We start from the raw sequence: 72,089 nt of genomic DNA, 5'->3' as shown, positions 1-72,089 counted from the left end.
GAGCGCTATTTCACCCCAATTACAGAATCAAGGCCTATTGGAATTACTTATGTAATAAACAATGTGGACACCCCAAAATCAGTAGTATCAGAGCGCTATTTCACCCCAATTACAGAATCAAGGCCTAATGGAATTCCTTATCTATAACGCAAGGTGTAAAACCAAATATGTGAAAAAATATTTAGAGCGCCATTTCACTGCAATTACAGAATGAAGGCGTTATAGAATTATGTCTGTATAGAACAATGTGGCCGCCACAATAGCAGTAGTATTACACCAACTTGTCTCCCCAATTAGTGCAGCAAGGTGCGATAGCATTGCTCATCTATTAACCAAGGGGGACACTGTTCTATTGGCCCTGCACTCTCCCTATAGTGTGGATAAAGTCACCCTATGATCTCCCTACACTGTCCCTGTGCTGTCCCTGGACTGTTCCAAACTACAATTTTACAAATAAAGGCTTTCTTACGCTGCGTTCACACCTGAGCGTACGGGATGGAGCGCTCTGTATGCACGTTTACAATCGCGGCTCCGGAACAAGCAAACGCCCATTGTCGCATGTTCCCGGAAGTCTATGTACAGGAACGCGCAACAAGATGCCCCAAAGAAGCTCCTGTACTTCTTGGGGCGTCGGGCGTTTCACAGCGCAATTGTACGCGCTGTAAAACGCCCAGGTGTGAACCATTCCCATAGGGAATCATTGGTTCTTGCCTGTTGAGCGTTTTACAGCGTGTAGGAACGCGCTCTAAAACGCTCAGGCGTGAACCCAGCCTTAATCACTGTCCCTAATGCCTGTCACATCTCTCCCTGCACTAGGTTCACAGGGGCCGGCTGCACGGCATTATGGGCGATCCCTCATTCCCGAGCTTCTTATTTTCACTTTGTAACATGTGCAGCAGCTTGTTTAGAAAAAAATCTGATTCTTTACCACGAATTTGTGGTAAATCAAATTTTTCGTAAAATTCGGATCGAATTCCACTTCGTCAACTTCAATTTGCTCAACACTAGTTATAATGTATGAGGCTATATACACCTGTTACAATGTATAGGACACACTGTTGTCTGTCAGGTCAATATTTACCATGTGAAGCAGAATTAACCTCAGATGGCGGTATGTAAGTAGGTTTACACGACAGACGTGTGATCCAGATTACCCAACAGTCAGGCGGTTTTAATTTTAATGCAAATTTGTGGGAAAACATATAAATTGGACAAACAATCTTATGTAACTTGTTTTCCTTCTAAAATCATGTCCTGGAATGGACTTATTTATTCCCTACGTTACACCAACAGTACAGATACAGTATCATAGAAGCAGCCTAATGTGGCCCCTTTAGGGCCCCTGGAGAGATGGAGCCAATTGATGGTTGGTTTTAAAGGAAACCTGTTGCCTGGTTTGGGGCTACTAAGCCATCATCACGACTAGTGTTGAGCAAAGCAAAGCATTCAAAACGCTATTCAGTCCAAAGTTTAGGAAAACATTGATTCACAAAAAATCCGAATTTTGCTTGTGCTTCGTGGTAACGAATCAGGTTTTCCTAAAATGGCGGCTGCAAGTGTTTCAAAGCGAAACTAAGTGTAGAGGAGGCAAGCCCGGGAACGCAAGATCACCCATAATGCCGTGTAGACAGCCAATCCGCAGATAGTCATCCCCTGTGATGTCACAGCCCTATAAAACCCTCATGCCGCGCGACCTCCGCCATTGTCCTGTGAGCTGAGCGTAGGGAGAGACGTGGCAGGAGCTCATGCACTAGGGACAGTGTTGCTGTAAATGATTAATAGAAGAATATTGGAGAAGGGAGCGTGCAGGGAGACAGTAGGGAGACTGCAGGGAGACAGTAGGGAGAAAGTAGGGAGACTGCAAGGAGACAGTAGGGAGACTGCAGAGAGACAGTAGGGAGACTGCAAGGAGACAGTAGGGAGACTGCAGAGAGATAGTAGGGAGACTGCAAGGAGACAGTAGGGAGACTGCAGAGAGATAGTAGGGAGACTGCAAGGAGACAGTAGGGAGACTGCAAGGAGACAGTAGGGAGACTGCAGAGAGACAGTAGGGAGACTGCAGAGAGATAGTAGGGAGACTGCAAGGAGACAGTAGGGAGACTGCAAGGAGACAGTAGGGAGACTGCAGGGAGACTTATTCCGTTGTAAATGTAATTCACTAACAATAAGATGGAAGCCTCTATTATTCGGTGCCAACCAATACCATCCAGTCTGCACCCCTTAGGGGGGCCAGGTCTTAATGATGACCATCCTCATATTTTGCTGGTTTTACTTCTTCCAAATCATCCTCCAAAGTCTCCATGTCGTTGAAAAGTCAGCAAGATTCAGAGAGAGAGAAGGAGCTAGATGTTCCTGATGACATATTCTCATCGATCTTTGATGATGTGGAAAAGGAGGAAAAGCAGGCAGCAGAAGAAGGGCTCCCACCTGTAGGGCAGGAGAGCGCTGGGGTTGGAGAAGTGGGTATGCCAGAGCTGATTAATATTCTGTGTTTACTGTCAAATAAGGCTACTTTCACACTTGCGTTCGGGGCTCCGCTTGTGAGTTCCGTTTGAAGGCTCTCACAAGCGGCCCCGAACGCATCCATACGGCCCCAATGCATTCTGAGTGGATGCGGATCCGCTCAGAATGCCTCAGTCTGGCACCGTTTGGCCTCCGCTCCGCCTGGCCGTGCGGAGCCAAACGGATCCGTCCAGAGTTAAAATGGAAGTCAATAGGGACGGATCCGTTTGAAGTTGACACAATATGGCTCAATTTAAAATGGATCCGTCCCCCATTGACTTTCAATGTAAAGTCTGGACGGATCCGTCTGACTAACTTTCACACTTAGAATTTTTTCTACAATATAATGCAGACGGATCCGTTCCGAACGGATCCCATCGTCTGCATTATAGGAGCGGATCCGTCTGTGCAGACACCAGACGGATCCGCCCTGAACGCAAGTGTGAAAGTAGCCTAACCTGCAGGAGATTGATAGCCAGAACAGCAATAATATGCATCTTGTGCCCCCACCTGACCAGCCGAACCCCACACCAGCAACAGCCCCTGTTTATAGGTGCTGCGCGACCATTAACAATGAAGAAGGACGATACAGTGCGGTCTTCATTATTACATGAAAGGCAGCTGCGGGCTAATTAATAAATGATGTATTCCGCCCCAGAATATTTTAGGGGTAATGTACCTAATGTGCTGTGCCAGAAATGTGGAGTGACTAGAAATGTCAGATTGCTCCAAAACTCTACATGCAGTTATGTCTTCCCCTGCCTTCCCCTTAGGGCTCATGCACACGACCAATGTTTTTGTCTGTATCCGGGATCGGATGCAGACACATTCACTTCAATGGATCCGTAAAAGATGCGTATGTACATTCCGCGGCGCCAGCCAAAAAATAGAACATGTCCTATTCTTGTCCGTATTATGGAGGAGACAAGGACAGGACAGTTCTATAGAGGGCCCGGCCTTCCATTCCACAAAATGCGTAATACACCTGGAAGCTGAAGGCATCTGTGTTAGTCCCACGCATTGCTGAGGAAAATTATGTTTTATTATATGCAAATGAGCCTCTAGGAGCAACGGGGGCGTTACCATTACACCTAGAGGCTCTGCTCTCTCTGTCACTACTGCAGTTTCATTGGCAGGACTTGGTGTGATCATGTTTACGCTGCCTAGTCCTGTCAAAGTGCAGAGAGCGCGGCAGTTGCAGAGAGAGCAGAGCCTCTAGGTGTAATGGTAACGCCCCCGTTGCTCCTAGAGGATTATTTGCATATATTAAAATATCATTTTTCTCAGCAATGCGGGCACATATGAACATGGGACCAACACAGATGTCTTCAGCTGCCAAGTGCACATGTAACAGGTCATCCAGTGTCATAGGTACAAAACTGCTGACAGATGCCCTTTAATGATGAAGAGAATTTTAATTTAAAAAAATGCGATAAAAAAAGTTTCCCATTTCGTTTAACTTCTATGTCAATTAAGTGGAAAAGGGGCTTCATAAATATGGCTGTCATTCTGAACACCACATATCTCAGGCAACTGGCTAAAATACCACAATGGCTACATATATAAAAGAAAAATCACAGAAAAAAATGCACTAACACAATAGATGTGATTTGTCTTATTCAAGGGAATGGAGCTTAGCCCCGCCCAGGCCAGTGATACTAGTCGTGACGTCACTGGGCCAGCGGTAAACAGTGAGAAGGCCGCGGTGCTGCTGGAGCGCCGCTGCCTTCTCAAACAGCTGATCGGCGGAGGTCCAGAGTGTCGGAGCCCCGGCGATCAGAAGCTTGATGATCTATCCAGAGGATAGCTCATCAGATGAAACAAAGTGCAGAACCCCTTTAAGTGGTACATATAGGTGTGCGTGCTCCTCCTCTCATCGGTTGCTGGGTACTCACAGAGGTGACTAGGAGCAGCACACTATATGCGCAGGGTCTGCTCTCCTGAATATAGATGCCCATACGGCATAGGTAGGTTTAGCGTAGGACCTGCCTGACTGAGACCACCTTGGCGCGGATAGGCGGGCACAGATGTGTTTTGATCAAAATATATTGGCTGAGAGTCTCAGATTTTATCACATCAGAGTGAGGGCTTAGTCCATATATAATGTTTTCATCTATTGTGTTAGGCTATTTTCAGCAGCCCCATAGAAATGAATGGAGGACGGCTGCGCATGCACAGTGCACCCTCCGTTCATTTCCCTGCTCCGTTCTCACCTCTGGGACCCACGCCTATCAGACAATGGGGGCATATCCTAGCGATATGCCCCCATTGTCTTTGTTGGGAATACCCCTTTAAGCATAGGCAGCAGGAGCCACAGTTCATGGGGGTACGGTAAACTATATAACAAGTAGGCAGCAGAAGGCACAGTTCATGGGGGGAGAGGTTATGGCACACTATATAATAAGCAGTAGGCAGCAGCAAGCATGGTTCACGGGCGGTATGGTACACTATGCAACAAGCAGGCAACAGCAGCCACAGTTCATGGGGGGTATGGTACACTATATAATAGGCAGCAAAAGGAACAGTTCATAGGCCATGGGAGGGGGCCCAGGGGTGGGTAATGGGAGGAGTTAGGGATTATAAAAAGGCTCTCAGAGGCTATTTTTGGATAGTGTACCTTTGCTAGACATGCCTTTATGACACTTTTGAATATACTTTGAGAGGTAGCGCATCATTATACTGAGAGAAGCAGGATGGTCATTTCAACATACTGTCCACCATTTAGGCCATTCTGACCTAGCTGTTTGTAGGTGTTTAGGAGCAGTGGTTACGTGAGGGCTCAGACACACCACCAGTAGAGAGGATTGTTTGACCCTCTATTAAGCATGAGCAGCTTCCATAGTTTTTTTGCCCACCATCCAGACACAGGTGGCACCTTCATTACACACCTCTGTCTCTACCTGGATCTTTCCAGGCGTTTAGCAGAAGAAATTTTGGTGTTATGACACCCATTACGTGGCCTGACATTTACAGCCAGGCACCGTCGCCTTAGTTTGCAGTGGTGTTGTGAACAAGAAACTTGGGCTGCTATGGACTGGACCCGTAACAACTTTAGCGTTGAATTTAGGTTCTGTTTGGGTTCAAGAATGGAGGTTTCAAGGTGAGGGCTTTAATCTTGCCTTTGCTGTTGAGCGACACACTGCCCCAATTGCTGGGGAGACATCGCATATGACAGTCAGTCACCCCTGGTAGTGATACCAGGGGCACCAACAGCTCAGTGATATGTGCAGGACATCCTGCCGCCTCATACGTTCATCTCATGGCAGGGCTTCCAACTAGGATTTTTCAACAGGATAATGCTCATCCTCACATAGCAAGGGTATCCAAGGAATGTCTCCACCAGATTACAACACTTCCTTTTCTGTTCGGTCACCAGATTTATCTAATTAATTGAGTATTTATGGGACCAGCTGTGACATCAGCTTCAGCAACCTACAAATGTGTAGGATCTACAGGCCCAGCTGTAACATCTGTGGGCAAATGTGCCACAGGATATCAGGAACCTGTATGCCTCATGCCCAACCGTATCTCATCTTGTTAGAGGCTGTATCTTTTCTTATATCCAGGCTAGAGGCCACATCTCATCTTGTATCCAGGCTAGAGGCCACATCTCATCTTGTATCCAGGCTAGAAGCCATATCTCATCTTCTATCCAGACTAGAGGCCGTATCTCATCTTGTATCCAGGCTAGAAGCAGTATCTCATCTTGTATCCAGGTTAGAGGCCACATCTCATTTTGTATCCAGGCTAGAGGCCACATCTCATTTTGTATCCAGGCTAGAGGCTGTATCTCATCTTGTATCCAGGCTAGAGGCCGTATCTCATCTTGTATCCAGGCTAGAGGCCGTATCTCATCTTGTATCCAGGCTAGAGGCCGTATCTCATCTTGTATCCAGGCTAGAGGCCGTATCTCATCTTGTATCCAGGCTAGAGGCCGTATCTCATCTTGTATCCAGGCTAGAGGCCGTATCTCATCTTGTATCCAGGCTAGAGGCCGTATCTCATCTTGTATCCAGGCTAGAGGCCGTATCTCATCTTGTATCCAGGCTAGAGGTTATCTCATCTTGTATCCAGGGTAGAGGCCACATCTCATCTTCTATCCAGGCTAGAGGCCATATCTCATCTTGTATCCAGACTAGAGACCATATCTCCTCTTGTATCCAGACTAGAGACCATATCTCATCTTGTATTTGGGGTAGAGGCCATATCTCTTCTTGTATCCAGACTAGAGGCCATATCTCATCTTGCATCCAGGACAGAGTCCGTATCTCATCTTGTATCCAGGCTAGAGGCCACATCTCATTTTGTATCCAGGCTAGAGGCCACATCTCATTTTGTATCCAGGCTAGAGGCTGTATCTCATCTTGTATCCAGGCTAGAGGCCGTATCTCATCTTGTATCCAGGCTAGAGGCCGTATCTCATCTTGTATCCAGGCTAGAGGCCGTATCTCATCTTGTATCCAGGCTAGAGGCCGTATCTCATCTTGTATCCAGGCTAGAGGCCACATTTCATTTTGTATCCAGGCTAGAGGCTGTATCTCATCTTGTATCCAGGCTAGAGGCCATATCTCATCTTGTATCCAGGCTAGAGGCCGTATCTCATCTTGTATCCAGGCTAGAGGCCGTATCTCATCTTGTATCCAGGCTAGAGGCCGTATCTCATCTTGTATCCAGGCTAGAGGCCGTATCTCATCTTGTATCCAGGCTAGAGGCCGTATCTCATCTTGTATCCAGGCTAGAGGCCGTATCTCATCTTGTATCCAGGCTAGAGGTTATCTCATCTTGTATCCAGGGTAGAGGCCACATCTCATCTTCTATCCAGGCTAGAGGCCATATCTCATCTTGTATCCAGACTAGAGACCATATCTCATCTTGTATCCAGACTAGAGACCATATCTCATCTTGTATTCGGGCTAGAGGCCATATCTCTTCTTGTATCCAGACTAGAGGCCATATCTCATCTTGCATCCAGGCCAGAGTCCGTATCTCATCTTGTATCCAGGCTAGAGATTATCTAATTTTGTATCCAGACTAGAGGCCGTATCTCATCTTGTATCAAGGCTAGAGGCCGTATCTCATCTTGCATCCAGGCCAGAGTCCGTATCTCATCTTGTATCAAGGCTAGAGGGGCTCAACAGGCTGTACACGTGTTATAATGTATGGGACATGCTGTTTTCTATCATGTCAATATTTACCATGTGAAGCAGAATTAACCTCAGATGACGGTATATAATTAGGTTAATATGTCAGACGTGTGATTCAGATTACCCAACAGTCAGGCGGTTTTCATTTCAATGCAAAACTTTTGGGAAAACATATAAATTGGACAAACAATCTTATGTAACTTGTTTTCCCCCTAAAATCGTGTCCTGGAATGGTCTTATTTATTCCCTATGTTACACCAAGAGTATAGATACAGTATCATTGAAGCAGCCTAATGTGGCTCCTAGAAGGCCCCTGGAGAGATGGGGCTAATTTCTGGTTGTTTTTAAAGGCAACATGTCGTCTGGTTTGGAGCCACTAAGCCATCATCATCAACGTTATTCAGCTGGGTCTTAGGATACCAAACCAGGCCATATCAGAAGATGTAACTTACCAGATGAGTCCAGGACTCTTCTCCAGCAGCACCAATAAAGCCGAGAATGGTACTCCTTGCTTCACTGCGCATGCGGCCGATGTGTAGGGTATGTGCAGTGAAGTGAGGTGTACTGTCCTCAGCTTCACTGACACAATGTGCATGCACTCGATGTAACTTGTCCCAAACTCATCTCCTGGTCAGTTAGATGTACATTAGACATACTTTTCAGGGAGAGACTTAGTTTGGGGCCCTAAACCCCAGATGCATAAAGACATGATGATGGCTTAGTGGCTCTAAACCAGGTGACAGGTTCCCTTTAATGAGGACCCATCACCACTCCCGGGTATATCTGTTTTAGTATATACTTGCATCCCCCTTGTAACAACAATTCTGGAGCCTCTATTCTTAACTTAGGTTATGAATTAATTACTAGCAGTTTGCAATGAAGGTCCAAATGGGTGTTACCAGTTGGGGACTGGGGAGGTGTCCCTGTGTTACACAGTGGGTGTGGAAGAGCTGTGTCAGCCAAATGGTTTGACTTTGGGCTTAACCTAAGGGCGTTTCCTGGCAGTCCTTGGTCTTCAACCTTTAACCCCTTTACAGGGATCTGGACTTCGCTGCAGGGGAACCACCAGGACACTACATCCTGGAGTTTTCTCTGTGTGGTTGACAGCTGACCCATGGGGGTCAAGAGATGCCAGTGCAGAGCACCGAGGTATCAGGCAAAACCATAGTCAGTGACAGGCCAAGGTCAGGGCAAGGATAGAACGTGTAATCAGATAAAAAGTCTGAGGTAAGGACGGGCAACTCAGGGTCAGTACGAGGTCAGGTGCTGGAGGGCAGTTTTCAGGAGAAAGTAATCTGCACAACAGAAAAGGAGAGGGAAGAGCAGGCGGGGTGTAGGAGCCTCCTTTTTCAAAGTCTTTTAAAGTAGTAAAACAAAAAAAAACCTATACAAGTTTGGTAACGTCGTATTCGTATTGAGCCGCAGAATAAGGACGTCATGTCATTTTTAGAGCACAGTGAACGCCGAGATGTAAAAACCCCAAAAACCTTGTTTTCTTTTTCAATTTAACCCCACAAGGAATTGTTAACATAATTGAATATGTTGAAAATGTATTTCTATAAAGAAAATAATTTATTGAATTGTGTCTTGGTATTTTTTTCAGTTTAACAAAAATAAGAAAATTGAAATAACAAAAAGTAAAATCGAAAAATCATCCATAATGGAGATTTTATTTTTTGGGCAAAATCGCCCAGCCCTACACGTACAATCACAAAAACAAAATGGTGTGGTGAAAAGGTACACGTCCACGCTGATCTTACATCAAGCAAATATTGTATAGGACGTTAAGACTCAAAACAAAACTAAAAAAGTTTATTGATAGTCTACATTAAAAACACAACAGGGTGTGTGACCTACAGCCGTAAAATATAAATGATTGACTAAGGGTCAGATACGTGATATGTGTGATTCACTGTGACCGCCTAGGCATAGCGTTGGCCAAGCACTAGGAGCTAATTGAATGTGTACCAGTCACGTGATATGATTCGACCAAAATTCCAAAGGTTCAGGCCAGGTATAAGGTGAATCACATAGGGCAGTCTGTGGCGTATAATGTATGTATTGCCACTGTAAAAAACCCCGATATTATGTGAATCACAATAGGCAATATGTGGTATATAATGTGTATATTACCACTGTGTCAAACAGGCCCAATAGGTGAACACCGTAATGTAATTAAACCTCAATACCAAAGGCTAACACCCAACTGATACCGAGATCGCATTGGGCAGTGTATAATATGGCCAATGAGATCAGACCTCTGGACACAGACGAGGTACCCAGTGCTAGGCACAGTAAACGCACCAAACTCGCCACTGGATAAACAATCGCCACCCAGAAGATGGCCGTGCACTTTGCCATCCACTGGGGACAATATAGATGGTGCCTCACTCAAGCCAGTAGGTAAAGCAGTTGATATGGCTCATACTCAGCCGAACATCAGCACAGACTGGCGAGAGTGTTTAGCATAAAGGGCTCGACGCGTTTCTATGCGCCTGATTAGCGCACTTCTTCAGGAGCATATGGCACCCAAAAACTAAAGCCTCCCTAAGCCGCACTTCTCTAGTTTGAGAGTCGGCGTACTGATGTGAGCCACGGCACTATGATGGCCGCGTGTCTGCTGCGGTTTAAAGGGCAGACACCCCGCCACGCAGGCGCGCCTCCGCTCGTTCAGCCAACCCGGCGGGAGACACAGCTCTAGCTACGCCGGTCAGCTGACGAGCAGGAGGAGCGAGAATGGGGGGCAGGCATACAGCCCCATAAGTCAGCAACTAGGAGCACAAACTATACATGGATTACCAAGCGTGGGCACATAAAGATGTAATAGCCCACATAATCCATGAGTTACAGATATAAAGCACAGGTTACAAAAAGAAGTAGCCCCCTGACCAGGTATAAACCCAGTCGGGGAAAAAGAAGACCCCATGTCTAAGTAGCGCTCCGAACACTACAGAGACTAAGCGGGGTTATAATAAATCCCCACGCCACCACATAAGGGGTTTAGATAAAAGGGGTGTATGAAATAGCATCATTGAGGCCATTGGGTTTCATAGTATGCAATCTAAAAATCCACTGAGCCTCTTTTTGCAACAGAATGCCATTCACATCGCCGCCTGATTTGTTCGATGCCCTGAAATTTTACGGACACTACCCTGCCCTCATGACAATCTGCCACATGACGAGCTATGGGTGTGTCGTTAGTTTAGGTGATATCCGAGATGTGTTCTCCGATACGTCGCCTAAACCCACGTATCGTTGTACCGACATATTTGAGACCGCACACACACGTCAGTAAATAAATCACCGCAGCTGATTTGCAATTGATAAATGATCTGATATAGTAGGTTTTGTTGGGTACGCTACCAGTCAAGGATTTACATTGGTTTATGTATTTGCAAAACTTACAAGACCCACATGGAAAGGTACCAGCCAGAGTGTTGTGTAGCCAAGATGGGTGTTTGGGACTTTGGTAAAAACTGCAAACCAAAAGATCCCGTATATTTTGGCTACAGCCCTACATGTACCCCAAAATAAGATGGGGCCATGAAGAATACAACACATCCTACATAAAATGGCTATATGTATTACAAAAAATAAAATGTTATGGCTCTAAGTCCAGACAGGGACGAATATATCCTACAGTGTCCGTACGGGTTTAACCGTATCAGGGCTCCAGATGGCGACCAAAATGGTCGCAAATGCGACCTAGAATTGCTAAATGGCGACAAGACTTTGTAGTCTTGTAGCCATTTGTGCCTAGACCTCTGCCGCTTTCACATTACTGACATGGCACACGCTGATCTCAGCGCATCCCATGTTCTTCTCAACAGCACAGGGGAGAAGGAGGCAGTCCTGTACTGCCGCTGCCACCAACGGGCTGATAGCAGGGAGGAGGGGGGGGGGGGGCTGTGGCCACTGCGCCACCAATGAATATCGTTTATGCTTAATACAAGCGCAGGCTGCGGGTGCCGGACATATCCCATACCCGGCACCCAGCCTCTATGACTGCGCTCTACGATCCGCCGCTATTAACCCCCCAGGTGCAGCATCTGAGGGGTTAATAGTGGCGGATCGCAGCGCGCAGTCATAGAGGCTGGGTGGCGGGTATGGGATGTGTCCGGCACCCGCAGCCTGCGCTTGTATTAAGCATAAACGATATTCATTGGTGGCGCAGTGCACCGCACCCCCCCCCCAACCCCAGTATTATAAAGTAAAATCATTGGTGGTGCAGTGCGCCCCCAACCCCCAAGTATTATCATTGGTGGCAGTGGCAGCTTCTGATCGGAGCCCCAGCTGTGTAATCCTGGGGCTCCGATCGGTTACCATGGCAGCCAGGATGCTACTGAAGCCCTGGCTGCCATAGTCGGCTCCCTGCTGCTGTGTGCACAGAGCACAGACAGTGTGAGAGATCTATCAGGGTGAATAGGACAAGGGATGAAAGATCCCAGGTTCTGGCCCCTAAGGGGGGAAATACAAACTGAAACGAATGGCGCGGTATTAACCACTTCAGCCCCGCTAGCTGAAACCCCCTTCATGACCAGAGCACTTTTTACACTTCGGCACTACACTACTTTCACCGTTTATCGCTCGGTCATGCAACTTACCACCCAAATGAATTTTACCTCCTTTTCTTCTCACTAATAGAGCTTTCATTGGGTGGTATTTTATTGCTGCTGACATTTTTACTTTTTTTGTTATTAATCGAAATGTAACGATTTTTTTGCAAAAAAATGACATTTTTCACTTTCAGCTGTAAAATCTTGCAAAAAAAACGACATCCATATATAAATTTTTTGCTAAATTTATAGTTCTACATGTCTTTGATAAAAAAAAATGTTTGGGCAAAAAAAAAATGGTTTGGGTAAAAGTTATAGCGTTTACAAACTATGGTACAAAAATGTGAATTTCCGCTTTTTGAAGCAGCTCTGACTTTCTGAGCACCTGTCATGTTTCCTGAGGTTCTACAATGCCCAAACAGTAGAAAAACCCCACAAATGACCCCATTTCGGAAAGTAGACACCCTAAGGTATTCGCTGATGGGCATAGTGAGTTCATAGAACTTTTTATTTTTTGTCACAAGTTAGCGGAAAATGATGATGATTTTTTATTTTTATTTTTTTCTTACAAAGTCTCATATTCCACTAACTTGCGACAAAAAATAAAAAATTCTAGGAACTCGCCATGCCCCTCACGGAATACCTTGGGGTGTCTTCTTTCCAAAATGGGGTCACTTGTGGCGTAGTTATACTGCCCTGGCAATTTAGGGGCCCAAATGTGTGAGAAGAACTTTGCAATCAAAATGTGTAAAAAATGACCGGTGAAATCCGAAAGGTGCACTTTGGAATATGTGCCCCTTTGCCCACCTTGGCAGCAAAAAAGTGTCACACATCTGGTATCGCCGTACTCAGGAGAAGTTGGGGAATGTGTTTTGGGGTGTCATTTTACATATACCCATGCTGGATGAGAGAAATATCTTGGCAAAAGACAACTTTTCCAATTTTTTTATACAAAGTTGGCATTTGACCAAGATATTTTTCTCACCCAGCATGGGTATATGTAAAATGACACCCCAAAACACATTCCCCAACTTCTCCTGAGTACGGCGATACCAGATGTGTGACACTTTTTTGCAGCCAAGGTGGGCAAAGGGGCACATATTCCAAAGTGCACCTTTCGGATTTCGCAGGCCATTTTTTACACATTTTGATTGCAAAGTTCTTCTCACACATTTGGGCCCCTAAATTGCCAGGGCAGTATAACTACGCCACAAGTGACCCCATTTTGGAAAGAAGACACCCCAAGGTATTCCGTGAGGGGCATGGCGAGTTCCTAGAATTTTTTATTTTTTGTCGCAAGTTAGTGGAATATGAGACTTTTAAGGAAAAAAGAAAAAAAAAGAAAAATCATCATTTTCCGCTAACTTGTGACAAAAAATAAAAAATTCTAGGAACTCGCCGTGCCCCTCACGGAATACCTTGGGGTGTCTTCTTTCCAAAATGGGGTCACTTGTGGCGTAGTTATACTGCCCTGGCAATTTAGGGGCCCAAATGTGTGAGAAGAACTTTGCAATCAAAATGTGTAAAAAATGGCCTGCGAAATCCGAAAGGTGCACTTTGGAATATGTGCCCCTTTGCCCACCTAGGCTGCAAAAAAGTGTCACACATCTGGTATCGCCGTACTCAGGAGAAGTTGGGGAATGTGTTTTGGGGGGTCATTTTACATATAACCATGCTGGGTGAGATAAATATCTTGGCAAAAGATAACTTTTCCCATTTTTTTATACAAAGTTGGCATTTGACCAAGATATTTTTCTCACCCAGCATGGGTATATGTAAAATGACACCCCAAAACACATTCCCCAACTTCTCCTGAGTACGGCGATACCAGATGTGTCACACTTTTTTGCAGCCTAGATGCGCAAAGGGGCCCAAATTCCTTTTAGGAGGGCATTTTTAGACATTTGGATCCCAGACTTCTTCTCACACTTTCGGGCCCCTAAAAAGCCAGGGCAGTATAAATACCCCACATGTGACCCCACTTTGGAAAGAAGACACCCCAAGGTATTCAATGAGGGGCCTGGCGAGTTCATAGAAATTTTTTATTTTTTTGCATAAGTTAGCGGAAATTGATTTTTTTTGTTTTTTTCTCACAAAGTCTCCCTTTCCGCTAACTTAGGACAAAAATTTCAATCTTTCATGGACTCAATATGCCCCTCACGGAATACCTTGGGGTGTCTTCTTTCCGAAATGGGGTCACATGTGGGGTATTTATACTGCCCTGGCTTTTTAGGGGCCCTAAAGCAAGAGAAGAAGTCTGGAATATAAATGTCTAAAAATGTTTACGCATTTGGATTCCGTGAGGGGTATGGTGCGTCCATGTGAGATTTTATTTTTTGACACAAGTTAGTGGAATATGAGACTTTGTAAGGAAAAACAAAAACAAAAAACAAACAAAAAATTTCCGCTAACTTGGGCCAAAAAAATGTCTGAATGGAGCCTTACAGGGGGTGATCAATGACAGGGGGGTGATCAATGACAGGGGGTGATCAGGGAGTGTATATGGGTGATCACCCCTCTGTCATTGATCACCCCCTGTAAGGCTCCATTCAGACGTCCGCATGATTTTTACGGATCCATGGATACATGGATCGGATCCGCAAAACACATGCAGATGTCTGAATGGAGCCTTACAGGGGGGTGATCAATGACAGGGGGTGATCAGGGAGTGTATATGGGTGATCACCCCTCTGTCATTGATCACCCCCCTGTAAGGCTCCATTCAGACGTCCGCATGATTTTTACGGATCCATGGATACCAAAACACATGCGGACGTCTGAATGGAGCCCTACAGGGGGGTGATCAATGACAGGGGGTGATCAGGGAGTGTATATGGGTGATCACCCCTCTGTCATTGATCACCCCCCTGTAAGGCTCCATTCAGACGTCCGCATGATTTTTACGGATCCATGGATACCAAAACACATGCGGACGTCTGAATGGAGCCCTACAGGGGGTGATCAATGACAGGGGGTGATCAGGGAGTGTATATGGGTGATCACCCCTCTGTCATTGATCACCCCCCTGTAAGGCTCCATTCAGACGTCTGCATGATTTTTACGGATCCATGGATACCAAAACACATGCGGACGTCTGAATGGAGCCTTACAGGGGGGTGATCAATGACAGAGTGGTGATCAATGCAGGGGGTGATCAGGGAATCTATATGGGTGATCACCCGCCTGTCATTGATCACCCCCCTGTAAGGCTCCATTCAGACGTCCGTATGTGTTTTGCGGATCCGATCCATGTATCAGTGGATCCGTAAAAATCATGCGGATGTCTGAATGGAGCCTTACAGGGGGGTGATCAATGACAGAGGGGTGATCAATGACAGGGAAGTGATCAGGAAGTCTATATGCGTGATCACCCACTTGTCATTGATCACCCCCCTGTAAGGCTCCATTCAGACGTCCGTATGCGTTTTGCGGATCCGATCCATGTATCCGTGGATCCGTAAAAATCATACGGACGTCTGAACGGAGCCTGACAGGGGGGTGATCAATGACAGGGGGGTGATCAATGACAGGGGGGTGATCAGGGAGTTTATATGGGGTGATCAGGGGTTCATAAAGGGTTAATAAGTGACGGGGGGGGGGGTGTAGTGTAGTGTAGTGTTTGGTGCGACTTTACTGACCTACCTGTGTCCTCTGGTGGTCGATCCTAACAAAAGGGACCACCAGAGGACCAGGTAGGAGGTATATTAGACGCTGTTATCAAAACAGCGTCTAATATACCTGTTAGGGGTTAAAAAATTCGGATCTCCAGCCTGCCAGCGAGCGATCGCCGCTGGCATGCTGGAGATCCACTCGCTTACCTTCCGTTCCTGTGAGCGCGCGCGCCTGTGTGCGCGCGTTCACAGGAAATCTCGGCTCTCGCGGGAGGACGCGTATATGTGTCCACCCAGAAGAGCAGGGCCGCTGGCAGGACGCAATCCTGCGTACGGCGGTCCTGTAGTGGTTAAACAGGCAGGAAGTGCTCAAACCCACATGCAGTCGTGCATATATATAGGGGAGCAAATCCTGCACTTGTGGCCCGTTGCTAATGGCGATCCCCAGCAAAAATGCATACAGTGGCGGATGCCCGCAGCGGACCACAAGTACCACAATAGACATCCTACACAAGATAGCAATTATGTGGATGTGATAATCAATATAACAAAATAATAGCAAAGACAGGTGCCTTCTGTGGTCTTACTAAACCCTCAAACTGATTTTAAAATTGAGAGATTAGCCAACATGTGTAGGACATGTTGGCTAATCTCTCAGTTCCCTAAGGGGGTAAATAGGTATTAAATAAAAAGTTAAAAAAAATTATAAAATTTAAACAAACACCAAAATATTAAGTTTAAAGAGAGCCTGTCACCACTATATGACCATATACAGCACTTACATGGCGCTGTAGCACACCTATACAGGATTCTAACGGTACCTTTGTTATTTTCTTTAGACTTCCAGAAGCAGGAAAAACGATGTTTATTTCATATGCAAATGAGCCCTCGCAAGTGCCCAGGGGCGGCGTTCTGTGTATAGGTGCCCAGGCTGCCCTGCCCTTTTAACCGTTACTTCTCCCCAGCCTCTTCCTTTGCCCGCCCTCCTATTCCCTTGTATCATCGCTAGGTCCGGACGAGATCCCGCCCCTGCACACTGCAATGCCCATTTTGGGTACGGCATCAATTCAACTAGTACGCATGCGCCAGCCGGCGAAGCAGTGCGCAGGCGCTGGATCTCGGCCGGACCTAGGGATGATACAAGGGAATAGGAGGGCGGGCAAAGGAAGAGGCTGGGGAGGAGTAACGGTTAAAAGGGCAGGGCAGCCTGGGCACCTACACACGGAACGCCGCCCCTGGGCACTTGCGAGGGCTCATTTGCATATGAAATAAACATCGTTTTTCCTGCTTCTGGATGTCTAAAGAAAATAACAAAGGTACCGTTAGAATCCTGTATAGGTGTGCTACAGCGCCATGTAAGTGCTGTATATGGCCATATAGTGGCGACAGACTCCCTTTAAATCACCCCCTTTGCCCATTTTTACACATGTAATTTTTTTTATTGTTTATATATTTTATATCGCCACGCCCAAAAAAGTGTGAACTATTAAAATATTAAAAAATATCTCCTATGCAGTGAACGCCATAACAGAAAAAAAAAAAAAACTTGCAATTTGACATTTTTTTAGTCACCTTGTTCCAACAAAAATGAGGTTAGGACTGTTCTATTATGGTCCAGACGTTCCATAAAATCTGGAATGCACGCGGCTTTTTTGGTGTTTTATTTTTTTCATGTGGTATCGAGTATCACAATACTTTTTTATGGTAGCGAAATCGAGTCAAAATTTGGGTATCGTGACAACCCCAGGTAAGACGTGTGTTTTTGTTTTTTTATTTAACCGTAATTATATGTATTTTAAAGGGAGTCTGTCACCACATTTGAGCATATTAGACTGATCAAATAGCGTTAGATGTGCCACCGAGAACTTTAAAACGGTACCTTTGTTGTATCTAATGGAGTTTTCTTTTAGCCAAAAATGAACTTTTAAGATTCTGTAAATGCTGCGCCCTCTCAAGTGCCCAGGGCGGCGTCTCAATCGTCCGAGCCCCAGGCAGCACCTCCTTAACGGCTCATAACCCCGCCCTCCGTGCGCCTCTGCCCGCCCGTTTACTCTCCTCCTCTCCTTTTCCACTGCGGCTGCGCGGTCAAATTCGTAGCGGGCGCAGTGGAAAAGGAGAGAGGAGGAGAGTAAACGGGTGGGCAGAGGCGCACGGAGGGCGGGGTTATGAGCCGTTAAGGAGGTGCTGCCTGGGGCTCGGACGATTGAGACGCCGCCCTGGGCACTTGAGAGGGCGCATTTACAGAATCTTAAAAGTTCATTTTTGGCTAAAAGAAAACTCCATTAGATACAACAAAGGTACCGTTTTAAAGTTCTCGGTGGCACATCTAACGCTATTTGATCAGTCTAATATGCTCAAATGTGGGGACAGACTCCCTTTAAGTTTGGCGACTAAATTTTTCAGGTTAGGAGCCAATGGCTCCTTGATATTTTTTTAGTCTGGAGCCCTGTATATATATCATGTATATAATACAGCAGCTCTTGTCAATAACAAGCACTTGTCAGGTCACATTGATTTTCCGGAGTTCCTGTAAAAGAAAATGAAAGTGGAACAAAAAGAGGAAAGGTCAAAGCAATTACTGAGCTTCCAACCATGAAATACGTCTGTTATCACGGAAGGTGAGGATTATATGTCTGTATCTATAGAGACACATTAGATACTAAACAGATCATAGACAGACAGATATAGAAGTGATATGAAAGATAGAGATAGATAATAGATAGATAGATAGATAATAGATAGATAGATAGATAGATAATAGATAGATGATAGATAGATAATAGATAGATAGATAGATAGATAATAGATAGATAGATAGATAATAGATAGATAGATAATAGACAGATAGATAGATAATAGATAGATAGATAATAGACAGATAGATAGATAATAGATAGATAGATAATAGACAGATAGATAGATAATAGATAGATAGATAATAGACAGATAGATAATAGATAGATAGATAGATATGAGATAGATAGATAGATAGATAGATAGGTAGTTGATAGATAGATAGATAATAGAAGATAGATAATAGACAGATAGGTAGTTGATAGATAGATAGATAATAGAAGATAGATAATAGACAGATAGGTAGTTGATAGATAGATAGATAATAGAAGATAGATAATAGACAGATAGGTAGTTGATAGATAGATAGATAATAGATAGATAATAGACAGATAGATAATAGAAGATAGATAGATAATAGAAGATAGATAATAGACAGATGGATATATATATTTTTTAGTATGGTTTATTGCATCTATATAAGCACTGTAGTGGATTGTAATATGTCAATGGACATTATGGATTTGAATTGTGATCCTTCCCCTTAATTATGCATGTGACGAGATATAATTTTTAGGACTTATGAATTAGCACTGATTCCGCATTTTAGTATAATATGGATATTATGGATATGAATTGTGACATTTCCCTTTCATTATGCATCTGATTCGATGTATTTTTATAATCTATAATTTATGAATTAGGTCTTTATGAACTACACCGTTGTTAGATATGAAGTGGATGTTCGGGGTCACATGATACCTCCAAATGTATTATTGTTACTGCACTACTATATATCTACTATGTATTATACTGGGGCACCCATGTAATTGGAGGTAGATCTGTAAATGCACTAAATTTTATAAATTGTTCTTTTATCATGTAGACACACATACTTAGTATGGCATAAAAGCAATCATGGTTTTAATCATGTTTAATATCATATATGTTTTCTGTATCAATATCTTGCTGCGTTTTTCCTCATTTGCGCTTTGCGCTCCACTGGGATGTATTTGCGATGTGGCTCGCGGATATGACGTCAGACGCCTCACTGCGCTTCCGTTGGTTGGAGCGCATCGTGGAGCTGGTGTCTGTTCCGGGAGCCATCTTGCGCATGCGCACCTGCGTTGTCAACACGCCGGCTTCGCTGGCGCCTGCGGACCATGCACCGGGACACATCCAGGTGACACTCATCGGCTCCCTCACCCAATGTTAGCTTTTTTAACAGGTATGACCACATCTGATTTACATTTATTTAATTAAATATTTAATGACATTGACTATATAGGACGAGATCCTAGGATTACAATGTACATGGACCTCTGAGGAAGCTGGTCTAGGAACCAGCGATACGCGTTAGGCTTGAGTGCACTCCTCCTGGATGGGTTTTGTATGCTTTGTGTGTTACCACCGTGATCATGTCTCCATCACAGGACTAAGGCCCCATGCACACGGCCGTTGTTCACGGCCGTGTGCGGGCCGTGGAACCGCGGCCTGGATCCCTTCCTGTGAGCTGGAGCGCACGGCGTCACTGGTTGCTATGACGCCGTGCGCCCCCTGCTGCCGGCACAGTACAGTAATACACTGGTATAGATCATACCAGTGTAGTACTGTATTGCGGCGGCAGCAGGGAGCGCACGGCGTCATAGCAACCAGTGACGCCGTGCGCTCCAGCTCACAGGAAGGGATCCAGGCCGCGGTTCCACGGCCCGCACACGGCCGTGAACAACGGCCGTGTGCATGGGGCCTAAGGGATATATTTGCTGTAGGGATTTTACGGTTTACCCGGTTGTGCATTGCTCTCCCTGTGGGACACTACCACACACTTGTATAATTATTGTCATACTCTTTATTGAACCATCCTGGGGGTCTGCCCCATGTACATGTTGTTGTTTTTAAACTTTGATATTTCAATACATTTTTCATTTTTTTGATGTGCGGCCATTGTATGGTATTTCTTTGTCTGGTTGTATTCATGTTATATATATATATGTACCAGGCCAGCACTCTGCTCTAATGATTATTGGTGTGCCCCCCGTGCTTTAGTATTGTAGACAGACAGATAGATAATACATAGATAGATAGATAGATAGATAATAGACAGATAGATAATAGACAGATAGATAATAGATAGATAGACAGATAGATAATAGATAGATAGACAGATAGATAATAGACAGATAGATAATAGACAGATAGATAATAGATAGATAGACAGATAGATAATAGACAGATAGATAATAGACAGATAGACAGATAGATAATAGATAGATAGACAGATAGATAATAGACAGATAGACAGATAGATAATAGATAGATAGACAGATAGATAATAGACAGATAGACAGATAGATAATAGACAGATAGATAAATAGATAATAGCATGAGAACAAATGAAAAAATATTTGCATCGTAAAAGTGAAACCTGGCCGTGACCCAATGGAGCTGGTGACGGACAGATGAGCCCCCCCCCCCCCCCTCCCAGACCGTCTGATACTTGGAAGTGTTTAGGAAGTTCAGCCTTTCACAACATTTTTCTAATCCCCTACAATCAAGACTGGAAACCCCCCAAAACTTTAGTACAGTAATATTAGACGTCCTCTCCAGTCCTGACCCTTCCGGTGGACGCACGGAGCGGGTGTCACATACTTGGAGAGACTTCCCGCGTTCCTGGAAGGGTGACACATTGTTCAGAACTTTTACTTCCCCTCCTACCATAGAAACCGCTCTCCTCTGCAGACAATGTTCTGATCCTGTCCCTAGACTCTGGCATCAGGACATTGTCTGTGACAGGCAAGGTGAGTGCTATGTGTATGTGGGGTCTGGGGGCAATATTAAAGGGGTTGTGTCGCAAACCATTTTCTACATTTTTCAAACCGGCACCAGGATCTGAATACTTTTGTAATTGCATGTCATTAAACATTTAGTATACCCAGCAAGCTATTCAATAACATGTATCTGTACAGCGCCACCTGCTGTTTGTTCTTTTCCCTATGTTTTGTCCGTCTCACTGAGCTGGTCGAATGCGCTCAGTTTAAATCTTCAACTGTCAGTAGCCATATGTTCTGTTAGAAGCTGTGGCAGTTACCGGGAGAGTTGTGCCGCAGAAAGGACACGTCCTCTGAGCTGCCAGGTTGAAGCTGCCAAGCTCACTGCATCCACAGTTCTACAGCTCTAACTGAAGTTCTAAATAAAGATGCTGCCCGCTTCCCCTAGTGGTGGCTGCCAGCAGAATTTGCAGGAGACAAAGATATAGTGGAAAACTCCCAGACAATCTGGAGGGTGTTACTAGGTGACTTGTATTCGGAAACACGACGTGTTGTCATCAGAATCTCTCAGTGGTGCAGCCTCAGGCTTTGGGCCTGTAAATATATACGATGGTATATCAGCAGAGAAGTATTACAGAACTTTTTGTATTATAGATTTTTTGGGTCGTTCACCTTTAAAGGGCTTCTGTCACCCCACCAAAGTCCTTTTTTTTTTTTTGGCTAGTTACATTCCTTATAGCGCGATATAGGAGAATATAATCTTGTCACTTACTTTCATGCGGCCGTTTCTTTAGAAAACGAAGTTTTATAATATGTAAATCCGGTCTCTACCAGCAAGTAGGGCGTCTACTTGCTGGTAGCTGCCGCAAAAAAACGCCCCCTCGCCGTGTTGATTGACAGGGCCAGCCGTGATCTCCTCCTCCAGCCGGCCCTGTCAGTATTTCAAAAATCGCGCGCCTCTGTTCATTCGGCGCAGGCGCTCTGATGGAGTTCTGAGGAGACGACCCTCCTCATCTCAGAGCGCCTGCGCCGAATGAACAGAGGCGCGCGATTTTTAAAATATTGACAGGGCCGGCCGGAGGAGGAGATCACGGCTGGCCCTGTCAATCAAAAAAAAAAAAAAGACTTTTGTGGGGTGACAGAAGCCCTTTAAGGGCGTCAGTCCACTTACCACAAGTCTTTTTTACTTCTTGGATGGCGTAACACAACCTGACGAGTATCTGGATGAAAGCTGCCGAGAAATGGAAGCAGCTGCCTCATGATGTCCTCATCTCTCTGTTACCTCATCTCCATTAATCGGGCTATTTAAAAATCAATGCAGTGAGTAAGGCATATCTGACAGCCGCATCATCCGTCTCAGAGACAAGCGACAACCCTCCTGTTTGGTACAGTTTCCCATAGGATATGGCGACATGGAAAGGACGTGCTGCGTCCACCTTGCGCCCAGGTACCGGGTGTCTGCACCCCATGGTTTTTTCGTTCTTGGAGTAGAATATTGATGGTCAATATCTGATCGGTGGGGGTCCGACTTTTGGCAACCGTGCCGAATGGCCGTATAAAGAGGCTGTTGTGGCCCAGTGAGCGCCATGATGTCACAGCGCCATGGCCAGTGACATCACGTTCATCCTATTTGAGTGAATGTTCCTTTGCTGCAATACCAAGCATGGCCACAATACAATGTACGGCGCTGTGCTTGGTATGCTGTGAGGAGGAGCACCAGGTGATCAACGGAGGTGCTGGGAGTTGGACCCCCACCGATTCTATACTGGTGACCAATCCTGAGTATAGGCCCTCGATATTGAAATCCTGGACAACCCCTTTAATGGCTGCTCCTTTTTACAGGTTAGTTTGGTCATGGACTCATCACACAGAATCGCGGCATAATACGCCCCTGAAAGGGAATACCCAATTTCCCCAAAAAGTCTACTTTACAAGCATATTCTTACGGTTTTCACGCCATTTCGAAGCCTCCACTGCTTTCTTCAGAAACGTTTTATGTATCACCTGGTGGGGCGTGCTGATAGGATCAGCATTGTGCAAACACTACAGTTACCAGCATGCCCTGGTAACACAGCACACCCCCCTCTCAATCCCTGGCTTCTGGGGCATTACAAAAAAACATCGCCCTGAAGCAGAATGTCATTGCTGATGGTGCGGATGAACCTGAGAAGCGCCTGGCCCCTCGATGTGAGGTCAGCAGGCCTGGACCCAAACAGCGCTGCGGGTGTGACACACAGAACAGGCATTTTTGGGACATGCAGTAAGTTGAAGCATATGGGACAAGGGCTGGGTGGTGGAAATGGTTGTGTTCTCATTCACTGACAGCAATCACAAATCTTGAAATTCTTGAGGCCCCATGCCGTGAATCGTGGATCCACAAAATACGCATGTGGTCCGTGTTGCATCCGCATTTTTTGGGGACCTAATGACTTTAATGGGTCAGTGGTCCACATTTTGCAGACAAGTATAGGACATTTTCTATCTTTATGCGGAACGGACATACGGATGTAGAAAGCACACGGATCATCTGTATCCGTATGTGCGTTCTGCAAAAAGATACGCTATGGACCACGGACCCTTTAAAAAATGATGGGTCCGCAAATAAAATGCAGACAGCACAACTGTATTTTGGGAACTGCAAAACGGATATGGTGGTGTGCAGGGAGCCTAATACTGAAGAGTAAGAGCTTTGCAACGTTATACGACCTCCCGCCCTCACGATGGTGGACACTCAGCTGAGCACCACTCAGAGGTCAAACACGAGGCTCTTGCTCCCCATAAGGTGGCTATGTACCTATGGCACCAAGACGTAGCAGCAGATTCTTTAAATCCCGTAAGCTGCAAAGTGTGGCCTCCATGGATCGGACTTGTTTTTCCACCGCATCCCACAGATGACGATCAGATTGAGATCTGGAAAATATTACGTCACCACCTTGAACTCTTTGTTGTGTTCCTCATGCAAGTTTTGCATTGTGGCCCGGGCCGTTATCCTGCTGAAAGAGGGCACTGCCATTAGGTGGCACCGCTGCTATGAGGGGGAGGACAGAACTTGCCTGTACAATGGTTAGGTAGGTGGTACGTGTCACATCCACATGAATGTCAAGACCCAAAAGTTCTCAGCAGAACATTGCCCAGAGCATCAGATTGCCTCCGCTGGCCTGGCTTCTACCCATAGTGCATCCTGGTGCCATCTCTTCCCCAGTTACGTAATGCACACGCACCCGTCGTCCACATGATGTAACAGAAAACATGACTCATCAGACACCAGGACACCTTCATCCACTGCTCCATGGACCAGTTCTGATGCTCATGTGCCCATTGTAGGTGTTCTTGGCAGTAGACATGGATGCTCTGACTAAGCTGCAATGTCCTATGTGTCCTGACTTTTTTCTGTCATGGCCAGCAGGAATGTTCTCAGCAACTTGTGCCCCAGATCTTCTGGATCAGACGAGACCAGTTAGCCATCACTCCCCACACACATCAAGGAGGTCTGAACACCCATTGTTCACTGGTTGTCCTTTCTTAGATCACTTTTGGTAGGTACTAACTAACCACTCCATACCAGGAACACTCTAGAAGACCAGCCATTTTGGAGATGCTCTCATCTGGTCATCACAATCTGGTCCTTGTCAATGCCGCTCAGATCCTTGGTCTTGCCGATATTTCCTGCTTCCACCACATCAACTTGAAGAACGGACTGTTCACCTACTGCCAAATATATTAGACCCCATGACAGGCACCATTGTCACCAGATAATCAGTGTGTTATTCACCTCACCTGCCGGGTGGCCAAACCGCAGCAGTTTACAGTGAATTACCAGTGTCTCGGCAAGTACAAGTGAAGCACAGAAAATCCAGGAACCCCCCACCCCGACACTCCACGCCCTCAAAGTTATGGCTGATCTATGTATAGTACTGGTCCCAGGTTTCGGTGACTCTCCTGTGGTCCCGGTACGGCTGGGGTATGTCCCAATTACAACCGTAACTGCATCCTGAGGATGCAGATACAGTTGGAGATGATGGTGAAGTTGGGAGCCGTCAGCAGCTTGCTCCACCATCCGCCTGTGCGCTCCCCAGCTACAGGCACAATCAAGTGATGTCATTGTGCCAGGGGTGATGGGGGAGCGGGGATAGGTGAGTGCTGCTTTTTTTATTTTGTTTAAACTATAGGGGCAGCTGTTTTGTTAGATGGGCAGTAAAGGGGCAGCTCTTGTAAGGGTAGCACTAGGGGGGCAGCCGTTCTGTAAGGGGGTAGAACTTTTGTAGGGGGCAGCTGCTTTGTAAGGGGGCAACACTTTTGTAAGAGGGCACCAAGTGGGCAGAACATTTGTAAGGGGGCAGCAGTTTTGTAAGGGGCATTAAGGGGGCAGCTCTTGTAAGGGGAACACTAGGGGGCAACAGTTTTGTAGGGAGGCACTAAGGGGCAGCTCTAGCATGGGGACATTAAGGGGGCAGCTCTTGTAAGGGGAGCACTAAGGGGGCAGCCATTTTGTAAGGGGGGGCAGCTCTTTTTCTAAGGGGGCACTAAGGGGGTAGAACTTTTGAAAGGGTCAGCTCTTTTGTAAGCGGGTGCTAAGGGGGCAGCAGTTTTGTAAGGGGGAACTAAGCGGGCAACACTTTTATAAGAGGGCACCAAGTGGGCAGAACATTTATAAGGGGGCAGCAGTTTTGTAAGGGGCACTAAGGGGGGGGGGAAGCTCTTTTGAAGGGGTGGCACTGAGGGGGCAGCACGTTTTGTAAGAGGGGCACCAAGGGGGCAGAACTTTTATAAGGGGGCAGCACTTTTTGTAAGAGGGGCACTAAGAGGGCAGCACTATTGTGAGGGGGCACTAGGGGTCTTCTCCTTTGTAAGTGGACACTAAGTGGGAAGAATTTTTGTAAGGGGGCAGCACTATTGTGAGGGGTCACTAAGGGTCATCTCTTTTGTAAGGGGACACCAAGTGTAACACCCGTCTATGGGGCATTACCACTCTTTTTGCCCCATCACTATGTCTTATGGTTGATCTAATGCCATCATGTGTATTTATTCCTGATCCTGCAAAAATGTGTATTAATTTCTATGCAACTGTTGTATTTATATGTAATGTGCCTGGTTCACCAGCAGATGGCAGCAACATTGGCAGAGCTAGTTTCCCTGGAATGGAACTTTTTTTGTCTATTCCAGCCCTCTCTAGGGAGGAGGAGTTTAGCTAGTGAAGGTCAGAGTAGAGGACCACCTCTCCAAGGGAGGTTGTGCTGGAAGGAGCTCGTCCCTTCTGGGCGAGCGCTGCCTAGGCCAGCAGAGCACCAACAGCTCTGCTGGAACAAGAAAAGAGTAAAGAGCCTCAGAAGCCAGGAGTAAAGAGTCCCTGAACAGAGACAAAGATACAGATCAAGACAAAGACAGAGTCAGCCTACAAAGGGAAAAGTTCCTATTTAATCCAGCCAGCATAGCAGAGCTGAGAGAGTACAGATGTAGCAGAGATGGTTGTGTTTGCCTGCCAAAAGTTAGGCCAAAACCTGCTGATAACCAAGATAAAGTCTGGAAGATTGTTCCTCTTATATGAAGTTTAGTCAAGTAAAGCTGTTAACTACTTCAATACAAGCCTGGACTCAATTTATTCTGCAAATCCACCACCTATGCACCCTATTTGCTCTGCTTCGTCCGGTGATGCCTGGTAGGAGCACCGTGACAAGTGCAAAGCCGCACCTAAGGGGACACTATAGGCAACCCTTACACCACTGTGGCATTCCTACACCTGGGTAGCACCATCACCTTCTACATAGGGGGACTTAGTCCCTCGTTGCTGAAATGCAACTGGCGTCACGAAAAATTACATTTATCACATCTTAAACGGACCGTAGTTGCACGTGCGGGCGTTGCACAAGGGGGCAGAAGTTTTATAAGGGAGGGGGCACTTTTTGTAAGGGGGCAGCACCATTGTGAAGCGGCACTGAGAGGGTTTCTACTGTGAGTGTGCACAAGGGGGACTGGGCGGCACTGGTCGCGTGTGGACGGTCACTGGACACACTGGCGGTGGACGCCGTTGGTTTTATATGTCCCTGACTTTGTCAATGGTTTGGAGATTGTAAATGTCCTGGATTATCGGACGTTTTCTGCATTATTTTCTACATTACAGGATGCACACTAATAGCAGGGTCCGTGCAGCCAACACTCCAGCCGTCAGACATGTTCTGGCTTTCCCACTGCTGCTCCACAAATCATAAAAGCCGCAGAGATTTGACCAAATCTCCATGAAGCGAGGTCAGTGCCTCACCCTGTGTACCGTGGGGATGATGGAAACCCCCTTTAAGATCCCATAAAACTGTGCAGCAAGGAGCGGGAATCACATGGCGCTCACCTCAGCACTAGGCCCCGCCCCTCCTCACACCCGCCCCCAGGCCCCGCCCCCGGCAGACTTAGCTGCTCGGTGACGCGCGGAGGTCACAGTATGGGGCTGGCTCGGGTGAGTCGGCTGTGATTCTCCCCGGTGACCCTCCGCCACCGGCCGCAGACATGGCCATCGCTCACATCGCCACCGAGTACGTGTTCTCCGACTTCCTGCTGAAGGATGCGTCCGAGGCCAAGTACAAGGGGCTGCGGCTGGAGCTGGCGGTGGACAAGATCGTGTCGTGCATCGCCGTGGGGCTGCCCCTGCTGCTCATCTCGCTGGCCTTCGCCCAGGAGATCACCATGGGTGAGTGGTGCCCGGCACAGTGCCAGACACAAAGCCAGGTGGAGGCCCCGCCCCGTCTGCGCCCACCTGCCAGCAGACAATGGGCAGGGGGTTATCCCGGTGCCAGCCAGGGGGTTATCCCAGTGCCATGGTTATCCCAGTGCCAGGCAGGGGGTTATTCCAGTGCCAGGCAGGGTTATCCCAGTGCCAGGCAGGGTTATCCCAGTGCCAGGCAGGGTTATCCCAGTGCCAGGCAGGGGGTTATTCCAGTGCCAGGCAGGGTTATCCTGGTACACAACCTGTGCACTGCTAGCCTGGACTGTGATACCAGTGTGACTGCCACTAGGTGCTTCATTATTTGTGGCTGCATGTTGTCACTGTACCTGGATGTATGGGAGTATTGTCAGGTAGGTAGATGTACTGTATGGGAGTATATTGTCAGGTAGGTACCCTGGTTTATGGCGGCAGTATTGTACTGTATGGGGCTATTGTCAGGTAGGTACCCTGGTTTATGGCGGTATTCTTGTACTGTATGGGAGTATTGTCAGGTAGGTACCCTGGTTTATGGCGGTATTCTTGTACTGTATGGGAGTATTGTCAGGTAGGTACCCTGGTTTATGGGGGTCTTCTTGTACTGTATGGGGGTATTGTCAGGTAGGTACCCTGGTTTTTGGGGGTCTTCTTGTACTGTATGGGGGTATTGTCAGGTAGGTACCCTGGTTTATGGGGGTCTTCTTGTACTGTATGGGAGCATTGTCAGGTAGGTACTCTGGTTTATGGCGGTATTCTTGTACTGTATGGGAGTATTGTCAGGTAGGTACCCTGGTTTATGGGGGTCTTCTTGTACTGTATGGGGGTATTGTCAGGTAGGTACCCTGGTTTTTGGGGGTCTTCTTGTACTGTATGGGGGTATTGTCAGGTAGGTACCCTGGTTTATGGGGGTCTTCTTGTACTGTATGGGAGCATTGTCAGGTAGGTACTCTGGTTTATGGTGGTATTCTTGTACTGTATGGGGGTATTGTCAGGTAGGTACCCTGGTTTATGGTGGTATTCTTGTACTGTATGGGGGTATTGTCAGGTAGGTACCCTGGTTTATGGTGGTATTCTTGTACTGTATGGGGGTATTGTCAGGTAGGTACCCTGGTTTATGGTGGTATTCTTGTACTGTAAGGGAGCATTGTCAGGTAGGTACTTGTACTGTATGGGAGTATGGTCAGGTAGGTACCCTGGTTTATGGCGGTATTCTTGTACTGTATGGGAGTATTGTCAGGTAGGTACCCTGGTTTATGGCGGTATTCTTGTACTGTATGGGAGTATTGTCAGGTAGGTACCCTGGTTTATGGCGGTATTCTTGTACTGTATGGGAGTATTGTCAGGTAGGTACCCTGGTTTATGGGGGTCTTCTTGTACTGTATGGGGGTATTGTCAGGTAGGTACCCTGGTTTTTGGGGGTCTTCTTGTACTGTATGGGCGTATTGTCAGGTAGGTACCCTGGTTTATGGGGGTCTTCTTGTACTGTATGGGAGCATTGTCAGGTAGGTACTCTGGTTTATGGCGGTATTCTTGTACTGTATGGGAGTATTGTCAGGTAGGTACCCTGGTTTATGGGGGTCTTCTTGTACTGTATGGGGGTATTGTCAGGTAGGTACCCTGGTTTTTGGGGGTCTTCTTGTACTGTATGGGGGTATTGTCAGGTAGGTACCCTGGTTTATGGGGGTCTTCTTGTACTGTATGGGGGTATTGTCAGGTAGGTACCCTGGTTTATGGTGGTATTCTTGTACTGTATGGGGGTATTGTCAGGTAGGTACCCTGGTTTATGGTGGTATTCTTGTACTGTATGGGGGTATTGTCAGGTAGGTACCCTGGTTTATGGTGGTATTCTTGTACTGTATGGGGGTATTGTCAGGTAGGTACCCTGGTTTATGGTGGTATTCTTGTACTGTAAGGGAGCATTGTCAGGTAGGTACTCTGGTTTATGGCGGTATTCTTGTACTGTATGGGGGTATTGTCAGGTAGGTACCCTGGTTTATGGTGGTATTCTTGTACTGTATGGGGGTATTGTCAGGTAGGTACCCTGGTTTATGGTGGTATTCTTGTACTGTATGGGGGTATTGTCAGGTAGGTACCCTGGTTTATGGTGGTATTCTTGTACTGTATGGGGGTATTGTCAGGTAGGTACTCTGGTTTATGGCAATATTCTTGTACTGTATGGGAGTATTGTCAGGTAGGTACCCTGGTTTATGGTGGTATTCTTGTACTGTAAGGGAGCATTGTCAGGTAGGCACCCTGGTTTATGGCGGTATACACCCTACTGGCGGGGTCGGGGCGGTCTGACTCCTGCCGTGTGTGCGCGGTGTCAGACGTTCCCTTTCACACTTGTACGGGGGGTTTGTCTGGTTTTGGGGCCCCTGTAACTTGTGGAGGGAACAGACATGGAGACATCTTCTTAGTTCTCTTTAGGCACCAAATCCAAAACACTGAAGTGAAACTGACGAGAGCCCCGACCGCCGGGACGCAGGAAGTGATAGGAGCTTCATGACCTGTACAGAAGTCAGGAGCCGCCAGCAGTTTTCTCGTTGTATCTGTTAGGATCTTTTCACGTCCGAGGTTTCCACCACCCATAGGCGTCCGTATTAAAACTTCTCCTGCGCGGTGTGCGCTTTTTACTTGATGGCTGTGCTGCTCTGCACACGCTTAACCAACCCTGCCGGCGCGTACTTACCTGGTCCGCTCTTATCGATCTGCCAGGATGTGGTCCCCCTTTCCCCAAGGGCCACATAGTAGCTGCACGCTCTGCGTAGAGGTCATGCCTGCCCTTTGATATCGTGCTGCCGCGCAAGAGTGCTGGCCCGACGCTGCAGTACTGCATACAACCTGAGGACAAGGGTGGCGCTGTTTTTTGAATAACCCATCTGCATGTGAATGTCGCTGCAATGAAAGGGGTACGCTCTGATGATCAGTATCGGCACTGGGAGCTAAGTACACCTGAAGCACGTCTCCCCTGTGCTGATAGTTTGCTACAATGTATCAGTGCAGGTAAACGTATCAGCCCGCAGTCCAAGTTCTCGGCAAGCTCTCACAGGACTAAAGGGGGATATACATAGATCAGCTTCTGGATTAAAGGGGTTCTCCAGGGCTTAGATATTGATGGCCTATTCTCACCCATATCAGATGGTGGGGGTCCGACACCCGGGACCCCGGCCGACAAACTGCTAGCAGCAGCCACTGGAGGCTTGACCTGCCGAGAAGGCTATTGTCATGGCCCCTATTGGGGTAGGAATGGAGCCTTTCTCCTCCCAGCTTCATCCGCTCTATAGCTTCCGGCACCAGCTCCTACCCAAAACAGGGGTACCTACCGGGTGTCGGACCTCCACCGACCTGATATTAATGACCTATACCCTGGAGAACCCCTTTTAAATCCAGAAGCTGGTCTATTTGTGTCCCCTGTAGTCCTGTGAGGGCTCTTCCAGGCTGATACATTGTAGCAAACCATCAGGACAGGAAAGACTTGTGTGCTACAGGCTGGCCCTCAGAGGATCGTCTAGACTGGATACATGGTAGCAGATCTCCCTTGTTGTTAGGTCTATAGGGGTTTTCAGCCTGTGGATGTAAACGGGGATGTTTCCCTTCACTGACAGGCAGCTGAGATCTTGAAAACGGTGAGAAACTGAAGCAGACATTCTGTACACCTTTCTGTTACATAACCTGATTTTGCTCTGCAGGTTGACAGATTAGAAATAATTAGACGTTAATTGCCAGCTGTGGTGACGCCCCCTCCGGTTCTTCCCCATTCTTGGTTATGTAATCGGCCGTGGCGTTTCATCTCCTATAATTGGTACCCGTGTAACCAGTGGGTGGCATCACTAAGCCGTCTCACCCAGTACTAAAATTAGACCTGTGATAAATCATGACATACAGGTAGGTGTGCCCCCGCGCCTGTGTCTCTGCCGATCTTGTGCCAACCTCAGGGATGGGCAGAGGGAAGCGGAAGGCAACAAAGGGGCTACTGAAAGCCTGTGCGCCCTGATGCGATTATGCCCTGGCACCGAATGACCCTGGCTTAAGTTGAGTCATCGTGTCTAAGAGGTTTTAAGGCTGCGGACACCTTTGCACCGATGTTTCTTTTTTATTGCTCATGAGCTTCCTAAATGCAACCTGTCAGTAGCTTTCATGCCCCTAAAGTGCCACCCTGCCTATACAGTAGATGATCAACCATCTAACCATGCCCCTAAAGTGCCACCCTGCCTATACAGTAGGTGATCAACCATCTAACCATACCCCCATGTGTATTATTAGCTGCTGCCTTGATCCCCGCATGTGCCAAATATAAATTACTTCATTGGAGCCACGCGGCTGAAGAGTCAAGGGGGCCGAACCCTAAGCGCACCTGGCCTGATTGGTGCCTCCCCGCGCACCCGTCCTGGCCTGATTGGTGCCCGTGATGCAGAGTGCACACGGGCCAGTGCCCGTGTATTGCGGACCCGCCGTATGCGGGCCACAATATGGCCACGGGCACACAATATTCGTGTGCAAGAGTCCTAAGGGTCCGGTCTCGCGGAGCGGCTGCCACAGCACCCAGTGCCCATAAAGAGGTTTTCCAGGAGTAGATGGAATATCCTTAGGATAGTTCATCAGCATATGACTGGCGGGCATCGGACTCCGATCAGCTTACATGCAATTTTCTGACTGCCACCAGTGAAGTCATTCTGTGAACTGACCATACGGTTGTGGCTGAGGCTAACGTACGGGCAAGCAGTGGGTATCTATGTGGGCGCTGCAGGTCTTGGGTAGAGCGGAATGTGATGGAGATGCTCCTTCCTCAGTCTCTCAGCCGCTCGTGCAGATGTTGGTGGCTGGTTGATGATCTCATTGCAGTGGTTGGATGCGGTTTTGCTTGTAACTAATGAGAAGTGCCAAGTTTTTCTGCCAGGAACTATCCAAAGCGCACTCCTGGCACGACGCCCTGTGTTATGCCTGTAAGAGACACCGAGGGTGCTACATGGCTGATACTCTGATACTTACCGCAGTGTATTACATTACTCATGGTGTCAGATCTGCTGCATTAGATACTGTAATATCTGCTTAAGCACTTAAAGGGAACCTGTCACCGGGATTTGGGGTATAGAGCTGAGGACATGGGCAGCTAGATCGCCGCTAGCACATCCGCAATACCCAGTCCCCATAGCTCTGTGTGCTTTTATTGTGTAAAAAACCCTATTTGATACATATGCAAATTAAGCTGAGATGAGTCCTGTCCCTGACTGATCTCACATACAGGACTCATCTCAGGTTAATTTGCATATGTATCAAATCGTTTTTTTTTTTTACACAATAAAAGCACACAGAGCTATGGGGACTGGGTATTGCGGATGTCCTAGCGGCGATCTAGCAACCCATGTCCTCAGCTCTATACACAAAATCCCGGTGACAGGTTCCCTTTAACCCCTTAAGGACTCAGGACGTACCGGTACGCCCTAAGTTTAAATCGCGATTGCGGCGGGGGTTAATTGTGACAGGATGCCGGCGTGTAATAGCAAGCGATCAAAAAGTCATATGCGCCCCAAAATGGTGCCAATAAAACAGTCATCTGATCCCGCAAAAATCATACCCTACCCAAAGTAATCGCCCAAAAACTGAAAAAATTATGGCGCTCAGACTATGGAAACACTAAAACATGATATTTTTTTTTTATTTCAAAAAAGAAATCGTTGTGTAAAACTTACATAAATAAAATAAAGTATACATATTAGGTATCGCCGCGTCCGTGACAACCTGCTCTATAAAAGTATCACATGATCTAACCTGTCAGATGAATGTTGTAAATAAAAAAATAAATAAAAACGGTGCCAAAACAGCTATTTCTTGTTACCTTGCCTTACAAAAAGTGTAATATAGAGCAACCAAAAATCATATGTACCCTAAACTAGTACCAACAAAACTGCCACCTTATCCCGTAGTTTCTAAAATGGGGTCACTTTTTTGGAGTTTCTACTCTAGGGGTGCATCAGGGGGGCTTCATATGGGACATGGTGTAAAAAAACCAGTTCAGCAAAACCTGCCTTCCAAAAAACCGTATGGCATTCCTTTCCTTCTGCGCCCTGCCGTGTGCCCGTACAGCGGTTTACGACCACATATGGGGTGTTTCTGTAAACTACAGAATCAGGGCCATAAATAATGAGTTTTGTTTGGCTGTTAACCCTTGCTTTGTAACTGGAAAAAAATTATAAAAATGGAAAATCTGCCAAAAAAGTGAAATTTTGAAATTGTATCTATTTTCCATAAATTCTTGTGGAACACCTAAAGGGTTAACGACGTTTGTAAAATCAGTTTTGAATACCTTGAGGGGTGTAGTTTCTAGAATGGGGTAATTTTTGTGTGGTTTCTATTATGTAAGTCTCGCAAAGTGACTTCAGACCTGAACTGGTCCCTAAAAAGTGGGTTTTTGAAAATCTGCTACTTCTAAGCCTTGTAACATCCCCAAAAATAAAATATAATTCCCAAAATGATCCAAACATGAAGTAGACATATGGGTAATGTAAAGTAATAACTATTTTTGGAGGTATTACTATGTATTATAAATGTAGAGAAATAGAAACTTGGAAATTTGCCATTTTTTTTTACAAATTGTTTGGTAAATTTGGCATTTTTTAATAAATAAAAATAGATTTTTTTTTTTTACTTCATTTTACCAGTGTCATGAAGTACAATATGTGACGAAAAAGCAATCTCAGAATGGCCTGGATAAGTCAAAGCATTTTAAAGTTATCACCACTTAAAGTGACACATGTCAGATTTGCAAACAATGGCCAAATCCTTAAGGTGAAATAGGGCTGAGTCCTTAAGGGGTTAAAGGGTTTCTGTCATCAGAAAAATGGGTATTAACCTGGCTGACATTAGCGACAGTGACATAACTATATTAGTCCCAGGTCACTATGTGCCGCCGTTATTTAAAAAAGCTAACTTTTATAATATGCAAATGAGTCTTTAGGAGCGGAGGGGGGGGGGGGCATTGCACCTGCTCCTAGGGACTCTGTTCCCTTACCTCTTTCCACACCCTTCTACACTTGATTGACAGGGCCAGGCCAGCGTTGGTCTCCTGTCTGCCGTGGAAATCTCGCGCCTGCGCCATTCTGTTCAGGATTTGGTGCAGTGAGGGAAGGACATTCGCCGACAGCCGGCTTTCTCACTGCGCCTGCGCTGAATACTGAACGGGACAGCGCAGGCGCAGTTTTTCTAAATAACAGCGGCACCATGATGGCTAGAAGTGGCAGGAATATACAGAGAGTTTAAATTGCCCACCACCCCTCCTCCCTCTGCGTTTTTCCTGCCCCTATGGGGTAAGCATGCAGAAAGAGTCCTTCCTGTCGGGAGGTGAAGATCTCCCGCTACCTTCCCGCGGCAGTAGCTAAGGCTTGGCAGCGGGAGCAACATGGACGCTCACTCCAACTTAAGCTGGGACCTGCGCTCCATCCATGTGTGGGTCTTCCTTCCACTACTATGTAGGAAGCAGACCTCGGATAACTTAGATCATGGGACACTCGCTCTGGTTCTTGCTGGAGCCTGAGTTCCATCCAGATTGCTATCCTGCTTCTACAGGGTACGCTCGTGAGACCTGGGTCACGTGGGACGCGCGCAATGCTTGTGACGCGCACCTCCGGCTTCACATATCAGAAGCAGAGGAAGGGTAAGCTATAGCGCACCATGCAAGGCGCACAAGGATGACGTCAGATGCCGGTATTTGAAAGCAGGGCGCTCATGCAACCTGGAAGCTGCACCTCCTGTGAGTTCCCCTATGTGGGGAGTATGATTTTTGCATTTGTGTCATTTTTTCTTTTCTTGACCCAATGTATGATACTTGGTTGCTCTTCTCTGTTCCTTATGGAGCAAGAGAATCTAGAGCAAGACCTCTAAAGTGCGCTACTTGTGCCAAGAGACTGCCTGATGACTACAAAAATAAATTATGTAAAGTCTGCATTTCAGACATCGTAAAAGAAGAGCAGCCATCTATCTTTTCTGAGATGAAATCTTTTATTCAAGAAGAGATCAGATCTTCCATGGCGTCACTAAGAGCAGCTGGTCCAAATCCTAAAAAACCCAGACTGTCCGTTCAATCCGCCTCTGAGCCAGATGACATTGACGAGGATGCCTCTTCCTCCAGACCAGTTTTTCAAGAGGATCTCTTGTCTGAGGGAGAAATTGTGGAGGATGATAAAAAATACTTCTTCTCCTCAGATGAGATGGAAGAATGAATCAAAGCCATAAGATCCACTATGGGTATCATACTCCTAAACCACGTACAGTACAGTATGAGATGTTTGGGGGTCTAAAAGCAAAAAAAATCTGAAGTATTCCCCATCAACAAAAACATTAGTTTTGCAGTAAAAGATCCCAAGGGTTACCTCCACCACTTTCCGTATGTGGCGCTTCCATTCAGCATTTCTTCAGCCCCAAGGACATTCACCAAGCTGGTAGCAGAAATAGTGGCGTTCCAAAGAAGGAAGGGAGCAAATATCGTCCCATACTTGGACGACTGTCTAATAATTGGAGACTCAAAAGAAGAAACCTCCAAGGTAACAAGAGATTTTATGAACACCCTTTCAAATCTGGGCTGGTTGATAAACCTGAAAAAATCTACACTCACCCTGTCCACAAAAATAAGATTCCTGGGTGTAGTGTTAGGTTCTGTATCCCAGAGGACGTATCTACCTCAGGTCAAGATAAAATCCCTAAAAAACAAAGTGACAACGTTTTAGAACTCTCGCAGATGCTCCATTCGGCAAGCAAATGAGTCTACTAGGTACCCTAACTTCTTGGATAAACTCAGTCCCATGAGCCAGGCACATACCAGAACCATCCAGAATTTGATCCTAAAAAAACTTGAACAAAAAGAAGTCCTCACTAGACAGAATAATCAGCATTCCATCGGTGGTCAAAATAGACTTGAACTGGTGGGGAAAAAAGAAGAAAAACTTCTCCAGTGTCAGTCATCATAATAAACAGGTCTTCAAATTTCGGAGAGCTGTACGCAGTCCTTATGGCCGTAACAGAAGGTTTCTATCTACTAAAGGGCAGACATCTGAAAGTTCTTTCAGACAATATCACAACGGTGGCATACCTAAAACATCAGGGCGGCACAAGATCCAGCCCTCTAGCAGAGGTAGCAAAAAATAATATTTTCTCTGGTAGAAGAAAATGTTCTCTCCTTAACATCGATTGATCCATCTAAAAGGGTCAGAGAATCTAGAAGTGGATTTCCTAAGCCGACAATCCTTACATCCAGGAGAATGGTCCCTAAATCAGAATTTTTTTTTCAGGAAATCGCATCCAGGTGGGGTGTTCCAGAGATAGACCTGTTCGCATCCAGAAAAAATACTCGGGTCTGCAGATTCTATTCGCTAGACCCCAGGGACCGACTATTCGCAGTAGACGCCCTGTCAATAAGCTGGAGATGGGGCCTTGTCTACTCTTTTCCACCCTTCCCACTGATTCCCCATGTGATACAGAAAATTCAGAGGGAACCAACAACAATGATCCTAATATCTCCTCACTGGCCGAAAAGAAGCTGGTTCTCGGTTCTGAAAAGAATGGCACTGGAAGAACCATGGAAAATACCCTTACAGGAGGGTCTCCTCTCTCAGGGACCAATAAAGCACCAAAATCCAAAGATCTACAATCTAGCTGACTGGATCCTGAGAACGAATCTCTCAGGAGACAGGGCCTTTCAGACAGAGTAATTCGTACTCTTAAAGCAAGTAGAAAAAAGTCAATTCCGCTATTTATCTCAAGATCTGGAAGAGATTCTGCAGTTGGCTAGGAGAAGAACATCCGGACATCTCTTCTCCAATAAAAATAAATAAATACTTGATGATTTTTTTTTAACAGAACAGACTAGAAGTTAGCTTAAGACCTAGCACACTTAAGGTCCAGATACCAGCTCTTAGTGCTTTTTACGACACAAGTCTTGCAGAACACAGGTGGGATAAGGAGACTCATCTGAGGAGCTTTGAGATTAAAGCCGACCTTGAGATCTAGAATTCCTCAATGGAATCTCAACATAGTATTAGAAGGATTAACTAGATCTTCCTTCTTTCCCTTAGCTGAAATCTCTATAAAACACCTGTTCAAGACTGCCTTCCTGATAGCCATCACTTCAGCCAGACGTTTAAGTGAAATTCAGGCCCTCTCCTGTAGAGAACCATATCTTAAGATTTTTGAGCACTGAATAGTGTTAAGGCTAGATCCAGGATCCCTCCCTAAAGTGGTGTCAGATTTTTACCAAGACAAGGAAATTGTGTTACCATCAGTTACCAGCTCTCCAGAAGATTAGGTAGAAGATAAAATGCATCTCCTTGATGTAAGGAACACCATCTTACAATATTTAGAAGCTTCTAAAGTATTCGGAAAAGACGACAACCTTTTAGTTCAGTTCGGAGGAAGAAACAAAGGAAGGAAGCTTTCCAAGTCCTCAATAGCTCAATGGATTAGATCCACCATAGAGTGCTGCTACTCCATTCAGAACATACCCTGTCCAGAGGGTATAAAATATCAGGGCTACGGCCTCTTGGGCAGAAAAAGCTGGTGTTTTCATTAGCTTTAATCTGCAAAGCAGCTACCTGGTCTAGTCTCAGCACAATTGTAAAACATTATCACCTTTTTAATCTTTCTGCCTCTGCAGATTTAGCTTTTGACCAAAAAGTCCGGCCACCGCCAAGCGCTGCTCCCATACAAGTGAATGGGAGTGCACCGCGCATGCGCAGACTCGCTCCCATTCATTTCTATGGAGCCGACGGAAATTGCCAAGCCAGCTGGCTGACTCGGCTATTTTCAGCGGCCCCATAGAAATTAATGGAGTGCAGCTGTGCATGTGCAGTGTGCCCTCCACTACTTTCGCCGCTCTGTTCTCCTTGTAGGTGCGGGTCCAACCTCTAGCGATATGCCCCCATTGTCTGTGATGGCAAAACCCCCTTTAAAGTCCGCTGATTTGTACCTAGAGGCTCAGCTCTCTGCAACTGCCGCTCCCTCTGCACTTTGATAGAACCAGGCAGTTTAAATGTCATCACGCCCGGCCGGCCCTGTCAATCAAAGTGCAGAGTGCTCCGCAGTTGCAGAGACTCTAGGTGTAATGGTAACGCCCCCGTTGCTCCTAGAGGCTCCTTGGCATATAATAAAACATCATTTTTCTCAGCGATGCGGGCACATATAAACATAGGACCAACACAGATGCCTTCAGCTGTCAAGCGCACATGTAACAGGTCAGCCAGTATCATAGGTACAAAACCGCTGACAGATGTCCTTTAAGGAAAGTCCTCATTCTTTCTAGCTTGTCAGGTTGAAGGAGTTTACACACTGATGCAGGATCAGACTACGCAGAGCATTTGTTTGTAGTCTGTTACCCATGGAGACACATGGATGCAGGGCAGCTGTGCACCCAAAATTGTAGTTTTTTAAAAAAAGGCTCCGTAAACTCTCCTTATAATACCCGTATTCCTTAAAGGGGTTGTCTCACTTCAGTAAATTGGTATTTATAATGTAGAGGAAGTCAATACAAGGCACTTACTATTGTATTGTGATTGTCCATATTGCTTCCTTTGCTGGCTGGATTCATTTTTCCATTACATTATACACGGCTCGTTTCCATGGTTTACGACCACCCTGCAATCCATCACTGGCACTGTCCACGCTCGGTCACTGGTATTAGACTATGAACAGTGGAATGGTAACACCCAGTTGTAAATTTAGTCATACATTTCCAAGAGGGATAATAGAGGAACAGCACCAGATAACGTTCCAAGAACAATTCTGGAGCAGATTTTTATTTTATGGGGAATAGAATCATTTACTAAAACACATTTGGGAAGAGTGAGCAGAAAGTTCCTGTGGGAGGTAGCGGGGCAGAGCACTCAAATATTTCCACCGGTCCCATAGAGATGAAAGCGGTGGCAGCGCACATGCAAGACCAGTAGAGTACGGTGCCTCAGTGAGGCCACTAGGCAGGGAGGCATACTGAGGGTGTGACCACGGCTAGTCTCAAAGGTGTTTTCCAGTCCGTAGATCTTGATGACAAGGTGGCGGTCAAACGAACTGGCTAATTTTCGGCAGGACTGGACGGCCATCAAGTGTGTATTGGGGTGTCCCATTTCGCCTCTGACAGCGGATGTTGGGGGGCGGGTTGTTGGATTTTAAGGATTTCAATACGTCTCAAGAAAGCTTGCCAATACCAGAAGTGTCTGAAAGCGACTTCGTGCTCTCAATAGGAAGAGGGGACTATCAACCGGCCATCATCTTCATTTACGGCAGGCATTGTAGGGACGCTGAGTGGACATTACAACTATATCTGTCCCATGATGCTTATGGATGGAAGTCTCCTTTAAGAATGATCTGTTCGAGACTTCACATCACGTCTGCTGGCGTCTCCTTACTGGTTAGTGCACAGGTAATGTCTTCGCCCCCCCGGCAGCAGACTATATCTTTTTGTGCCTCGCTCCGGACGCTGAATGTCCGAACCAGTCTGCTCCCTACTGCTAAATCCAAATGTTCCTCATTAAACATTGCGATAATTATCTACTTGTGATTGTCGGCTTCTTTATTAGACAGAGGCTCATTATGAAAGCAGCAAACGGCGGGTAGTCACAAAGAAGACGCGGTGCAGTGGTGTCAGTCACATTCTGTTCATCCTGTCGGGCTCGCCGTCTGCCAGGAATACTACCGTCGCCTTCTGTCTGGATCATAACTTCATGAAATATTAATCGATGCTGTGTCCCGTTAAATATCATCATTATATTCAGCACTACATAGACTAGTGCAGTTGATGAGGATCAGAAAATGTTTTATTTTTTTATTATTATTATAATTTTTTCCATTTTCCATGTTAATTTTCCCGCTTTTTTTTCCCCACCAGCCATTAGGTTATAGGCTACAGTCTGGTGGTCTGTTCCGGCAGAGGAGTCGACTACAGGAGATGGCGTATCTGGCATAGCCGGATACCGCCGATCACCGAGAGATCACCATTGACTATAATGGGATCCGACAGCTTTCTGGCATCAATGCCAGCCTCAGCCAGACAAATACGGCTGCGTTCAGCCACGCCTGTTGGTAATGCCAGTAGTAGCGCCGGCTTGTAAATCCCCTGCTGACACCAGAGCGCAGCTTCTGTCCCAGGGATATTCTTCTGTTTGTACAATAAATGGATCCCCCTGGAGACGAGCCGGGGAGCAGGAGCACTCCTCCCATCATCCTACGCTTAGTCAATACCGCGTACGTGAAGAGAATAGAGCTATGAGCTTTTAGATAATTGCCCCATGTAAATGAGGGCAAAACCTTGGATATTAAAGAGGAGATCACCTGTAATTAAAGGGTTGTCCTGTTACAAACTCCTCTCCCCTATTCACAGCATAGGCAATAAGTGTCTGACCGGTGGGGGTCTGTACTCCCCTCTTTGAATGGAGCGGACGTTGCGCATGCATGCATGTTGCTGCTAAATATATAACTCTGTGTGTCGGCTGTAGGGCTGCAAAGATTACTCGAGTAACTTGATACAAAAAAAATCCTTGATGCTAATTTTTTGCATCGAGGATTCGTTTGTCAAGTGACCTCGGAGCGTGAGTGAAGCGCTTGCTGTTACTCGCACTCCGAGGTAGGGCTGCAGTAAACGATTATTTAAGTAATCAAGTGTTCTATCGATTACTCAATTAATCGTAAAAAATAATCTTATAAGAAAAAAACTTCTTAAAATAACGTATTGCTTTATAAAATTGTGCCCCCATGATGGCACTGCCATCAGCTTCTCCATGCCATCCAGATTGCCATGATGCCCCGCTTCCCTAGTGCCTCCTATGCCATCCATGTCCCCCAGTGCCATCAGATCAGCCCCTCCATGTGCCAAATCACAGTTGCCCCCTTGCCCCGCCAATAACTTTATACATGACAAATCACAGGTGCCACCATTAGCCCCCCCCCCCGCTGCGCCTACACATGGGGTCCACAGGAGACGTGTCTTCATCCCCAGCATGCACTGGGGAACTGATGTCGCACACAGCGCCAGCAACGCGCTGACGATGTGTGAACGCAAGGTCCTGCAGCGCGGTGCCGACAGGAGGTGGTCATGTGATTTAAACAAATACTTGATGCAGAAAAACTGCATCATGGATTTTCTGGCCTTGATTAAATCGATGAATCGTTTCAGCCCTACTCCGAGGTCACCCACCGGCCATGGGACATTGTCAGGACATAGTGCACGTAAGAGCGCACTATGACCTGACGCTGTGTGACGTCAGGAGAACAGTGCAGCGCGCAAAGAAGAGGCTGGAAGATCTGTGGAGTGTCGGCGGCGCCCCTACAGGGGAGGTAAGTATTAAACTGGCGCTAGGGACTGATGGCTAGGAGCTTAGATGGTAACAATAGGGAAGCTGAGGGCACGGAGGACTGACTGCATGAGGGAGTGATGGCACAGAGAACTGATGGAACTGGGGGGGCTGATGGCACAGAGGACTGATGGAACTGGGGGGGCTGATGGCACAGAGGACTAATGGCATGGGGGGCTGATGGCACAGGGCTAATGGCATGGGGGGCTGATGGCACAGAGGACTAATGGCATGGGGGTGATGGTACAGAGAACTGATGGCACTGGGGGAGCTGATGGCACTGAGGACTGATGATGGCACGGGCGGGGGGGGGAGTTTTTATAAAGGAAAACATTCTTTTAATTGTTTTTTTCCTTTTAGAGTTCTTGATTAATTGTTGGATTAATCGATAGAATACTTGATTAATAAAACAATCGATAGCCGACGCCTGTACCCTGTCTGTGGTAGCATACATGCGCTGCTCCATGCAGACCGAGAACACGGGCCCCATGTTTTCATGATCAGTTTCGGGCCCCAGTGGTCGGACCCCTACCAATTAGACACTTAGGGGCACAGTTATTAAGACCAGCATTTTAGACGCCGGTCTTAATGAGCCTTATAGCTGGCAGTGGATTTCCGAAGTTATGTAGAGGCGCAGGCTTCTTCTGATCGCCACACGTCCGGTCTTTGTAATCTGCTGATCGCCACACGTCCGGTCTTTCCAGTGTTGATCAACCAGCCACTCATTTTATCTGTGATGAAAAAATCTTACCCTTATGTGCCACCCATTTATATAGGACATGCTGCCAACCTGTGCCACCTGAATGAGCGCATATGTCCATATTAATCACACCTTTAGTAAATCCTCTGAGTTCTCTGCAGCCTCATTTATAGCTGTTGGTAGAACTCGCTGTTCAGGTCTCTCCACTTCTCTGACATAATGTAGATCCCGATGGGTTGACTATATAACGTGGTAATCTATGACTTGTGCCGCAGTCATACGAACAGCACAATCCTCCCTTGTGCGGTCAGTCGTACCCCTGTAAACGAGGGCCGTTTTCTTGGCCTCTGCCTGATACGAGCTTATAAAATACAAAGCCGTTCTGTGTTCTCCATTCTCATCAGTATTAATAATTATTCTCCATCCGCCCGGTCACATTGCAAAACATTGTCTTATAGGCATGAATGGCTCGTTCTGAAGAGCTCACTGAATACCAGCCTGGTCCTGTCATAGGGTGCCACCGCTGCATCAAGCCAGTTCGTGAAAGTTTTTTCCTCTTAGATATTCCACCATCAGCTGAAGTCCGTATTACATGTATTGCTTCACAGCAACTCGGCCAAGAAGTGGAGACCACATAAAGTTACAGAGCAGGGTCTTCAAGTGCTGGAGGAGCATAGGGCATGAAGGTCATCCAACGCTCTGCTGACTCTGTAACTGCAGAGTCCAGACCTCCTCTGGTATTAACATCAGCACAAAAACTTTGCTCTGCCGGGAGCTTCATGGCATAGGTTTCCATAGCTGAGCATCTGCAGGCAAGTCTTACATCACCAAGCACAATGCCAAGTGTCGGATGGAGTGGTGTAGAGCATGCTGACACTAGACGGTGGAGCAGTGGAGACCTCTTCTGGGGAGTGATGTCTGATGGGCGAGTCTTGGTTTGGTGAATGCCAGGAGAACGTTGCCTGCCTGACTGCATGGTGCCAGATGTAAAGTCTGGTGGAGGAGGCTTTGGGGAGTTCTTCAGGGGTTGGATCAGGTTTCGGTGAAGGAAAATCAGTTATTCTGAAGAATTAAGAACATTGTGGAAAATTGCATCCTGAAACTTTGTGGGAACAGTTTGGCAGACGATGTTGTTGTTGTTTTTTTTTTTTTTTTTTTTGTTTTGTTCCAGCATGACTGAGCCCCAGTGCACAAAGCAAGGTCCATTGAGTCATGGTTCGGGGAGTTTGGTGTGGAAGATCTTGACTGGACCACCCAGAGCCCTGACCTCAACCCCATCCAGTGCTTTAGGGATGAACTTGAACATAGATTGAGAGCCAGGCCCTCTCCTCCAACATCAGTGTCGCACCTCACAAATGCTCTTCTGGATGAAGGGGCAAAAATTCCCAAAGACACCCTTCAAAATCTTCTGGGGGCGTAGTGTGACCCCAGGATATTCACTGACTTAAATACTTAGTCGATTTCAGTTGTCATTTATCTAAGAGCTGGTGTAGATTTTATACTAGGAGCACAGACTGCAGGACCTAATTTTTGACCAGGACTCCACCAGCAGAATAGTGAGTGCAGCTCTGGAGTATAATACAGGATGTAACTCAAGATCAGTACAGGATAAGTAATGTAATGTATGTACACAGTGACTGCACCAGCAGAATAGTGAGTGCAGCTCTGGAGTATAATACAGGATGTAACTCAGGATCAGTACAGGATAAGTAATGTCATGTATGTACACAGTGACTGCACTAGCAGAATAGTGAGTGCAGCTCTGAAGTATAATACAGGATGTAACTCAGGAGGAGTACAGGATAAGTAATGTAATGTATGTAGACAGTGACTGCACCAGCAGAGTAGTGAGTGCAGCTCTGGAGTATAATACAGGATGTAACTCAGGATCAGTACAGGATAAGTAATGTAATGTATGTACAGAGTGACTCCACCAGCAGAATAGTGAGTGCAGCTCTGGAGTATAATACAGGATGTAACTCAGGATCAGTACAGGATAATAATGTATGTACACAGTGACTGCACTAGCAGAATAGTGAGTGCAGCTCTGAAGTATAATACAGGATGTAACTCAGGAGGAGTACAGGATAAGTAATGTAATGTATGTAGACAGTGACTGCACCAGCAGAGTAGTGAGTGCAGCTCTGGAGTATAATACAGGATGTAACTCAGGATCAGTACAGGATAAGTAATGTATGTACACAGTGACTGCACTAGCAGAATAGTGAGTGCAGCTCTGGAGTATAATACAGGATGTAACTCAAGATCAGTACAGGATAAGTAATGTGTGTATACAGTGACTCCACCAGCAGAATAGTGAGTGCAGCTCTGGGGTATAATACAGGATGTAACTCAGGATCAGTACAGGATAGGTAATGTATGTACAGAGTGACTGCACCAGCAGAATAGTGAGTACAGCTCTGAAGTATAATACAGGATGTAACTCAGGATCAGTACAGGATAAGTAATGCATTTGCAAAGTAATTCCCATTTTCTGTACATTAATTCTATATGTATGAACGTACCCTTAAATTACTATGGATGATATCAAGCTGACCAAGGCAGGTTAATCTTGCAGGTGTTTTGCAATGACCTGAACATCATGTAGCCTGAGTTTGCCAGCACCTACTTACCTCTGCTCATGTTGTCCAGCACTGACTTAAAGGAAACCCGTCACGTTGAACATGGTGTCAGAGCTGCAGGCATCATGTTATAGAGCAGGAGGAGCTGAGCAGTTTGATATTTTTTTTCTTCTTTTTTTTTGCATATATAGTTTTTATGGGAAAAGATTCAGTAGAACTTGTATTTCATTCACTTATATTCCTGCTCATTCTGGAGTTTGATGTCAAAGAGGCGGGGCTAACGGTGACTGACAGCTCTCTGTATACACAGTCGTAGGGCGAACGCTGTCAATCACTAATAGCTCCGCCTTCTAGACGTCAAAGCCCAGAATGAGAAGGAAATGAAGTACAAATGTTACTGAGTCTTCTCCTATAAATCTATACATCAGTCTGCTCAGCTCCTCCCGCTCTATAACCTGCAGCTCAGACACTATGGTCAAAGTGACGGGTTCCCTTTAAAGGGGTCCTCCATGCTTTCATTTTCAGGCAAGTGCCCTCAACCCTGAAGACCCTCATTAAGCCATTGGCTTTAATACTAAACTCTCACAAAACCTCAGCGATTACAATGCTGGGTCTGTTGGGAACAAGGGGATCCCCATCCCTGTTGTCTGTTACCTATGGGTTCCGTAATTATTTCAGATTTCGGCATCTAATGGGTTAATCGGTCTGGAATGGAACTTTCTCTGGTTACATAGCGCCATCGCTACGCTAAGAAGTTTAACCCCTCGAATATAGGTCTTTGCAGATTACACTAGCATTGCAGCAGTAACTAATAGTGAGCACTGGAGGGCGCTGTTGTATAAGGTTCGGAGAACTGTAGGAGACGAGGGGCACACGTCCACTGCTGGTGATATGGGTCCTTCTGCATGAAGAGGAGCGAATAAAAGCCCCATGTGTGGCCCTTCGCAGGAGGACAGACACCCTGGACACTTATAGAGGACTCTTATTACATTTGTACGCAGAGATCATTGGGCCCCATCGCAAAACTTACAATGGGCCCCATTGAGCTCCATGTTAATTGAATATGTAAATTATTATCTGGGATGGGACCTTCAGTTTTCAGACCTGATGGGAGCTTTCTCCCTTCTGTCCAGTGTGCATCACATTCGCGCCACTAGGGGGAGCACACTGCATGTGATTTCTTTCAGCTGCTATTAAATGGGAGCTGTAAAATCTCCATGCAGTGAGCTCCCCCTAGTGGCAACTGCAGGAAAAGCTTTGCCACTTAGCAAGCAGAAAAGTGCTGGAGGCCCCTTAACAGTCGCCCTGTATGTTAGGTACGACGCTATCCCTATGCCCTGATCAATTACACCTTAAAATAAGAGGCGGCGTTCTCCATTGGGTTAATCGGAGATCAGTAGAAATGCTGTATGTGAAATAACTGCAGAAGAAACACTGCTGGGTTGTCTAACGTCTACATACAGACCCGGATGTGACTGGGGTCTGGCTCTCGCCCCCCTTCCCGTGGGCCGTCGCTCATCGATTTGCTTTGTGCTTTGCTGACAGGTGCCCAGATCTCCTGCTTTGCCCCCGGCAGCTTCTCCTGGAGGCAGGCGGCCTACGTGGACTCTTTCTGTTGGGCAGCCGTCCAGCAGAAGAACTTGTCAAGCAGCGATGCTGGCAACATCCCCCTGTGGCTTCACAAGGTAAGACGCGAATCCCGGCTCATCTCTCGCACATGGAAGTGATCCGCTAATTAAATATAACTGGCGGCGCCTCTGAATATTTCTGCATAAAATATTGGCCGGGGATTTGCAGTGAAAAGCTCTTAAGCAGAGTAGACTCCACTTAAAGGGGTCGTCTCACTTCAGTAAGTGGCATTTATCATGTAGAGAAAGTTAATACAAGGCACTAACTAATGTATTGTGATTGTCCATATTGCCTGCTTTGCTGTCTGGATTCATCTTTCCATCACATTATACACTGCTTGTTTTCATGGTTACAGACCACCCTGCAATCCATCAGCGGTGGTCGTGCTTGCACAATATAGGAAAAAGCCCTAGCCTATGCACGCTCCCATGGTCCCGGCCACCAGAGAGGCTGATGCTTTTTTCCCATAGTGTGCAAGCACAACCACCACTGATGGATTACAGGTTGGTCGTAACCATGGAAACGAGCAGTGCATAATGTAATGGAAAAATGAATCCAGCCAGCAAAGGAGGCAATATGGACAATCACAATACATTAGTAAGAGCCTGGTATTCACTTTCTCTACATAATAAATGCTACTTGCTGAAGTGAGACAACCCCTTTAAGGAGGACGTGTCTGTCTCGGGAACTCTTTCAATTCCCCATGTAATGGCAATTCTGGAGCATCTATTCTTAGGACTCTGTTGTGCCGTTACTTTATTATTCCTGCTAGAAGTTATGAATGAATTGCCTGCAGTAAAGTGTGTGTCCCTGCACAGGCTGATACTATCCAATCAGTGCTGCCAGAGTCAGACCCCCCAGCTGGATCTTTATTGCAGACTGCTGGAAATTAAGGCTATTTTCACACCTGCGTTCGGTGCGGATCCGCACCGATAATGCAAACGCTTGTGTCCGTTCAGAACGGATCCCCATTGACCTACATTGACGGTTCCGTTTGGCTCTGCATCGTCAGGCGGACACCAAAACGCAGCTTGCAGCGTTTTGGTGTCCACCTCAAAAGCGGAACAGAGACCAAACGCAGCCAAACTGATAACCTTCTGAACGGATCCTTATCCATTCAGAATGCATTGGGGCTGAACTGATCCGTTTTGGGGCCGCTTGTGAGATCCCTGAAACGGATCTCACAGGCGGACCCAGAAACGCCAGTCATAAAAGTCTAGCAGGAATAATAGAGGAATGGCACAACATAAAGTCAGAAGAAAAGATGCTCCAGGATACTTAAACCCGGTTTGATTGTCAGATATGACCGAAAGGCCTTGAAGAGTCCTACGGCTGCATACACATTACATGAAGGAAACCCAACCAGAGAAGGACTCAGGGATTCGGCTCAGCAGCAGTGCTCAATGTCAGGCAGCAGCTGCAAAATGTATAAAAATTTAATATTACACCTTTAATCTTTTTCTTGAATATGGGGGTCAGTTTCTGGCTTTGTATACTATAAAGGATATAGGACGGCGAGAAAGGGGTCAAAGGCGGGCGAGCGGATTATCACAGGGGAGGGAAGGTCTCATGATGAGAGGCTTAGGCCTCTTTCACACGGGCGTCAGTTTTTTTGCCCGGATAAGAGCCGGGTGCGTTGCGGGAAAATGCGCGATTTTTTTCTGCGCAAGTGCAAAACATTGTCATGCGTTGCACTCGCGTGAGAAAAATCGCGCATGTTTGGTACCCAAACCCGAACTTCTTCATAGAAGTTCGGGCTTGTGATTGATGTTCTGAAGATTGTATTATTTTCCCTTATAACATGGTTATAAGGGAAAATAATAGCATTCTGAATACAGAATGCATAGTAAAACAGCGCTAGAGGGGTTAAAAAAAATAAAAAATAATTTAACTCACCTTAGTCCACTTGCTCGCGAAGCCCGGCATCTCCTTCTGTATCCTCTGCGCTGAAGTTGAACAGGACCTGGGGTGAGCTGCTCCATTAAATATCGGTTAAGGACCTTCGATGACGTCACTACGGTCATCACATGGTACGTCACATGATCTTTTACCATGGTGATTCACCATGGTAAAAGACCATGTGATGACCGGAGTGACGTCATCGAAGGTCCTTAACCGATATTTAATGGAGCAGCTCACCCCAGGTCCTGTTCAACTTCAGCGCAGAGGATACAGAAGGAGATTCCGGGCTTCGCGAGCAAGTGGACTAAGGTGAGTTAAATTATTATTTTTTTTTTTTAACCCCTCTAGCGCTGGTTTACTATGCATTCTGTATTCAGAATGCTATTATTTTCCCTTATAACCATGTTATAAGGGAAAATAATAATGATCGGGTCTCCATCCCGATCGTCTCCTAGCAACCGTGCGTGCAAATCGCACGGCATCCGTACTTGCTTGCGGATGCCATCCGATTTTCACACACCCCATTCACTTCTATGGGGCCTGCGTCACGTCAAAATCGGACAATATAGAGCATGCTGCGATTTCAACTGAACGCACAAGTGATGCGTTAAAAACATCGCTCATGTGCACAGCCCCATAGAAATGAATGGGTCAGGATTTAGTGCGGGTGCCATACGTTCTCCGCACGGATCGCACCCGCACGGAAAACTCGCCCGTGTGAAAGGGGCCTTAAAAATAAGGCTTGTTCAGGTTCGAAAAGACACCTTGGCTCCTTTCACATCACCGCGTAATGTTGCTGTCAGAGGCGCAGAACAGCGACCGTAACAAAATGGCCCGATCGGGCACAAAACTGATCAGAATGGAGATGAACCGTTCTGATCAGTTATTAATACATGAAAGGATCCTTTCATGTATTAACCTCTGAATCTCCCTTCCTTCGCATGTAATGAATGTCCGCTAAAAAGACTGGGCACGAAAGTTCTGCACGCAGGACTATTTTCTCCAGTAAAGAAAATCTGGAGAAAATTGTTGCGTGCAGAACTTTTTTTTTGTCCAGTCTTTTTAGCAGACATTCATTACATGCGAAGGAAGGGACATTCAGAGATGAATACAGGAAAGGATCCTTTACAGTAAGAGCAGACACCCTACGGAATAACTGACCCCGAGAGGTAGTAATGGCAGATACTATGTCGGTGTATAAGAAAGGGCGAGAGGGCACTTGGGCCTCTTTCACACGGGCGTTGCGGGAACATACGTGATTTTTCCGCGCGAGTGCAAAACATTGTAATGCGTTTTGCACTCGCGTGAGAAAAATCGCGCATGTTTGGTACCCGAACTTCTTCACAGAAGTTCGGGCTTGGGATCGGTGTTCTGTAGATTGTATTATTTTCCCTTATAACATGGTTCTAAGGGAAAATAATAGCATTCTGACTACAGAATGCATAGTACAATAGCGCTGGAGGGGTTAAAAAAAATAAAATAAAAATGTAACTCACCTTAGTCCACTTGATCGCGCAGCCCGGCATCTCTTCTGTCTTGATCTTAGCTGTGTGGAGGAACAGGACCTGTGGTGACGTCACTCCGGTCATCACATGATCCATCACATGATCTTTTACAATGGTGATGGATCATGTGATGACCGGAGTGACGTCACCACAGGTCCTGTTGCTGCACAGAGCTAAGATGAAGACAGAAGGAGATGCCGGGCTTCTTGATCAAGTGGATTAAGGTGAGTTAAATATTTTATTTATTTTTTAATCCCTCCAGCGCTCTTTTACTATGCATTCTGTAGTCAGAATGCTATTATTTTCCCTTATAACCATGTTATAAGGGAAAATAATAATGATCGGGTCTCCATCCCGATCGTCTCCTAGCAACCGTGCGTGAAAATCACACTGCATCCGCACTTCCTTGCGGATGATTGCGATTTTCACGCAACCCCATTCATTTCTATGGGGCCTGCGTTGCGTGAAAAACGCACAAAATAGAGCATGCTGCGATTTTCACGCAACGCACAAGCCCCATAGAAATGAATGGGTCGGGAATCAGTGCGGGTGCAATGCGTTCACCTCACGCATCGCATCCGCGCGGAATACTCGCCCATGTGAAAGGGGCCTTAGGGTTAGAATCCATCTCGTGTAGATGATCTGAGAAAGGTTGGACTTGATACCTATGTGACTGACTAATCCCCCGCTGATCTGGTTGTCCTAGTGCTTGTTTATCTTCCTAGAGCCATAGTGTGCCGCACATGCATGGCTCTAGGAAGATAAACAAGCACAACCAGGAGTGGATCGGGGGTCACACATCCGCCCGGTTGCTCCATTCAAGGTCTTTGGGGCTTATGGAAACGGCAGAGAGCTGGACACCGCTGTTTCCGTCAGTTCTGTTGGCTTTAAATGGAGTGAAACTATACATACTCCACTAACACTCCATTCAGACTCCCCCCCCCCCCCCCCCCCCACATGCTGCGTTTTTTTTTCGCAACGCAGAACTGATGCGTGAAAAAAAAAGCGCATGTACACGGATCCATTGAAATGAATGTGTCAGGATTCAGTGCGGGTGCTATGCGTTCACGTCACGCATTGCACCCGCGCGGAACAATCGCTCTTGTGAAAGGGGCCTTAGTGTAACCGGAATTCCCCTTATAAATGAATCCGCATGCGGTGTAATCAGATTTGATTTGTGGATGCATTTTTTACAGTCGTGACACTAGGTGGCAGTGTCTCCCTAACTATTTTACCCGCGGCTCCTTTACTCGGCAGTTTGGCGGAGGTCCTCGGAGATGGAGACCCTACCGATCGTATATAATGCTGTTCTTAGCATAGGCCATTGATTTTCCGTGCCATAAATATTACTTTGAACCGCACACCAGATTAGGCGTAGGGATCACTGTTCTATATGAAGCGTCCATAGACTTTAGTTCATTATTCCTACAGACCAAACTCCTCCACAAAGTCAAACATGGACGTTCATCTCGGCTCGTGCATGCCATGTCCGTAGATGAGTGGTGAAATTCCCTGCTTCCCTGGCACCGCTCATCTCTTGGGAAACGATGGCTTAGTACGGGTAAAATTCAATCCAGCACGTGAGCGATCTAATTCTGGTTTTCCTTCTTGCAGTTCTTCCCGTACATCCTGCTCCTGGTGGCCGTTCTGCTCTACCTGCCGTCCTTGTTCTGGAGGTTTACGGCAGCTCCTCATCTCTGCTCCGACCTGAAATTTATCATGGAGGAGCTGGACAAGTCCTACAACAGGGTCATCAAAGCTGCCAACGGCAAGAGCAGCGGCAAGAAAGAAGGGGCCAGTTCGCAGACGCTGAGTGACAACCTATCACAGAGGTAAGTCCACTAAAGGAAGCCTCCAGCTCTTAGAGTCTCTTGCGCGTTTTTATATTTAATTTTTCTTGTATTGTTTGGGTCTAAATGTCTCTTCTAGGGTACCAGCCGGCTCCCTCTGTTAGCCCATTGGTGCCCCCGGGTACTGGTGGGGTTCTGTGGCAGCCTGTGCCTGACAAGGGCCCCGCATGGTCTGCCAGAGACATGGCCTAATAGGTTGCCTGTTGGCAGTAACGCTTTAGAATACTATTGTCAAAGGATTGCTGCTTGAAAAAGTTGGTAAATGTGAAAAAAAATCTCATAAAAAATCAACCTGGAGAAAAAAAAAGACTGGCACTTCACATACCTTAGTAAAAAACTTACAGTGGAAGATCCAAACTATTTATTAAAGGGGTTGTCCGGGCTTTTTGATATTGATGACCTATCCTCCTGCTCTCCGCTGTATGGCTATAGGACAGCAGCAGCGGCCAGGAAGAGAGGTGGCACATGCACACTGCGCCCGCTGTCTCCTCATACAGAAGATCGGCGGGGGTGCCGGGTGTTAGACCCCCGTCAATCTGATATTGAAGACCTATTCTGAGGACAGGTCATCAATATTAAAATGCTCGGACAACCTCTTTAAGAGACGCACGCCTCTTAATAAGGGTATTTTCGGACCGCTTCTGAACCATGTTTTTTGCAGATCGCACACGGACCCGTTTGTTTCTGTGGGGCCGCTAAAAATGTGGATAGCACACAGATGTCATCCACGCGGGGGAGCCACTAATTATAGAACATGTCTTGTCCGTTTTGCCGATTTTAGAATAGGCATTTTTTTCAGTGGGGCCCTTGAAAAGTGCGGGATGCACACTGACCGCATCCGTATTTTGTAGACTGCAAAACTGATACGATTGTGTGAATGTACCCTAAGGCCTTACACGACCATGTGTCCCCCCCGTGGCCATACTGCGGCCCGCATACGGTGGGTCCGCAATACACCGGCCGTCTGCATTCCGCATCAGGGATGCGGACCCATTTACTTGAATGGGTCCACAAATCCAGAGATGCGGTGCAGAACGGAAGCACTTCGGAGTGCTTTCACAGGGTTCCGTTCCTACCTTTTTGCAGAATGGATGGATCGCGGACCCCATTCAAGTAAATGGGGTCGCGATTCGAATGCGGCTAGCCCACGGTCGGTGCCCGTGCACTGGGGACCGCAAGTTCGTGTGCAAGAGGCCTCAATGTGTTGCATCTTCTGCTGTCCATCAAATGTACTCCAGCCAGGAGCCCGTGTTGATTTCTGGTGTAATGTGCAACAAAGTCAGGCTGTGGTGTTTCCGCCCGCTGCCCACCTTCTCCCGCCTACACCCACTCAATTTTGATAAGGTGGCAAGAGCATTGTAACATGTAGTACATGACCTCCCGTATTTAAAAACCCCCAACTTAAAAAAAAAATTGTCAAGTAAATTTTAATATGTCCCCCAAAATGGCCCTCATCCGGCAATCCCTCCTGCAACTACATCAGCAGAAGAATGATGGGTCTCAGTAGATGGCAGCATGAAAAATGAGTATAAAATATAAAATATCATCAAAAAATGTGGACCAAAAAAAAATACAACTTGTCCTGCAAAAAGCTATAGACAAAAAATTTTTTAAATCGCTGGGTCCTGAAGACCTAAATTAGGCTGGACCTAAAGGGGTTCAGATTAGATTTCTAATGAAGGTGATAATTGAGGGCACCGACTTCTGATTGGTTTCATTAACATGTCTGATGCTCCTCCATCTGCAGCCTGTTGGAGATCTCAGAGGGTCACGTCAAGTACCCATTTGTGGAACAGTATCTGAAGACAAAGAAGACCTCTTACAACCTAATCATCAAGTACCTCATCTGCCGATCCTTGACGCTGGTGATTATGCTCTTGGCCTGTATCTACCTCGGCTACTACATCAGCCTCTTCTCCCTGACAGACGAGTTCAGCTGCAACATCCGCACCGGCATCCTGAAGAATGACACCACGCTGCCGTCCTTAATCCAGTGCAAGCTGATCGCAGTGGGAGTCTTTCGGCTGCTCAGTTACATTAACCTGATTGTCTACTGCTTTGTCATGCCTTTTGTCATCTACGCCATGCTGGTACCCTACAGGAGACGGTCCGACGTGCTGAAAGTGTACGAGCTGCTGCCCACCTTCAGCATCCAGCAGTGTCACTCCAAGAGCTACGACGACCTCAGCATCTTTCTTCTGTTCTTGGAAGAGAATGTAAGTGAACTCAAGTCTTACAAGTTCCTCAAAGTGCTGGACAACTTGAAGGACACGGGAGAAGACTTTGACACCATGCAGCTTCTGACATCGCTTGGGACTGTGAAGACGGACACGGTTGACGGGAAGCAGACGGCATTTAGAAATGCAGCTCTGCCGCCTGCAGGGCAAGATGGTGCTGAGCTTAAAGGTAAATTCATTTCTCTGATGGATGCTACGGTGGAAATGTTTCTGCTATGTTTCCTTGGCTGACCACTGGAGGTTATAATCTATTCAGTCCTATTGTGCCACGTTCATGTAGTATAATATTTGGTATAGCTGGCATGCTGCCACCCAGTTCTGGATTGACAGTCTTGTTGCTGTGGGTACAATGCCTAACTACATTGTGCCCATACATTGTACTATGTGCCCTTACGCCTAAGAGTAAAGTTGGTCGAACCTACCAATTTAATCAGAACCAGCTGACTATTCTATGTATATGGGGTTTGCTGACGCTCCTCTGACAGATGATGTCAGGGGTAGGGCAAAGAAGGGATGTTGGATTTCAACATGCCCAGTCCTTTTTCTCATGGGAGATAAGCCGCCATCAGAGGTGCTTGGCATTAAATTGTTCCACTGCCCACATTGTGAACACATGTATGGGGGAATAGCTGTCGGCTGGCAGCTGTTGAAGGTGTACGGCCACCCTTAGCTAGTGACAGGTAGTAGATCCATAGTAACCACTCCGAATACTCAGGGCCTCAGCTAAAGACCACATTGGTACTGAGTTATGGCAATAATGGCTAACCTCCGGAACTCCAGCTGTGGTGAAACTACGACTCCCAGCATGCTTCCTTCATTTCTATTGAGTTATGAGCACAACCAAGCAAGTGTATATGTTGGGAGTTGTAGTTTTACCAGTGCTGGAGGTTAGCCATCACAGAGCTAGGGGCATGGAGGCTCCGCAGAGCTCAAACCTGATGTCCCGCTACCTTATTCATTAGGATGATGTTAAATGGAGAACCCCTTTACTGGTATTCAGCCACAGTAGGAAGTCTAGGTCACCTACCACTGCTAAAGTATCAGGCTACGGTAGTGGTCCCCTTGAGGTGATGGTGAATAAAAGGGGTGATGAAATGAAAAAAAGTTCATATATATACCCCTCTCCATGAGCTGACTATATAGGGAGAGATGACAGTGACAGACTGTGCTTTGTAAGAGGGGTGATAACCTGAAGAAATGTTCCTGTATCCCTCTCCATGAGCTGACTGGACTATACAGGGAGAGATGACAGTGACAGACTGTGCTTTGTAAGAGGGGTGATAACATGAAGAAAGGTTCCTGTATCCCCCTCTCCATGATCTGACTGTGGACTATACGAGGAGAGACGACCGTGACAGACTGTAATTGGTAAGAGGGGTGATAACATGAAGAAAGGTTCCTGTATCCCCCTCTATGATCTGACTGTGGACTATACGAGGAGAGACGACCGTGACAGGCTGTACTTGGTAAGAGGGGTGATAACATGAAGAAAGGTTCCTGTATCCCCCTCTATGATCTGACTGTGGACTATACGAGGAGAGACGACCGTGACAGGCTGTACTTGGTAAGAGGGGTGATAACATGAATAAAAGTACAAGGAAGCAGACGAGCGCCACAGGCTGAGGCTTTCTCCTTGATGTTATTTGCATCTATGGGAAAGGGGATAAGTGTCTGATAGGTGGGGGACCCAACCATTAGGGCCCCTGACAATCACTAGAATAGAAGCCAGTGCTGCCTCATTTGAATGGCACATTGGACACGCATGTTTCCTCTTGTACTCTGCTATTTCCGTAAATCCCTTAGAGTTAAATGGAGCGGTGGACATGGATGGCTGTCTGCTGCTCCATTCAAATGGGGGGGTATACTAGTGACCAGTGGGGGGGGGGGGGGAGATTGGAGCCCTGCCAATCAGACACTCATTATTGTAATGGGACAATCCTTTTAAATGTATATCTATGCAGAAGATTTGGAGCTGTGTATCAGAAAATTCACCATGCCTTTGTTGTGTTCCTCTTTCTAGAACTGACCACAAACGACGGGGTAAAGACGTCTACGGAGGATAAGAAAGTCAGACAGAGACTTCTAGATTCGTCATGCTGATCAATGCCTCGAACCTCTCCAACCATGTTTACAGCAACCATTGCGGCCATTCACTGCACGAGCGGACAGCCGGACTGCGGCTGAACCATTACTACTCAGGTCTTCCTACCGAGGGGCCATATGGAGACTTAATGTGGAGCTGTACCTTTAAGGCCGCAATCAAATGCAAGTTGCTTGTGTCCAAGGACTCTTTGCGATACTAATGAGCTGTCAATCAAACTCCTACAGACTGACCGGTTTTGTCTTTAGGTATAACAGTGCCTCAAAGAAAAAAAAGAAAAAGAAAAAACTTAATATTAACACTGGATGTCACAAAACTGGAAAACTGATAAAACTGCATAATACGTGTTTTTAGGACGTTCTTAAGTTTACATTTAATGACTTTTTTCTTTTTTTAAAAAAAAAATGGCAGGGAGCCGCTGCCGCTGGAAATGTTGTGTTCTTTCTACAAGCCTAGATGGCAAAGTAGAGCTCCTCCTGCAGGAAGGAGATTGTAGCGCCACCTTCAGGTGGTTACCTTGCAAAGTATGTTTACGTTGCGTATTTTATAGGCCGAAAAAAATAATAATCTGATGCCAAAATCCACCCGTTTACAAGCATATTTTTGATGGGTTTTCAGTTTTTTGCGGACATTTTGGCAGCTTTCTCTGCCTCCCGTTGACTGGAAAGATTTGGCACATAACCCGTGCAAATTTCAGATCGTCAGTGTACATATTGATGTCAGTGGGACACATTTTGTGGGTATTCCACCCCTATTCTGCGCTAAAATACATGTGAAAACCTGCCACGTGAACATACCCTGAGTGAATGTGAAACTTTTCCGGGGCCGCAAATTAGTCGTGTTCCTGAGCTGCTCCGCGGGTTCTGGTTATCTGTGTGACATGCTGTGGTGCCGCCTCTAGGTGGCAGTAAAGAGACAGTTTTCTTCCACCCTGTAGCAGAGCTCATTTGCATACTTTTTCCCAGGGAGCATTGCTCTAAGGACACCCTGTCAGCCAGGTCTCCATAAGGAGAATGTGTATCGGCCATTGCACCTAGGTTGTCTGAACCGACCCAATGCTGCAGTGGGAAGTGGTGTTTTTTTGTGCTTCTCACTATCCCAACCCTTTACATAAATCTCATTGAAGGCTTCCAGTCCTGCCTTGATCATTAGAAGGGGCCCTGGTGCCCTCATTATGTTTTTGGATACAAGTCGCTGGAGTTCAGTTTAGTTGCACTAGAGTGAATATAGCAGAGCGGAATTTGTCATTTGATGAGGGTCTGCTACCTTTTGTTTACCAACAGTCCTATGTAAAATCGTATATAACAAACATATCCCATTATGACAAACTCATCTCTGCCACATCCAAACTAAAGCCATGTATATAGCTTTGCCGAGTTGCGCCAAATACCAATTGCAATCTATGGAGCAACAAGAGACCCATCTCTATGACCAGCATCCATTTATGCAACTATGGCGGCGTGCACACTTGCGTTTAGGAGTCCCATCCTCTGAAGCTTGTGACTAGAGTCCCTCCCTTATTCCTCTCCTTTTCCCATGGGCTCACCTCTGGGATTTCTGCCAGGAACCAGAAAGCGGGTCTATCTCGTGAGGGCCGGAGATTTGGCAGCGGGTGTGCCGGCAGTCCATTATAGTCTGAGAGCAAGCTTGCTTATCTCCCATTTGGCTGCTCACCAGCCAGAGGTGGACAACGGGAACAGGAATGGCTTTCCATGCCCCAGATTTTAGTTTGTCCGCTTTCTACGTGTACTATATAATTTTTATACATTGGGTTGTTTATGGGCTAGTGTTCTACATTAGTTACTGGTGGTGTAGGGGTTAATATGCTGTTGTATAGCAGTCAAGGGTTAAACCCAGATGTTCCCTGAGGCCTAGGGTTTGAGGTAAGAGTCTATATACACCATAATGCATGTCAGTGGTATACGTAGGGAGGATTTCCCAACATGGACCTCTGACGTGTGTTGCTATATGCATAGCTTGGCATACATCGCCCATAGGCTTCTAAAAAGTATACTATGCGGTATACAGGTTTTCCCAAGATGCCGCAGGCTATGTTTATTTCATACAGCAGAAAAATTATATAGGACACTATTTTGGCCACCGTTGGTAGAATATACATTGCATTGGGAGTCTTCAGACCCGTTCAATTTTTTTTTTTGCATTTTTTTTTTTTTTTAATGTTATATAAAATTTTATTCTGTTTTCCCCATCATTCTGCACTCACTACCCCATAGTGAGAAGTGAGAACAGAATGTCCAAACTCTAGACCCTTTGCTCAGGATTTAGATAAAGTCCCTTGGGCAGCGATTACAGCCTCCAGTCTTCCTGGGGGTGATGCCACAAGGTTCACACACCTGGATTTGGGGATTTATTTATATTTTTTTGCCAGGCTGGATAAGGACTCTGGGAGGACAGACATTTTCAGGTCTCTCCAGAGATGTTGGATTTGGTTCAAGTCAGGTCTCTGGATTTTTTTTTTTTTGTCCCCTTCTCCAGATCCGTGTCCCCCCACACAATCCTGTCTCTGAGCTCTACAGGCAGTTCTTTCCTCCTCATGGCTTGGTTTTTGCTCTAATATGCATTGTCAGCTTTGACACCTTTAGGCCTCTTGCACACGAACCGTGGGCCAGCCGCATGCGGATCGCGACCCCATTCACTTGAATGGGGTCTGCGATCTGTCCGTTCCGCAAAAAGATAGGACACGTTCTATCTTTTTGCGGAACGGAACACCACAGATGCACGCCTCCGTGCTGCACCGCATCTCCTGATTTGCGGACCCATTGAAGTGAATGGGTGTCCTGTGTATTGTGGACCCACCGTATGCAGGCCACGGGGGACACACGGTCGTGTGCAAGAGGCCTTACATAGACAGGGCTGTGCCTTTCCGTGTCGTGTCCATTCAACTGAATTTACCACAGGTGACTCCAATCAAGGTGTAGAAACATCTCCAAGATGAGCCACAGACATGGGAGGCCCCAGAGCTAAAGTGGCATCATAGCAAAGAGTCTGAATTTTAGTTTTTACTTTTTAAATAAATTTGCTAATATTTCTAAAAATTGTTTTTCACTCTCTCATTATGGGGTCCTAAGTGCAGAATGATGGGGGAAAACTCAAATTTAATTTTTATTTTAACACAAGGCCTTAACATAACAAAATGTAAAAAAAAAAGTGAAGACGTCTGAAGACTTTGTGAATGCATTGTAAGCACCAGGAGCTTCCCAGCGCACTGCAGTGTTAATGTACAGTACTTGGTAGATTATGATAGTGAATGGGTTAATAGTATTACTTCAGGTGGGTGCTGGACAGGGTTAATGTGTATATTTTACTGTATATAAACCATTATACTATGGTGATCGTTTAATAAGACCGGCAATTTAGACGCCGGTCGTAATAACCCCGTGCGCTGAGTTACGAAGAGGCTCTGGCCTCTACTTTGGGCACCCACTGCCGGTCTAAGTGTAAGGCCTCATGCACACGGCCGTGTTCCGCGACCTATGACGCCGTGCGCTCATGCTGTCAGCAGGAGTCCCGGACGGGTTTCCACGGGATGCATGAGGCCTAAGACAGAGTCCTTGCTGGCTTTAATTTAGACCATTTGACCATGCCTAAAACATGCATAGCAAATAATAAACGAGACGTTCGTTTTTTTTTTTGTTTTTTTTTTAGACCTAGCGTTTCCCATATGGCTGCATACAGAGAAGCAAAACATATAACATCACATAGCAGTGCAGAAACCTCCAATACATAGCGTTACCGCCATATCGAGGCTCAGTACCTTGAACCATACCGTGAGGAAACAAAAACCACTGCCGTTGTGCAAAACTGCTTCAGACATGCACTAATTGCAGCAAATACACCCGGGTATGGTTGTCTGCATGAGCAATACTGTAAGCCTGCAGTAGTTAAAAACTGCCTTGGACGGGTGGTATGCAGGGGGTAATGAGTGCACCACCAAAATGGAGGCAGTCACCACCCCCAGTGCAATGTGACCGCAGGCAGGTGCAAATGATATGGCAGGATCGCAGTTTACAATAATAATAAAAATAAAAAAATATATATATTTATGCACTGAATTTGCATATATTTTAGCGCCTGCAGGATCCAGCTGTGTATTTTTGGTGGGGCTTGCAGAAATCCATGTGCTGGCAGCAGAAACAGCCTCATTTTTTTTACAGCACAGAAACTTGATATTTTAACAGGGGTGCGTAGACTTTTTTATATCCACTGTATCTCTGAGCTTAGCGTTATCCTCTTATGCCCTCATCTATATGTATGGAAAGGATTTCCAGTAGCAGAACTTTCTGCCACAAATCTATACCCTTAGGGCTCATGCACATGAACATGCCATGATTTGCAGTCCGCAAATTGCGGATCCCGCCCCTGTGCGTTCCGCAATTTGTGGGACAGATAGAAATGCCCAGTATAGGACGGAGTGCTGTCTGCATCTTTTGCGGTCCCATTGAAGTGAATCGGTCTGTATCAGAGCTGCAAAAAATGTGGCATGGATGTGGAACTAAACAACGATTGTGTGCATGAGGCCTTAGTCCCTCTCTATCATGGGAGTAAGGAGTTAAAGGGGCGCCACTTGGTCTCTTGCTGCATACAAACGCCGCATCGTGTGCCAATTACTCCATGGATGGCTGCATAATACCGTAAAAGCTTCTTTGTTTGTGAACATTTAGGGATGTGCGGTCTTTGTGCTGCGCTATTTGAGATTATCTGAATTTTTGGAATTGTGTCCCCCGGCACATTATGTGCTCAGGTGCTTGGGCAGAGATCACTTCTACGTTTAAACAATTTGCTGTAATTGCACTTTTCTGCAATTTTCAGCTAGAGAAAATAACAGGCGGTGGTGTCTATTGTTGCAGGAGAATAGACTAATGTTAACATTGTGTTTTTTTATGATTTTGATTCAGTGTTATCATGTAAAAAGCTGTTTAACTGCTGCCAGGACTCATAGAGAAAGCTTGAGAGTCCTCCCCCTTATAGGTGAAGCCTCCGAGCCCTGCTTCACCTGCCCAGAGTTTTGTGAGTCCTTCCCCTTATAAATAAAGCCTCCAAGCTTTGCTTCACCTGCCCACTCATAGAGAAGCCTGTGAGTCCTGCTTCACCTGCCCACTTGTAGAGAAAACCTGTGAGTCCTACTTCACCTGCCCACTTGTAGAGAAAGCCTGCGAGTCCTGCTTCACCTGCCCACTTGTAGAGAAAGCCTGCGAGTCCTGCTTCACCTGCCCACTTGTAGAGAAAGCCTGCGAGTCCTGCTTCACCTGCCCACTTGTAGAGAAAGCCTGCGAGTCCTGCTTCACCTGCCCACTTGTAGAGAAAGCCTGTGAGTCCTACTTCACCTGCCCACTTGTAGAGAAAGCCTGTGAGTCCTGCTTCACCGGCGCCCTCGTAGAGAAAGCCTGTGAGTCCTGCCCCCTCGTAGAGAAAGCCTGTGAGTCCTGCTTCCACCACCTGCACAGGGATCGACAGCTTTTGTTCTATGAGTTTGTACTGTTTGTAAGGGGAGCTGTCAATCACTCTGGGTGGGGTGCACGCCATATTTGTGACTTTTTTGTGAATCTCGCCACTTTTCAAATGGGGCAAGACTAAGTGGGAGGGGTAAAGCCTCTGCAGCCTGCCGAATTTACTATAATTATTTACGATAAATAATTTCTGAACTTTTTCCACCTTTAATGTGACCTATACTGAAATCTTTTAGCTGGAGGGAAGAAAACAAAAAAACAAACAAAAATAATGTGGTTGCATAAGTGTGCACACCCTCTTATAACTGGGGCTGTAGCTGTGTTTAAAATTAAGCAATCACATTTAAAATCATGTTAAATAGGAGTCAGCATACACCTCCCATCATTTAAAGTGCCTCTGATTAACCCCAGATAAAGTTCAGCTGCTCTAGTTGGTCTTTCCTGAAATCTTCTTAGTCGCATCCCACAGCAAAAGCCATGGTCCACAGAGGGCTTCCAAAGCATCAGAGGGATCTCAATGTTAAAAGGTATCAGTCAGGAGAAGGGTACAAAAGAATTCCCAAGGTATTAGATATACCATGGAACACAGTGAAGACAGTCATCGTCAAGTGGAGAAAATATGGCACCACAGTGACATTACCAAGAACTGGACGTTCCTCCAAAATTGATGAAAAGACTAGAAGAAAACTGGTCTGGGAGGCTACCAAGAGGCCTACAGCAACATTAAAGGAGCTGCAGGAATATCTGGCAAGTACTGGCTGTGTGGTACATGTGACAACAATGTCCCGTATTCTTCATATGTCTGGGCTATGGGGTAGAGTGGCAAGATGAAAGCCCTTTCTTATGAAGAAAAACATCTAAGCCAGGCTACAATTTGCAAAAATACATCTGAAGTCTCCCAAAAGCATGTGGGAAAAGGTGTTATGGTCTGATGAAACCAAGGTTGACCTTTTTGGCCATAATTCTAAAAGACATGTTTGGCCCAAAAACAACACTGCACATCACCAAAAGAACACAATACAGTGAAGCATGGTGGTGGCAGTGTCATGCCAAGGGGCTGTTTTTCTTCAGCTGGAACTGGGGCCTTAGTTAAGCTACAGGGAATTATGAACAGTTCCAAATACCAGTCAATATTGGCACAAAACCTTCAGGCTTCTGCTAGAAAGCTGAACATGAAGAGGAACTTTCAGCATGACAATGACCCAAAGCATACATCCAAATCAACAAAGTAATGGCTTCACCAGAAGAAGATTAAAGTTTTGGAATGGCCCAGCCAGAGCCCAGACCTGAATCCGATTGAAGATCTGTGGGGTGATCTGAAGAGGGCTGTGCCCAGGAGATGTCCTCGCAATCTGACAGATTTGGAGTGTTTTTGCAAAGAAGAGCGGGTAAATCTTCCCAAGTCAAAATGTGCCATGCTGATAGACTCATAGCCAAAAAGACTGAGTGCTGTAATAAAATCAAAAGGTGCTTCAACAAAGTATTAGTTTAAGGGTGTGCACACTTATGCAACCATATTTTTATATTTTTTCTTCCCTCCACCTAAAATATTTCAGTTTGTTTTTCAATTGAGTTGTACAGTTTATAGGTCACATTAAAGGTGGAAAAAGTTCTGAAATGATTTATCTTTGTCTCATTTTTTTTACATCACAGAAACCTGACATTTTAACGGGTGTGTAGACTTTTTATATCCACTGTATCTCTGAGCTTAGCGTTATCCTCTTATGCCCTCAGATAGGATCCATTCAGAAACCAGGGCGCCTTCTTCGATGCAGTAAATTAGTTTTATTGTTGCTGATGCACATCAGACCATGAAGAATTGCGAAAACGCATATAGAGACAGGCCAATGCCTCGGTCCTTGTCTGGTGGAGTGGAAGAGACTCTGCAGGAGAAAGATGCCTGTACCATCTGGAGAGTGGGGACTAGGAGAGAGCAAACCAGACATAAGTGCTTTAGGCCCCATTCACACCACCGTATTTTTGGTCCGCATCTGATCCTCGTCTTTTGCGGATTGGATGCAGACACATTCATTTCAATTGGGCTGCCAAAAATATCCATTCTGTAGTCCCACAAGATGGAACATGTCCTGTTCTTGTCCGTTCTGCAGACAAGAATAAGCTTTGTTCCAATGGGTGTGCCCAAAAAAATGGTATGCAACACAGACGTCATCTGTATGTTTTGCAAATCTGCATTTTGTGGACCGCCATGTGAATGCACCCTAAGGGCTCATGCACACGGCCGTTGATCACAATCAATTTGCAATCCCCAATGCACGGGCAACATCCATGCGGATTCCGCAGACTGATCCCGACCCATTCAAGTTGAATGGGTCCATGGTCCATCCGCACCGCAAAAAAGTAGTGCATGCACTACTTTTTTGTGATGCGGAGGCACGGACCGAAAACCTCACGGAAGCACTCCACAGTGCCTCCGTTCTGCACCGACCTTCCAAACTGCAGACCCATTCAAGTGGCTTCTTGCCTTTTAGTGCATAGGACATGTGGTCTTGATAGGCACCCTACTGACTGTTTCCTCCACTGTTACCCACAATATAAGCTTTGGGCAACCCCCAATAAGGACTTGTCTTGTATTATCCACAAAGTAAACATTTCCGGGGAATCTTTTCTTATAGCATCGATGTCATAGTCCTTTATTGTTCCTGGAAATGTCTGAATAAATCCACAACTGGAGGTTGACATTCCCCTTGTCAATAGGTTGTGTCGCTGCACAATCTGATAGTGATTGGACAATATCAGACATTATGCCTCGTGGCATATCGTCATTAATACATTTCCAGGAGGAATAACAACTCAGAAAAGGTACCCCAGAATTTCTTAGGGAAAGCAAGGATTAGGATTTTCTAAAGTAGGAGCGGTGAGCGTTGCTATGAAATGATAGTGAATATTACAATGTACAAAATGTAAAGCGGAGGAAAGTCCGGGCGTCCATTGTTTCTCTGCTTTTTGTTATTCCAGTATACTAGTCCGCACCCGTTGCATTGTGTGCTGTGTGACGCCTTCCAGAGGAGCGAGTGCCTTCCCCTGGGAACGAAAATGAGCAATAATTTATTTTTCCAAGAACCTGGTTTCCTGCTTTATTAAATCAGGCTGTGGCCTCCTCGCATCTTGCCAAGAACAGCGCCATACTTTGTATAGTGGCTGTGCTTGGTTATGCAGCTCTGGCCCATTCACTTGAATGGGACTGAAATGAACCTAGGCCATGTGACCGAAGTACAGTGACGTCACTGGCCTAGGAAGTTGAGAAAGGCTAGACGGGTTGAAACGCGTCCTGTAAACCTATATTTGTATGCTGGAATAAAAGACTATACCGTGCTGAATTGAAAAACGTCTGCTGGGATTACTTTCATATTGGTATTGGGGAACGCCCCAGTTGAGTGCTGTTGAAATCTTACTACAATGGCCTAGGAAGAGGACGGAGCGCCGAAGCCTCTTCAAACAGCTAATCAGCGGGGGTGTCGGGAGTCGAACCCCTGCTGATCTGGTATTGATGACCGATCCTGAGGATAGTCCATCCATACCAAATTCCTGGATAAACCCATTAAGTGGAAGGTATTTGAAACAAGCCTGTGTAGCATGCAGAGGCAGTCTGTTATGTAGCAGGTAGGACTTTCTGTGAATGTTGGGTGAGATTGGAAAAACATGGCCGCCTCTTCCAAAAAACCAGAGCCAGCCCATGGAAAAAAGTGACAATAGGCAAGAGGACTATGCAAGAACCTGTTCTTACCTATCAAAAAGGAGAGGGAGGGGCAAAGGTGCACAGAGTGGCTTGGGTCCGCCCTTAGTGCACCTAGCTACTAATTTGCATAAAGATGAAAAGTACTTTTTCTCCAGAATGAAGCAACGAATGACTAAGTGAAAGGGATCATTACAGACAGCAGAGCGAGCCCTACAAAACGTGTGTCTGCTGTAATGATGAATATCCGCGAGTCCTCCCTTAAGTTACACAAGGGAGGTCGAGTGATCTCTACAGCCAACTGACATTTTTTGTATTCTCTACTACTAATATTTTCTTTTGTCTGCAGAAATGTGTATTATACAGTATGTACGGTATATTGCAGGAGAAACTCGAAAAATTAGAATACCGTAAGTTCATTTATTTCAGTAATGCAACATAAAAGGTGAAACTAATATATGAGACTCATTACATGGAAAGCGAGATATTTCAAGCCTTTATTTGTTATAATTTGGATGATTATGGCTTACAGCTTATTTAACCCCAAAGTCACAATCTCAGGTCCCCTTTGCTCAGGGGGTATGGATTCATTAGCTGACTAGAGTGCGACACATTGAGCCTAGAATATTGAACCTTTTCACAAAATTCTAATTTTAAGGTGCGTTAATGAAATTTCTTATCATTTGCATTACTGAAATAATCTGACTTTTGCACGATATTCTAATATATCGAGTTTCGCCTGTAAATGCATTTAGAGAATGCACTGCAGTTTACAAAACGCACGGTCTGACTGGCTACATGACCCACAGTTTTATCGTATGTGCATATTTGCAGTATACTGGACCACACCCCCAAACTGTATATTTCGGGAAATCTGCAGGAAGCGACTGCTTAGAGGCATTGTAGATATACGGCACGTCCATGCACTCTTTTCTCTGTATCTACGCTAAAAATACATGTATAGTGGATATAAAAAGTCTACACACCCCTGTTAAAATGTCAGGTTTCTGTGATGTAAAAAAATTAGACAAAGATAAATCATTTCAGAACTTTTTCCACCTTTAATGTGACCTATAAACTGTACCACTCAATTGAAAAACAAACTGAAATCTTTTAGGTGGAGGGAAGAAAAAAATAATAATAATGTGGTTGCATAAGTGTGCACACCCTCTTATAACTGGGGATGTAGCTGTGTTTAGAATTAAGCAATCGCATTCAAAATCCTGTTAAATAGGAGTCAGCATACACCTGCCATCATTTAAAGTGCCTCTGATTAACCCGAAATAAAGTTCAGCCATGGTCCACAGAGAGCTTCCAAAGCATCAGAGGGATCTCATTGTTAAAAGGTATCAGTCAGGAGAAGGGTACAAAAGAATTTCCAAGGCATTAGATAAACCATGGAACACAGTGAAGACAGTCATCATCAAGTGGAGAAAATATGGCACAACAGTGACATTACCAAGAACTGGACGTCCCTCCAAAATTGATGAAAAGACGAGAAGAAAACTGGTCTGGGAGGCCACCAAGAGGCCTACAGCAACATTGAAGGAGCTGCAGGAATATCTGGCAGGTACTGGCTGTGTGGTACATGAGACAACAATCTCCCGTATTCGTCATATTTCTGGGCTATGGGGTAGAGTGGCAAGACGAAAGCTTACGAAGAAAAACATCCAAGCCAGGCTACATTTTGCAAAAACACATCTGAAGTCTCTCAAAAGCATGTGGGAAAAGGTGTTAAGGTCTAATGAAACCAAGGTTGAACTTTTTGGCCCAAAAACAACACTGCACATCACCAAAAGAACACCATCCTCACAGTGAAGCATGGTGGTGGCAGCATCATGCCAAGGGGCTGTTTTTCTTCAGCTGGAACTGGGGCCTTAGTTAAGCTAGAGGGAATTATGAACAGTTTCAAATACCAGTCAATATTGGCACAAAACCTTCAGGCTTCTGCTAGAAAGCTGAACATGAAGAGGAACTTTATCTTTCAACATTAAAACGACCCAAAGCATACATCCAAATCAACAAAGGAATGGCTTCACCAGAAGAAGATTAATGTTTTGGAATGGCCCAGCCAGAGCCCAGACCTGAATCCGATTGAAGATCTGTGGGGTGATCTGAAGAGGGCTGTGCCCAGGAGATGCCCCCGCAATCTGACAGATCTGGAGTGCTTTTACAAAGAAGAGCGGGCAAATCTTGCCAAGTCAGAATGTGCCGTGCTGATAGACTCATACCCAAAAGACTGAGTGCTGTAATAAAATCAAAAGGTGCTTCAACAAAGTATTAGTTTAAGGGTGTGCACACTTATGCAACCATATTATTTTATTTTTATATTTTTTCTTCCCTTTACCTATAAGATTTCAGTTTGTTTTTCAATTGAGTTGTACAGTTTATAGGTCACATTAAAGGTGGAAAAAGTTCTGAAAAGATTTATCTTTGTCTCCTTTTTTTACATCACAGAAACCTGACATTTTAACAGGGGTGTGTAGACTTTTTATATCCACTGTACATATTAGTCTTTAGAAATGCAACTTATTGTCTTCTCCAGTAGCTAGAACTCATTGTGACATGCAGCAGCAGGTGGTCACCCAATTGGCAAGACAGTTGGTTGCTAGGCAACCTCCACTAATATCCTTTTCATATATTTTTCACTTGATTGTTCTGCCAAACTGCTTTTAAAGGGCATCTGTCAGCAGATTTTTCCCTATGACACCGGCTGACCTGTCACATGTGCACTTGGCAGCTGAAGGCATCTGTGTTGGTCCCATGTCCATATGTGCCCGCATTACTAAGATAAATGATGTTTTATTATATGCAAATGAGCCTCTAGGAGCAACGGGGGTGTTGCCATTACTCCTAGAGGCTCAGCTTTCTTGGCATAGGCCGCGCCCTCTGCACTTTGATTGACAGGGCCGGACAGTGAAAACATCATCACACCTGGACCTGTCAATCAAAGTACAGCGAGCTGAGCCTCTAAGTGTAATGGCAACGCCCCCGTTGCTCCTAGAGGCTCATTTGCATATAGTAAAACATCATCTTTCTCAGCAATGCGGGCACATATGAACATGGGACCAACACAGATGCCTTCAGCTGCCAAGCGCACATGTAACAGGTCAGCCAGTGTCATAGGTACAAAACTGCTGACAGATGCCCTTTAAAGTGGACGTGGTTTATGCAAATGTATCCTAAACGTTTTGTGGGCGTTCTTAGGGGGATCGGGGATGGAGCTTATAGAATTTATAACATTGAGATGTACACTGAGCCGGTGGACTTTTTGCTGCACTGCAGGACCACATGTTACTCTGCTGCGTCCAAATATTTATGCTGTATATATGGTATTTTACATGTGACGGATGTATTTATTATGTATGTGTGTAGCCTGCAGGTTTTTCTCAGAGCTACCACTCCCAGTATGCCCTGCCAGCCAGGAGTAGTAGTTTTTCAGCAGCTGGAGTGCCACAGCTTGTGCCTGTGATAGGTTTTCCATTTACAGAACATCTGCAGCCTAATAAAATCTTCCTCTACCGGCCTGTCCTCTGTCGTTTTCCGCTATCGTATAGGCTTGGCTTCACTGGCATTTTTAATCCCACAACCTTCAAAACTCAATTTTCTGGATAACAGAAGTGCCACTTTACCAGCTGGATAATGAGGTGGCGCTTACAACACAACGGTGGATCATGACATTTTTCCAGAACACCGCAGCCTAACGCCATGTCACTTTGTCTCCACTAATAGGACGCTTTTCTGATACGTCTCTATAAGGAGCCAGCATTTTCTGTTAACCCATTGGTGTCTCTTCTTACTTTCAGAGCGGTTCCCCCTTTTCTGAAATAAACCCCGACTATCATCTTGAGAAGTCTTTTTATAGTCTGTCCATCCATTTATGGTGAGAAAGGCCTATTCTTGTCCGCAGGCAAATTTCGGAATGGATGCAGACCCAGAAATATAATCGTCTAAATCAGGCATCTCAAACTCGCGGCCCTCCAGCTGTTGCAAAACTACAACTCCCAGCATGCCCGGACAGCCTACAGGTATCAGCCTACAGCAGGGCATTGTGGGAGTTGTAGTTTTACAACAGCTGGAGGGCCGCGTGTTTGAGATGCCTGGTCTAAATGGACTATGTCACCTAAAACAGTCACAAGATTTGATTGTCTTCATACAGTGGTGCTTGAATGGTTGTGAACCCTTCAGAATTTTCAATTTTTCTGCATAAATCTGACCTAAAACAACATCATATTTTCACACAAATCCTAAAAGTAGATAGATAACAAAATCCAACAAGTGAGTCAAAAAATTTAAACTTGGCCATTTATTTATTTGAAGAAAATGATCCAATATCTTCTAAATCAACATCTAGTGTTTTTATTCAATGGGATGACAATCGGGTTTGAGTGGGCAACTTACAGTGCCTTGCAAAAGTATTCACCCCCCTTTTTTCATGTTTTGGTGCCTCACAACCTGGAATTAACATGGATTGTTTGAGGATTTGCATCATGTAATTTACAGAACATGCCGACAACTTTGAAGATTTTTTATTTATTTATTTATTTATTTATTTATGTATTTATTGTGAAGCAAACAACAAATAGGACAAAATAACAGACATGACAAAAAGGGTGATCCTTAAGAAGAGACTATTGCCTCCTTAACCTGATAGGAGTGGTTTCAGCAACTTCAACTCTAAGGCCCCTTTCACACGGGCGAGTTTTCCGTGCGGTTGCGATGCGGGAGGTGAACGTATTGCACCCGCACTGAATCCGGACCCATTCATTTCTATGGGGCTGTGCACATGAGCCGTGATTTTCACGCATCACTTGTGAGTTGAGTGAAAATCGCAGCATGCTCTATATTGTGCGATTTTCACGCGACGCAGGCCCCATAGAAGTGAATGGGGTGCGTGAAAATCGCAAGCAAGTGCGGATGAGGTGCGATTTTCACGCATGGTTGCTAGGTGACAGTCTATTCACTGTATTATTTACCCTTATGACATGGTTATAAGGGAAAATAATAGCATTCTGAATACAGAATGCATAGTATAATAGTGCTGGAGGGGTTAAAAAAAAAAAAGTTAACTCACCTTCTCCTCTTGATCGCGTAGTTCCCGGTCTCTTTACTTCTTGAATGATGAGATGTGGGCTAAATGACCTGTGGTGACGTCAGATCACATGCTCCATCACCACGGTGATGGACCATGTGATTGGAGCATGTGATCTGACGTCACCACAGGTCCTTTAGCCCACAGCTCATCATTCAAGAAGTAAAGAGACCGGGAACTACGCGATCAAGAGGAGAAGGTGAGTTAACTTTTTTTTTTTTAACCCCTCCAGAGCTATTGTACTATGCATTCTGTATTCAGAATGCTATTATTTTCCCTTATAACCATGTTATAAGGGAAAATAATACAATCTTCAGAACATCAATCCCAAGTTTGGGTACCAAACATGCGCGATTTTTCTCACGCGAGTGCAAAAGGCATTACAATGTTTTGCACTCGCGCAGAAAAATCATTTTCCCGCAACGCACCCGCCTCTTATCAGGGCCAAAAATATGACGCCCGTGTGAAAGAGGCCTAAGTTTATAGGTAGATTTGAAAACTGCAATCTAACTCCAACTCCCCCCTTCTCCCTTGACCTTACAACAAAGAATGCACACATGGCTCATACATCTAGTTTGCTGCCATCCAGTGGACAAAAATGTGTACTACAGAATGTAGAGAAATAAAATCCATCTTACACTATTCACCCCCCTAAAGTCAGTACTTTGTAGAGCCACCTTTTGCAGCAATCACAGCTCCAAGTCGCTTTGGATAAGTCTCTATGAGCAGTCGCCACATCTTACCATTGGGATTTTTGCCCATTCCTCCTTGCAAAACTGCCCCAGCTCCTTCAGGTTGGATGGTTTACGCTTGTAAGCAGCAATCTCTAAGTCTGACCACAGATTTTCTATTGGACTGAGATCTGGGCTGTGACTCGGCCATTCCAACACATTTACATGTTTCCCCTTAAACCACTCAAGTGTTGCTGTAGCCGTGTGTT

General features: G+C 45.9%; 1 protein-coding gene across 1 annotated transcript; it reads left to right on the top strand.

Annotated features, from left to right (window-relative positions):
• Positions 1–27,774: 27,774 nt before the first annotated feature.
• PANX1 (pannexin 1) lies at positions 27,775–59,456 on the top strand. The gene is made up of 5 exons (XM_044285299.1): positions 27,775–28,050; positions 47,217–47,356; positions 52,322–52,539; positions 54,305–54,963; positions 56,815–59,456. The coding sequence occupies exons 1-5, from the start codon at positions 27,870–27,872 to the stop codon at positions 56,892–56,894; spliced, it is 1,278 nt and encodes a 425-aa protein (XP_044141234.1). The 5' UTR covers positions 27,775–27,869; the 3' UTR covers positions 56,895–59,456.
• The last annotated feature ends 12,633 nt before the right edge of the window (positions 59,457–72,089 follow it).

This window comes from Bufo gargarizans, chromosome 3, assembly GCF_014858855.1.
Source record: "Bufo gargarizans isolate SCDJY-AF-19 chromosome 3, ASM1485885v1, whole genome shotgun sequence".
NCBI classification, from domain to species: domain Eukaryota; kingdom Metazoa; phylum Chordata; class Amphibia; order Anura; family Bufonidae; genus Bufo; species Bufo gargarizans.
The sequence above is the reverse complement of the archived record's forward strand: the minus strand, read 5'-3'. Positions and strand labels throughout refer to the sequence as shown.

Bases quoted from the DNA above. Each gene is read 5' to 3' on its own strand.
- PANX1 (XM_044285299.1), top strand. From the start codon at position 27,870: ATGGCCATCGCTCACATCGCCACCGAGTACGTGTTCTCCGACTTCCTG. The intron at 28,051-47,216 runs GTGAGTGGTGCC...CTTTGCTGACAG, and splicing joins CGCCCAGGAGATCACCATGG to GTGCCCAGATCTCCTGCTTT. The intron at 47,357-52,321 runs GTAAGACGCGAA...TCCTTCTTGCAG, and splicing joins TCCCCCTGTGGCTTCACAAG to TTCTTCCCGTACATCCTGCT.